Raw genomic sequence first — 72,089 nt, 5'->3', positions numbered from 1 at the left:
CGTTCATCTAGCACCAAGGGAACGGGTTGCAGGAGACACTTTTTCTCTGCTTTCTCAGTCTGTTTCCTAGTGCCGGTTTGAAGTTCCTGCAGTTTTCACTGTAAAACCGAGTTGGGGCTAGTACCTCCCCATATATATGTATGGAATGGAGCTTGCAACTGAAAAGAAACTTTGTGTTCCCAACAAGCTAGGTGAAGGACGGCTTTCACACACACTTATCTCTGAGAACTGAGCAAGTGGAGAGACGTTCGTTGATCTAGCACCAAGGGAACAGGTTGCAGGAGACACTTTTTCTCTGCTTTCTCAGTCTGTCTCCTAGTGCCGGTTTGAAGTTCCTGCAGTTTTCACTGTAAAACCGAGTTGGAGCTAGTACCTCCCCATATATATATATGGAATGGGGTTTGCAACTGAAAAGAAACTTTGTGTTCCCAACAAGCTAGGTGAAGGAAGGCTTTCACACACACTTATCTCTGAGAACTGAGCAAGTGGAGAGACGTTCATTCATCTAGTACCAAGGGAACGGGTTGCAGGAGACACATTTTCTCTGCTTTCTCAGTCTGTTTCCTAGTGCCGGTTTGAATTTCCTGCAGTTTTCACTGTAAAACCGTGTTGGGGCTAGTACCTCCCCATATATATGTATTGAATGGAGCTTGCAACTGAAAAGAAACTTTGTGTTCCCAACAAGCTAGGTGAAGGACGGCTTTCACACACACTTATCTCTCAGAACTGAGCAAGTGGAGAGACGTTCTTTCATCTAGCACCTAGGGAACGGGTTGCAGGAGACACTTTTTCTCTGCTTTCTCAGTCTGTTTCCTAGTGCCGGTTTGAAGTTCCTGCAGTTTTCACTGTAAAACCGTGTTGGAGCTAGTACCTCCCCATATATATGTATGGAATGGAGCTTGCAACTGAAAAGAAAATTTGTGTTCCCAACAAGCTAGGTGAAGGACGGCTTTCACACACACTTATCTCTGAGAACTGAGCAAGTGGAGAGACGTTCGTTCATCTAGCACCAAGGGAACGGGTTTCAGGAGACACTTTTTCTCTGTTTCTCAGTCTGTTTCCCAGTGCCGGTTTGAAGTTCCTGCAGTTTTCACTGTCAAACCGTGTTGGAGCTAGTACCTACCCATATATACGTATGGAATGGAGTTTGCAACTGAAAAGAAACTTTGTGTTCCCAACAAGCTAGGTGAAGGACGGCTTTCACACACATTTATCTCTCAGAACTCATCCAGTGGAGAGCCGTTCGTTCATCTAGCACCAAGGGAACGGGTTGCAGGAGACACATTTTCTCTGCTTTCTCAGTCTGTTTCCTAGTGCCTGTTTGAAGTTCCTGCCGTTTTCACTGTAAAACCGAGTTGGAGCTAGTACCTCCCCATATATATGTATGGAATGGAGTTTGCAACTGAAAAGGAACTTTGTGTTCCCAACAAGCTAGGTGAAGGACGGCTTTCACACACAATTATCTCTCAGAACTTAGCAGGTACAGAGCCGTTCGTTCATCTAGCACCAAGGGAACGGGTTGCAGGAGACACTTTTTCTCTGCTTTCTCAGTCTGTTTCCTAGTGCCGGTTTGAAGTTCCTGCAGTTTTCACTGTAAAACCGAGTTGGGGCTAGTACCTCCCCATATATATATATGGAATGGGGTTTGCAACTGAAAAGAAACTTTGTGTTCCCAACAAGCTAGGTGAAGGACGGCTTTCACACACACTTATCTCTGAGAACTGAGCAAGTGGAGAGACGTTCTTTCATCTAGCACCAAGGGAACGGGTTGCAGGAGACACTTTTTCTCTGCTTTCTCAGTCTGTTTCTTAGTGACGGTTTGAAGTTAATGCAGTTTTCACTGAAAAAACCGTGTTGGAGCTAGTACCTCCCCATATATATGTATGGAATGGAGTTTCCAACTGAAAAGAAACTTTGTGTTCCCAACAAGCTAGTTGAAGGACGGGTTTCACACACACTTATCTCTCAGAACTCAGCCAGTGGAAAGACGTTCGTTCATCTAGCACCAAGGGAACGGGTTGCAGGAGACACTTTTTCTCTGCTTTCTCAGTCTGTTTCCTAGTGCCGGTTTGAAGTTAATGCAGTTTTCACTGTAAAACCGTGTTGGAGCTAGTACCTCCCCATATATATGTATGGAATGGAGCTTGCTACTGAAAAGAAACTTTGTGTTCCCAACAAGCTAGGTGAAGGACGGCTTTCACACACATTTATCTCTCAGAACTGAGCAAGTGGAGAGACGTTCGTTCATCTAGCACCAAGGGAACGGGTTGCAGGAGACACTTTTTCTCTGTTTCTCAGTCTGTTTCCTAGTGCCGGTTTGAAGTTCCTGCAGTTTTCACTGTCAAACCGTGTTGGAGCTAGTACCTACCCATATATATGTATGGAATGGAGTTTGCAACTGAAAAGAAACTTTGTGTTCCCAACAAGCTAGGTGAAGGACGGCTTTCACACACATTTATCTCTCAGAACTCAGCCAGTGGAGAGCCGTTCGTTCATCTAGCACCAAGGGAACGGGTTGCAGGAGACACTTTTTCTCTGCTTTCTCAGTCTGTTTCCTAGTGCCTGTTTGAAGTTCCTGCCGTTTTCACTGTAAAACCGAGTTGGAGCTAGTACCTCCCCATATATATGTATGGAATGGAGTTTGCAACTGAAAAGAAACTTTGTGTTCCCAACAAGCTAGGTGAAGGACGGCTTTCACACACACTTATCTCTCAGAACTGAGCAAGTGGAGAGACGTTCGTTCATCTAGCACCAAGGGAACGGGTTGCAGGAGACACTTTTTCTCTGCTTTCTCAGTCTGTTTCCTAGTGCCGGTTTGAAGTTCCTGCAGTTTTCACTGTAAAACCGAGTTGGGGCTAGTACCTCCCCATATATATGTATGGAATGGAGCTTGCAACTGAAAAGAAACTTTGTGTTCCCAACAAGCTAGGTGAAGGACGGCTTTCACACACAATTATCTCTCAGAACTGAGCAAGTGGAGAGACGTTCGTTCATCTAGCACCAAGGGAACGGGTTGCAGGAGACACTTTTTCTCTGCTTTCTCAGTCTGTTTCCTAGTGCCGGTTTGAAGTTAATGCAGTTTTCACTGTAAAACCGTGTTGGAGCTAGTACCTCCCCATATATATGTATGGAATGGAGCTTACAACTGAAAAGAAACTTTGTGTTCCAAACAAGCTAGTTGAAGGACGGCTTTCACACACACTTATCTCTCAGAACTGAGCAAGTGGAGAGACGTTCGTTCATCTAGCACCAAGGAAACGGGTTGCAGGAGACACTTTTTCTCTGCTTTCTCAGTCTGTTTCCTAGTGCCGGTTTGAAGTTCCTGCAGTTTTCACTGTCAAACCGTGTTGGAGCTAGTACCTCCCCATATATATATATGGAATGGAGTTTGCAACTGAAAAGAAACTTTGTGTTCCCAACAAGCTAGGTGAAGGACGGCTTTCACACACATTTATCTCTGAGAACTGAGCAAGTGGAGAGACGTTCGTTCATCTAGCACCAAGGGAACGGGTTGCAGGAGACACTTTTTCTCTGCTTTCTCAGTCTGTTTCCTAGTGCCTGTTTGAAGTTCCTGCCGTTTTCACTGTAAAACCGAGTTGGAGCTAGTACCTCCCCATATATATGTATGGAATGGAGTTTGCAACTGAAAAGAAACTTTGTGTTCCCAACAAGCAAGTTGAAGTACGGCTTTCACACAGAATTATCTCTCAGAACTGAGCAAGTGGAGAGATGTTCGTTCATCTAGCACCAAGGGAACGGGTTGCAGGAGACTCTTATCCTCTGCATTCTCAGTCTGTTTCCTAGTGCCGGTTTGAAGTTCCTGCAGTTTTCACTGTAAAACCGAGTTGGAGCTAGTACCTCCCCATATATATGTATGGAGTGGAGCTTGCAACTGAAAAGAAACTTTGTGTTCCCAACAATCTAGGTGAAGGACGGCTTTCACACACACTTATCTCTCAGAACTGAGCAAGTGGAGAGACATTCTTTCATCTAGCACCAAGGGAACGGGTTGCAGGAGACACTTTTTCTCTGCTTTCTCAGTCTGTTTCCTAGTGCCGGTTTGAAGTTAATGCAGTTTTCACTGTAAAACCGAGTTGTAGCTAGTACCTCCCCATATATATGTATGGAATGGAGCTTGCAACTGAAAAGAAACTTTGTGTTCCCAACAAGCTAGGTGAAGGACGGCTTTCACACACATTTATCTCTGAGAACTCAGCCAGTGGAGAGACGTTCGTTCATCTAGCACCAAGGGAACGGGTTGCAGGAGACACTTTTTCTCTGCTTTCTCAGTCTGTTTCCTAGTGCCGGTTTGAAGTTCCTGCAGTTTTCACTGTAAAACCGAGTTGGAGCTAGTACCTCCCCATATATATGTATGGAATGGAGTTTCCAACTGAAAAGAAACTTTGTGTTCCCAACAAGCTAGTTGAAGGACGGCTTTCACACACACTTATCTCTCAGAACTGAGCAAGTGGAGAGACGTTCGTTCATCTAGCACCAAGGGAACGGTTTGCAGGAGACACTTTTTCTCTGCTTTCTCAGTCTGTTTCCTAGTGCCGGTTTGAAGTTCCTGCAGTTTTCACTGTCAAACCGTGTTGGAGCTAGTATCTACCCATATATATGTATGGAATGGAGTTTGCAACTGAAAAGAAACTTTGTGTTCCCAACAAGCTAGGTGAAGGACGGCTTTCACACACACTTATCTCTGAGAACTGAGCAAGTGGAGAGACGTTCGTTCATCTAGCACCAAGGGAACGGGTTGCAGGAGACACTTTTTCTCTGCTTTCTCAGTCTGTTTCCTAGTGCCTGTTTGAAGTTCCTGCCGTTTTCACTGTAAAACCGAGTTGGAGCTAGTACCTCCCCATATATATGTATGGATTGGGGTTTGCAACTGAAAAGAAACTTTGTGTTCCCAACAAGCAAGTTGAAGGACGGCTTTCACACAGAATTATCTCTCAGAACTGAGCAAGTCGAGAGACGTTCGTTCATCTAGCACCAAGGGAACGGGTTGCAGGAGGCACTTTTTCTCTGCTTTCTCAGACTGTTTCCTAGTGCCGGTTTGAAGTTCCTGCAGTTTTCACTGTAAAACCGTGTTGGAGCTAGTACCTCCCCATATATATATATGGAATGGGGTTTGCAACTGAAAAGAAACTTTGTGTTCCCAACAAGCTAGGTGAAGGACGGCTTTCACACACACTTATCTCTCAGAACTGAGCAAGTGGAGAGACGTTCTTTCATCTAGCACCTAGGGAACGGGTTGCAGGAGACACTTTTTCTCTGCTTTCTCAGTCTGTTTCCTAGTGCCGGTTTGAAGTTAATGCAGTTTTCACTGTAAAACCGTGTTGGAGCTAGTACCTCCCCATATATATGTATGGAATGGAGCTTGCTACTGAAAAGAAACTTTGTGTTCCCAACAAGCTAGGTGAAGGACGGCTTTCACACACATTTATCTCTCAGAACTGAGCAAGTGGAGAGACGTTCGTTCATCTAGCACCAAGGGAACGGGTTGCAGGAGACACTTTTTCTCTGTTTCTCAGTCTGTTTCCTAGTGCCGGTTTGAAGTTCCTGCAGTTTTCACTGTCAAACCGTGTTGGAGCTAGTACCTACCCATATATATGTATGGAATGGAGTTTGCAACTGAAAAGAAACTTTGCGTTCCCAACAAGCTAGGTGAAGGACGGCTTTCACAAACATTTATCTCTCAGAACTCAGCCAGTGGAGAGCCGTTCGTTCATCTAGCACCAAGGGAAAGGGTTGCAGGAGACACATTTTCTCTGCTTTCTCAGTCTGTTTCCTAGTGCCTGTTTGAAGTTCCTGCCGTTTTCACTGTAAAACCGAGTTGGAGCTAGTACCTCCCCATATATATGTATGGAATGGAGCTTGCAACTGAAAAGAAACTTTGTGTTCCCAACAAGCTAGGTGAAGGACGGCTTTCACACACACTTATCTCTCAGAACTGAGCAAGTGGAGAGACGTTCGTTCATCTAGCACCAAGGGAACGGGTTGCAGGAGACACTTTTTCTCTGCTTTCTCAGTCTGTTTCCTAGTGCCGGTTTGAAGTTAATGCAGTTTTCACTGTAAAACCGTGTTGGAGCTAGTACCTCCCCATATATATGTATGGAATGGAGCTTACAACTGAAAAGAAACTTTGTGTTCCCAACAAGCTAGTTGAAGGACGGCTTTCACACACACTTATCTCTCAGAACTGAGCAAGTGGAGAGACGTTCGTTCATCTAGCACCAAGGGAACGGGTTGCAGGAGACACTTTTTCTTTGCTTTCTCAGTCTGTTTCCTAGTGCCGGTTTGAAGTTCCTGCAGTTTTCACTGTCAAACCGTGTTGGAGCTAGTACCTCCCCATATATATGTATGGAATGGAGCTTACAACTGAAAAGAAACTTTGTGTTCCCAACAAGCTAGTTGAAGGACGGCTTTCACACACACTTATCTCTCAGAACTGAGCAAGTGGAGAGACGTTCGTTCATCTAGCACCAAGGGAACGGGTTGCAGGAGACACTTATTCTCTGTTTCTCAGTCTGTTTCCTAGTGCCGGTTTGAAGTTCCTGCAGTTTTCACTGTAAAACCGAGTTGGAGCTAGTACCTCCCCATATATATGTATGGAATGGAGCTTGCAACTGAAAAGAAACTTTGTGTTCCCAACAAGCTAGGTGAAGGACGGCTTTCACACACATTTATCTCTGAGAACTCAGCCAGTGGAGAGACTTTCGTTCATCTAGCACCAAGGGAACGGGTTGCAGGAGACACTTTTTCTCTGTTTTCTCAGTCTGTTTCCTAGTGCCGGTTTGAAGTTCCTGCAGTTTTCACTGTAAAACCGAGTTGGAGCTAGTACCTCCCCATATATATGTATGGAATGGAGTTTCCAACTGAAAAGAAACTTTGTGTTCCCAACAAGCTAGGTGAAGGACGGCTTTCACACACACTTATCTCTCAGAACTGAGCAAGTGGAGAGACGTTCGTTCATCTAGCACCAAGGGAACGGGTTGCAGGAGATATTTTTTCTCTGCTTTCTCAGTCTGTTTCCTAGTGCCTGTTTGAAGTTCCTGCCGTTTTCACTGTAAAACCGAGTTGGAGCTAGTACCTCCCCATATATATGTATGGAATGGAGTTTGCAACTGAAAAGAAACTTTGTGTTCCCTACAAGCTAGGTGAAGGACGGCTTTCACACACACTTATCTCTCAGAACTGAGCAAGTGGAGAGACGTTCGTTCATCTAGCACCAAGGGAACGGGTTGCAGGAGACACTTTTTCTCTGCTTTCTCAGGCTGTTTCTTAGTGCCGGTTTGAAGTTAATGCAGTTTTCACTGTAAAACCGTGTTGGAGCTAGTACCTCCCCATATATATGTATGGAATGGAGTTTCCAACTGAAAAGAAACTTTGTGTTCCCCACAAGCTAGTTGAAGGACGGCTTTCACACACACTTATCTCTCAGAACTGAGCAAGTGGAGAGACGTTCGTTCATCTAGCACCAAGGGAACGGGTTGCAGGAGACACTTTTTCTCTGTTTCTCAGTCTGTTTCCTAGTGCGGGTTTGAAGTTCCTGCAGTTTTCACTGTCAAACCGAGTTGGAGCTAGTACCTACCCATATATATGTATGGAATGGAGCTTGCAACTGAAAAGAAACTTTGTGTTCCCAACAAGCTAGGTGAAGGACGGCTTTCACACACATTTATCTCTCAGAACTGAGCAAGTGGAGAGACGTTCGTTCATCTAGCACCAAGGGAACGGGTTTCAGGAGACACTTTTTCTCTGCTTTCTCAGTCTGTTTCCTAGTGCCGGTTGGAAGTTCCTGCAGTTTTCACTGTAAAACCGAGTTGGAGCTAGTACCTCCCCATATATATGTATGGAATGGAGCTTGCAACTGAAAATAAACTTTGTGTTCCCAACAAGCTAGGTGAAGTACGGCTTTCACACACACTTATCTCTGAGAACTGAGCAAGTGGAGAGGCTTTCGTTCATCTAGCACCAAGGGAACGGGTTGCAGGAGACACTTTTTCTCTAATTTCTCAGTCTGTTTCCTAGTGCCGTTTTGAAGTTCCTGAAGTTTTCACTGTAAAACCGTGTTGGAGCTAGTACCTCCCCATATATATGTATGGAATGGAGCTTACAACTGAAAAGAAACTTTGTGTTCCCAACAAGCTATTTGAAGGACGGCTTTCACACACACTTATCTCTCAGAACTGAGCAAGTGGAGAGACGTTCGTTCATCTAGCACCAAGGGAACGGGTTGCAGGAGACACTTTTTCTCTGCTTTCTCAGTCTGTTTCCTAGTGCCGGTTTGAAGTTCCTGCAGTTTTCACTGTCAAACCGTGTTGGAGCTAGTACCTCCCCATATATATGTATGGAATGGAGTTTGCAACTGAAAAGAAACTTTGTGTTCCCAACAAGCTAGGTGAAGGACGGCTTCACACACACTTATCTCTGAGAACTGAGCAAGTGGAGAGACGTTCGTTCATCTAGCACCAAGGGAACGGGTTGCAGGAGACACTTTTTCTCTGCTTTCTCAGTCTGTTTCCTAGTGCCGGTTTGAAGTTAATGCAGTTTTCACTGTAAAACCGAGTTGGGGCTAGTACCTCCCCATATATATGTATGGAATGGAGCTTGCAACTGAAAAGAAACTTTGTGTTCCCAACAAGCAAGTTGAAGGACGGCTTTCACACACACTTATCTCTCAGAACTGAGCAAGTGGAGAGACGTTCGTTCATCTAGCACCAAGGGAACGGGTTGCAGGAGACACTTTTTCTCTGCTTTCTCAGTCTGTTTCCTAGTGCCGGTTTGAAGTTCCTGCAGTTTTCACTGTCAAACCGTGTTGGAGCTAGTACCTCCCCATATATATGTATGGAATGGAGTTTGCAACTGAAAAGAAACTTTGTGTTCCCAACAAGCAAGTTGAAGCACGGCTTTCACACAGAATTATCTCTCAGAACTGAGCAAGTGGAGAGACGTTCGTTCATCTAGCACCAAGGGAACTGGTTGCAGGAGACTCTTATCCTCTGCATTCTCAGTCTGTTTCCTAGTGCCGGTTTGAAGTTCCTGCAGTTTTCACTGTAAAACCGAGTTGGAGCTAGTACTTCCCCATATATATGTATGGAGTGGAGCTTGCAACTGAAAAGAAACTTTGTGTTCCCAACAAGCTAGGTGAAGGACGGCTTTCACACACACTTATCTCTCAGAACTGAGCAAGTGGAGAGACATTCTTTCATCTAGCACCAAGGGAACGGGTTGCAGGAGACACTTTTTCTCTGCTTTCTCAGTCTGTTTCCTAGTGCCGGTTTGAAGTTCCTGCAGTTTTCACTGTAAAACCGAGTTGGAGCTAGTACCTCCCCATATATATGTATGGAATGGAGCTTGCAACTGAAAAGAAACTTTGTGTTCCCAACAAGCTAGGTGAAGGACGGCTTTCACACACATTTATCTCTGAGAACTCAGCCAGTGGAGAGACGTTCGTTCATCTAGCACCAAGGGAACGGGTTGCAGGAGACACTTTTTCTCTGCTTTCTCAGTCTGTTTCCTAGTGCCGGTTTGAAGTTCCTGCAGTTTTCACTGTAAAACCGAGTTGGGGCTAGTACCTCCCCATATATATGTATGGAATGGAGTTTGCAACTGAAAAGAAACTTTGTGTTCCCAACAAGCTAGGTGAAGGACGGCTTTCACACACACTTATCTCTCAGAACTCAGCCAGTGAAGAGACGTTCGTTCATCTAGCACCAAGGGAACGGGTTGCAGGAGATATTTTTTCTCTGCTTTCTCAGTCTGTTTCCTAGTGCCTGTTTGAAGTTCCTGCAGTTTTCACTGTAAAACCGAGTTGGAGCTAGTACCTCCCCATATATATGTATGGAATGGAGTTTGCAACTGAAAAGAAACTTTGTGTTCCCAACAAGCTAGGTGAAGGACGGCTTTCACACACACTTATCTCTCAGAACTGAGCAAGTGGAGAGACGTTCGTTCATCTAGCACCAAGGGAACGGGTTGCAGGAGACACTTTTTCTCTGCTTTCTCAGGCTGTTTCTTAGTGCCGGTTTGAAGTTAATGCAGTTTTCACTGTAAAACCGTGTTGGAGCTAGTACCTCCCCATATATATGTATGGAATGGAGTTTCCAACTGAAAAGAAACTTTGTGTTCCCCACAAGCTAGTTGAAGGACGGCTTTCACACACACTTATCTCTCAGAACTGAGCAAGTGGAGAGACGTTCTTTCATCTAGCACCAAGGGAACGGGTTGCAGGAGACACTTTTTCTCTGTTTCTCAGTCTGTTTCCTAGTGCCGGTTTGAAGTTCCTGCAGTTTTCACTGTCAAACCGAGTTGGAGCTAGTACCTACCCATATATATGTATGGAATGGAGCTTGCAACTGAAAAGAAACTTTGTGTTCCCAACAAGCTAGGTGAAGGACGGCTTTCACACACATTTATCTCTCAGAACTGAGCAAGTGGAGAGACGTTCGTTCATCTAGCACCAAGGGAACGGGTTGCAGGAGACACTTTTTCTCTGCTTTCTCAGTCTGTTTCCTAGTGCCGGTTGGAAGTTCCTGCAGTTTTCACTGTAAAACCGAGTTGGAGCTAGTACCTCCCCATATATATGTATGGAATGGAGCTTGCAACTGAAAAGAAACTTTGTGTTCCCAACAAGATAGGTGAAGGACGGCTTTCACACACACTTATCTCTGAGAACTGAGCAAGTGGAGAGACGTTCGTTCATCTAGCACCAAGGGAACGGGTTGCAGGAGACACATTTCTCTGCTTTCTCAGTCTGTTTCCTAGTGCCTGTTTGAAGTTCCTGCCGTTTTCACTGTAAAACCGAGTTGGAGCTAGTACCTCCCCATATATATGTATGGAATGGAGCTTGCAACTGAAAAGAAACTTTGTGTTCCCAACAAGCAATTTGAAGGACGGCTTTCACACAGAATTATCTCTCAGAACTGAGCAAGTCGAGAGACGTTCGTTCATCTAGCACCAAGGGAACGGGTTGCAGGAGACTCTTATCCTCTGCTTTCTCAGTCTGTTTCCTAGTGCCGGTTTGAAGTTCCTGCAGTTTTCACTGTAAAACCGAGTTGGAGCTAGTACCTTCCCTTATTTATGTATGGAATGGAGTTTGCAACTGAAAAGAAACTTTGTGTTCCCAACAAGCTAGGTGAAGGACGGCTTTCACACACACTTATCTCTCAGAACCTAGCAAGTGGAGAGACGTTCGTTCATCTAGCACCAAGGGAACGGGTTGCAGGAGACACTTTTTCTCTGTTTCTCAGTCTGTTTCCCAGTGCCGGTTTTAAGTTCCTGCAGTTTTCACTGTCAAACCGAGTTGGAGCTAATACCTCCCCATATATATGTATGGAATGGGGTTTGCAACTGAAAAGAAACTTTGTGTTCCCAACAAGCTAGGTGAAGGACGGCTTTCACACACATTTATCTCTCAGAACTCAGCCAGTTTAGAGCCGTTCGTTCACCTAGCACCAAGGGAACGGGTTGCAGGAGACACTTTTTCTCTTCTTTCTCAGTCTGTTTCCTAGTGCCTGTTTGAAGTTCCTGCCGTTTCCACTGTAAAACCGAGTTGGGGCTAGTACCTCCCCATATATATGTATGGAATGGAGTTTGCAACTGAAAAGAAACTTTGTGTTCCCAACAAGCTAGGTGAAGGACGGCTTTCACACACACTTATCTCTGAGAACTGAGCAAGTGGAGAGACGTTCGTTCATCTAGCACCAAGGGAACGGGTTGCAGGAGACACTTTTTCTCTGCTTTCTCAGTCTGTTTCCTAGTGCCGGTTTGAAGTTCCTGCAGTTTCCACTGTAAAACCGAGTTGGGGCTAGTACCTCCCCATATATATGTATGGAGTGGAGCTTGCAACTGAAAAGAAACTTTGTGTTCCCAACAAGCTAGGTGAAGGACGGCTTTCACACACACTTATCTCTCAGAACTCAGCCAGTGAAGAGACGTTCTTTCATCTAGCACCAAGGGAACGGGTTGCAGGAGACACTTTTTCTCTGCTTTCTCAGTCTGTTTCTTAGTGACGGTTTGAAGTTAATGCAGTTTTCACTGTAAAACCGTGTTGGAGCAAGTACCTCCCCATATATATGTATGGAATGGAGTTTGCAACTGAAAAGAAACTTTGTGTTTTCAACAAGGTAGGTGAAGGACGGCTTTCACACACATTTATCTCTCAGATCTCAGCCAGTGGAGAGCCGTTCGTTCATCTAGCACCAAGGGAACGGGTTGCAGGAGACACTTTTTCTATGTTTCTCAGTCTGTTTCCCAGTGCCGGTTTGAAGTTCCTGCAGTTTTCACTGTAAAACCGAGTTGGGGCTAGTACCTCCCCATATATATGTATGGAATGGAGTTTGCAACTGAAAAGAAACTTTGTGTTTTCAACAAGCTAGGTGAAGGACGGCTTTCACACACATTTATCTCTCAGAACTCAGCCAGTGGAGAGACGTTCGTTCATCTAGCACCAAGGGAACGGGTTGCAGGAGACACATTTTCTCTGCTTTCTCAGTCTGTTTCCTAGTGCCGGTTTGAAGTTCCTGCAGTTTTCACTGTAAAACCGAGTTGGAGCTAGTACCTCCCCATATATATGTATGGAATGGAGCTTGCAACTGAAAAGAAACTTTGTGTTCCCAACAAGCTAGGTGAAGGACGGATTTCACACACACTTATCTCTCAGAACTCAGCCAGTGAAGAGACGTTCGTTCATCTAGCACCAAGGGAACGGGTTGCAGGAGACATTTTTCTCTGCTTTCTCAGTCTGTTTCCTAGTGCCGGTTGGAAGTTCCTGCAGTTTTCACTGTAAAAACGAGTTGGAGCTAGTACCTCCCCATATATATGTAGGGAATGGAGTTTGCAACTGAAAAGAAACTTTGTGTTCCCAACAAGCTAGGTGAAGGACGGCTTTCACACACACTTATCTCTCAGAACTCAGCCAGCGGAGAGACGTTCGTTCATCTAGCACCAATGGAACGGGTTGCAGGAGACACTTTTTCTCTGCTTTCTCAGTCTGTTTCCTAGTGCCGGTTTGAAGTTCCTGCAGTTTTCACTGTAAAACCGTGTTGGAGCTAGTACCTCCCCATATATATGTATGGAATGGAGTTTGCAACTGAAAAGAAACTTTGTGTTCCCAACAAGCTAGGTGAAGGACGGCTTTCACACACACTTATCTCTCAGAACCTAGCAAGTGGAGAGACGTTCGTTCATCTAGCACCAAGGGAACGGGTTGCAGGAGACACTTTTTCTCTTTTTCTCAGTCTGTTTCCTAGTGCCGGTTTGAAGTTCCTGCTGTTTTCATTGTAAAACCGAGTGGGAGCTAGTACCTCCCCATATATATGTATGGAATGGAGTTTGCAACTGAAAAGAATCTTTGTGTTCCCAACAAGCAAGTTGAAGGACGGCTTTCACACAGAATTATCTCTCAGAACTGAGCAAGTCGAGAGACGTTCGTTCATCTAGCACCAAGGGAACGGGTTGCAGGAGACTCTTATCCTCTGCTTTCTCAGTCTGTTTCCTAGTGCCGGTTTGAAGTTCCTGCAGTTTTCACTGTAAAACCGAGTTGGAGCTAGTACCTCCCCATATATATGTATGGAATGGAGCTTGCAACTGAAAAGAAACTTTGTGTTCCCAACAAGCTAGGTGAAGGACGGCTTTCACACACACTTATCTCTGAGAACTGAGCAAGTGGAGAGACGTTCGTTCATCTAGCACCAAGGGAACGGGTTGCAGGAGACACTTTTTCTCTGCTTTCTCAGTCTGTTTCCTAGTGCCGGTTTGAAGTTCCTGCAGTTTTCACTGTAAAACCGAGTTGGAGCTAGTACCTCCCCATATATATGTATGGAATGGAGTTTGCAACTGAAAAGAAACTTTGTGTTCCCAACAAGATAGGTGAAGGACGGCTTTCACACACACTTATCTCTGAGAACTGTGCAAGTGGAGAGACGTTCGTTCATCTAGCACCAAGGGAACGGGTTGCAGGAGACACTTTTTCTCTGCTTTCTCAGTCTGTTTCCTAGTGCCGGTTTGAAGTTCCTGCAGTTTTCACTGTAAAACCGAGTTGGAGCTAGTACCTCCCCATATATATGTATGGAATGGGGTTTGCAACTGAAAAGAAACTTTGTGTTCCCAACAAGCTAGGTGAAGGACGGCTTTCACACACACTTATCTCTCAGAACTGAGCAAGTGGAGAGACGTTCTTTAATCTAGCACCTAGGGAACGGGTTGAAGGAGACACTTTTTCTCTGTTTCTCAGTCTGTTTCCTAGTGACGGTTTGAAGTTAATGCATTTTTCACTGTCAAACCGTGTTGGAGCTAGTACCTCCCCATATATATGTATGGAATGGAGTTTCCAACTGAAAAGAAACTTTGTGTTCCCCACAAGCTAGTTGAAGGACGGCTTTCACACACACTTATCTCTCAGAACTGAGCAAGTGGAGAGACGTTCGTTCATCTAGCACCAAGGGAACGGGTTGCAGGAGACACTTTTTCTCTGTTTCTCAGTCTGTTTCCTAGTGCCGGTTTGAAGTTCCTGCAGTTTTCACTGTCAAACCGAGTTGGAGCTAGTACCTACCCATATATATGTATGGAATGGAGCTTGCAACTGAAAAGAAACTTTGTGTTCCCAACAAGCTAGGTGAAGGACGGCTTTCACACACATTTATCTCTCAGAACTGAGCAAGTGGAAAGACGTTCGTTCATCTAGCACCAAGGGAACGGGTTGCAGGAGACACTTTTTCTCTGCTTTCTCAGTCTGTTTCCTAGTGCCGGTTGGAAGTTCCTGCAGTTTTCACTGTAAAACCGAGTTGGAGCTAGTACCTCCCCATATATATGTATGGAATGGAGCTTGCAACTGAAAAGAAACTTTGTGTTCCCAACAAGCAATTTGAAGGACGGCTTTCACACAGAATTATCTCTCAGAACTGAGCAAGTCGAGAGACGTTCGTTCATCTAGCACCAAGGGAACGGGTTGCAGGAGACTCTTATCCTCTGCTTTCTCAGTCTGTTTCCTAGTGCCGGTTTGAAGTTCCTGCAGTTTTCACTGTAAAACCGAGTTGGAGCTAGTACCTTCCCTTATTTATGTATGGAATGGAGTTTGCAACTGAAAAGAAACTTTGTGTTCCCAACAAGCTAGGTGAAGGACGGCTTTCACACACACTTATCTCTCAGAACCTAGCAAGTGGAGAGACGTTCGTTCATCTAGCACCAAGGGAACGGGTTGCAGGAGACACTTTTTCTCTGTTTCTCAGTCTGTTTCCCAGTGCCGGTTTTAAGTTCCTGCAGTTTTCACTGTCAAACCGAGTTGGAGCTAATACCTCCCCATATATATGTATGGAATGGGGTTTGCAACTGAAAAGAAACTTTGTGTTCCCAACAAGCTAGGTGAAGGACGGCTTTCACACACATTTATCTCTCAGAACTCAGCCAGTGGAGAGCCGTTCGTTCACCTAGCACCAAGGGAACGGGTTGCAGGAGACTCTTTTTCTCTTCTTTCTCAGTCTGTTTCCTAGTGCCTGTTTGAAGTTCCTGCCGTTTCCACTGTAAAACCGAGTTGGGGCTAGTACCTCCCCATATATATGTATGGAATGGAGTTTGCAACTGAAAAGAAACTTTGTGTTCCCAACAAGCTAGGTGAAGGACGGCTTTCACACACACTTATCTCTGAGAACTGAGCAAGTGGAGAGACGTTCGTTCATCTAGCACCAAGGGAACGGGTTGCAGGAGACACTTTTTCTCTGCTTTCTCAGTCTGTTTCCTAGTGCCGGTTTGAAGTTCCTGCAGTTTTCACTGTAAAACCGAGTTGGGGCTAGTACCTCCCCATATATATGTATGGAGTGGAGCTTGCAACTGAAAAGAAACTTTGTGTTCCCAACAAGCTAGGTGAAGGACGGCTTTCACACACACTTATCTCTCAGAACTCAGCCAGTGAAGAGACGTTCGTTCATCTAGCACCAAGGGAACGGGTTGCAGGAGACATTTTTCTCTGCTTTCTCAGTCTGTTTCCTAGTGCCGGTTTGAAGTTCCTGCAGTTTTCACTGTAAAAACGAGTTGGAGCTAGTACCTCCCCATATATATGTAGGGAATGGAGTTTGCAACTGAAAAGAAACTTTGTGTTCCCAACAAGCTAGGTGAAGGACGGCTTTCACACACACTTATCTCTCAGAACTCAGCCAGTGGAGAGACGTTCGTTCATCTAGCACCAATGGAACGGGTTGCAGGAGACACTTTTTCTCTGCTTTCTCAGTCTGTTTCCTAGTGCCGGTTTGAAGTTCCTGCAGTTTTCACTGTAAAACCGTGTTGGAGCTAGTACCTCCCCATATATATGTATGGAATGGAGTTTGCAACTGAAAAGAAACTTTGTGTTCCCAACAAGCTAGGTGAAGGACGGCTTTCACACACACTTATCTCTCAGAACCTAGCAAGTGGAGAGACGTTCGTTCATCTAGCACCAAGGGAACGGGTTGCAGGAGACACTTTTTCTCTTTTTCTCAGTCTGTTTCCTAGTGCCGGTTTGAAGTTCCTGCTGTTTTCATTGTAAAACCGAGTGGGAGCTAGTACCTCCCCATATATATGTATGGAATGGAGTTTGCAACTGAAAAGAATCTTTGTGTTCCCAACAAGCAAGTTGAAGGACGGCTTTCACACAGAATTATCTCTCAGAACTGAGCAAGTCGAGAGACGTTCGTTCATCTAGCACCAAGGGAACGGGTTGCAGGAGACTCTTATCCTCTGCTTTCTCAGTCTGTTTCCTAGTGCCGGTTTGAAGTTCCTGCAGTTTTCACTGTAAAACCGAGTTGGAGCTAGTACCTCCCCATATATATGTATGGAATGGAGCTTGCAACTGAAAAGAAACTTTGTGTTCCCAACAAGCTAGGTGAAGGACGGCTTTCACACACACTTATCTCTCAGAACTGAGCAAGTGGAGAGACGTTCGTTCATCTAGCACCAAGGGAACGGGTTGCAGGAGACACTTTTTCTCTGCTTTCTCAGTCTGTTTCCTAGTGCCGGTTTGAAGTTCCTGCAGTTTTCACTGTAAAACCGAGTTGGAGCTAGTACCTCCCCATATATATGTATGGAATGGAGTTTGCAACTGAAAAGAAACTTTGTGTTCCCAACAAGCTAGGTGAAGGACGGCTTTCACACACACTTATCTCTGAGAACTGTGCAAGTGGAGAGACGTTCGTTCATCTAGCACCAAGGGAACGGGTTGCAGGAGACACTTTTTCTCTGCTTTCTCAGTCTGTTTCCTAGTGCCGGTTTGAAGTTCCTGCCGTTTTCACTGTAAAACCGAGTTGGAGCTAGTACCTCCCCATATATATGTATGGAATGGGGTTTGCAACTGAAAAGAAACTTTGTGTTCCCAACAAGCTAGGTGAAGGACGGCTTTCACACACACTTATCTCTCAGAACTCAGCCAGTGAAGAGACGTTCGTTCATCTAGCACCAAGGGAACGGGTTGCAGGAGATATTTTTTCTCTGCTTTCTCAGTCTGTTTCCTAGTGCCGGTTTGAAGTTCCTGCAGTTTTCACTGTAAAACCGAGTTGGAGCTAGTACCTCCCCATATTTATGTATGGAATGGAGTTTGCAACTGAAAAGAAACTTTGTGTTCCCAACAAGCTAGGTGAAGGACGGCTTTCATACACACTTATCTCTCAGAACTGAGCAAGTGGAGAGACGTTCTTTAATCTAGCACCTAGGGAACGGGTTGAAGGAGACACTTTTTCTCTGTTTCTCAGTCTGTTTCCTAGTGACGGTTTGAAGTTAATGCATTTTTCACTGTCAAACCGTGTTGGAGCTAGTACCTCCCCATATATATGTATGGAATGGAGTTTCCAACTGAAAAGAAACTTTGTGTTCCCAACAAGCTAGTTGAAGGACGGATTTAACACACTTATCTCTCAGAACTGAGCAAGTGGAGAGACGTTCGTTCATCTAGCACCAAGGGAACGGGTTGCAGGAGACACTTGTTCTCTGCTTTCTCAGTCTGTTTCCCAGTGCCGGTTTGAAGTTCCTGCAGTTTTCACTGTAAATCCGTGTTGGAGCTAGTACCTACCCATATATATGTATGGAATGGAGTTTGCAACTGAAAAGAAACTTTGTGTTCCCAACAAGCTAGGTGAAGGACGGCTTTCACACACATTTATCTCTCAGAACTGAGCAAGTGGAGAGACGTTCGTTCATCTAGCACCAAGGGAACGGGTTGCAGGAGACACTTTTTCTCTGCTTTCTCAGTCTGTTTCCTAGTGCCGGTTTGAAGTTCCTGCCGTTTTCACTGTAAAACCGAGTTGGAGCTAGTACCTCCCCATATATATGTATGGAATGGAGCTTGCAACTGAAAAGAAACTTTGTGTTCCCAACAAGCTAGGTGAAGGACGGCTTTCACACACACTTATCTCTCAGAACTGAGCAAGTGGAGAGACGTTCGTTCATCTAGCACCAAGGGAACGGGTTGCAGGAGACACTTTTTCTCTGCTTTCTCAGTCTGTTTCCTAGTGCCGGTTTGAAGTTCCTGCAGTTTTCACTGTAAAACCGAGTTGGAGCTAGTACCTCCCCATATATATGTATGGAATGGAGTTTGCAACTGAAAAGAAACTTTGTGTTCCCAACAAGCTAGGTGAAGGACGGCTTTCACACACACTTATCTCTCAGAACTCAGCCAGTGAAGAGACGTTCGTTCATTTAGCACCAATTGAACGGGTTGCAGGAGACACTTTTCTCTGCTTTCTCAGTCTGTTTCCTAGTGCCGGTTTGAAGTTCCTGCAGTTTTCACTGTAAAACCGAGTTGGGGCTAGTACCTCCCCATATATATGTATGGAATGGAGTTTGCAACTGAAAAGAAACTTTGTGTTCCCAACAAGCTAGGTGAAGGACGGCTTTCACACACACTTATCTCTCAGAACTGAGCAAGTGGAGAGACGTTCGTTCATCTAGCACCAAGGGAACGGGTTGCAGGAGACACTTTTTCTCTGCTTTCTCAGTCTGTTTCCTAGTGCCGGTTTGAAGTTCCTGCAGTTTTCACTGTCAAACTGTGTTGGAGCTTGTACCTCCCCATATATATGTATGGAATGGAGTTTGCAACTGAAAAGAAACTTTGTGTTCCCAACAAGCTAGGTGAAGGACGGCTTTCACACACACTTATCTCTGAGAACTGAGCAAGTGGAGAGACGTTCGTTCATCTAGCACCAAGGGAACGGGTTGCAGGAGACACTTTTTCTCTGCTTTCTCAGTCTGTTTCCTAGTGCCTGTTTGAAGTTCCTGCCGTTTTCACTGTAAAACCGAGTTGGAGTTAGTACCTCCCCATATATATGTATGGAATGGAGTTTGCAACTGAAAAGAAACTTTGTGTTCCCAACAAGCTAGGTGAAGGACGGCTTTCACACACACTTATCTCTCAGAACTGAGCAAGTGGATAGACGTTCGTTCATCTAGCACCTAGGGAACGGGTTGCAGGAGACACTTTTTCTCTGCTTTATCAGTCTGTTTCCTAGTGCCGGTTTGAAGTTCCTGCAGTTTTCACTGTAAAACCGAGTTGGAGCTAGTACCTCTCCATATATATGTATTGAATGGAGCTTGCAACTGAAAAGAAACTTTGTGTTCCCAACAAGCTAGGTGAATGACGGCTTTCAAACACACTTATCTCTCAGAACCTAGCAAGTGGAGAGACGTTCGTTCATTTAGCACCAATTGAACGGGTTGCAGGAGACACTTTTCTCTGCTTTCTCAGTCTGTTTCCTAGTGCCGGTTTGAAGTTCCTGCAGTTTTCACTGTAAAACCGAGTTGGGGCTAGTACCTCCCCATATATATGTATGGAATGGAGTTTGCAACTGAAAAGAAACTTTGTGTTCCCAACAAGCTAGGTGAAGGACGGCTTTCACACACACTTATCTCTCAGAACTGAGCAAGTGGAGAGACGTTCGTTCATCTAGCACCAAGGGAACGGGTTGCAGGAGACACTTTTTCTCTGCTTTCTCAGTCTGTTTCCTAGTGCCGGTTTGAAGTTCCTGCAGTTTTCACTGTAAAACCGAGTTGGAGCTAGTACCTCCCCATATATATGTATGGAATGGAGTTTGCAACTGAAAAGAAACTTTGTGTTCCCAACAAGCTAGATGAAGGACGGCTTTCACACACAATTATCTCTCAGAACTCAGCCAGTGAAGAGACGTTCGTTCATCTAGCACCAAGGGAACGGGTTGCAGGAGACACTTTTTCTCAGCTTTCTCAGTCTGTTTCCTAGTGCCGGTTTGAAGTTCCTGCAGTTTTCACTGTCAAACTGTGTTGGAGCTTGTACCTCCCCATATATATGTATGGAATGGAGTTTGCAACTGAAAAGAAACTTTGTGTTCCCAACAAGCTAGGTGAAGGACGGCTTTCACACACACTTATCTCTGAGAACTGAGCAAGTGGAGAGACGTTCGTTCATCTAGCACCAAGGGAACGGGTTGCAGGAGACACTTTTTCTCTGCTTTCTCAGTCTGTTTCCTAGTGCCTGTTTGAAGTTCCTGCCGTTTTCACTGTAAAACCGAGTTGGAGTTAGTACCTCCCCATATATATGTATGGAATGGAGTTTGCAACTGAAAAGAAACTTTGTGTTCCCAACAAGCTAGGTGAAGGACGGCTTTCACACACACTTATCTCTCAGAACTGAGCAAGTGGATAGACGTTCGTTCATCTAGCACCTAGGGAACGGGTTGCAGGAGACACTTTTTCTCTGCTTTATCAGTCTGTTTCCTAGTGCCGGTTTGAAGTTCCTGCAGTTTTCACTGTAAAACCGAGTTGGAGCTAGTACCTCTCCATATATATGTATTGAATGGAGCTTGCAACTGAAAAGAAACTTTGTGTTCCCAACAAGCTAGGTGAATGACGGCTTTCAAACACACTTATCTCTCAGAACCTAGCAAGTGGAGAGACGTTCGTTCATCTAGCACCAATGGAACGGGTTGCAGGATACACTTTTTCTCTGTTTCTCAGTCTGTTTCCTAGTGCCGGTTTGAAGTTCCTGCAGTTTTCACTGTAAAACCGAGTTGGAGCTAGTACCTCCCCATATATATGTATGGAATGGAGTTTGCAACTGAAAAGAAACTTTGTGTTCCCAACAAGCAAGTTGAAGGACGGCTTTCACACACACTTATCTCTCAGAACTGAGCATGTACAGAGACGTTCGTTCATCTAGCACCAAGGGAACGGGTTGCAGGAGACTCTTATCCTCTGCTTTCTTAGTCTGTTTCCTAGTGCCGGTTTGAAGTTCCTGCAGTTTTCACTGTAAAACCGAGTTGGAGCTAGTACCTCCCCATATATATATATGGAATGGGGTTTGCAACTGAAAAGAAACTTTGTGTTCCCAACAAGCTAGGTGAAGGACGGCTTTCACACACACTTATCCCTCAGAACTGAGCAAGTGGAGAGACGTTCGTTCATCTAGCACCAAGGGAACGGGTTGCAGGAGACACTTTTTCTCTGCTTTCTCAGTCTGTTTCCTAGTGCCGGTTTGAAGTTCCTGCAGTTTTCACTGTAAAACCGAGTTGGGGCTAGTACCTCCCCATATATATGTATGGAATGGAGTTTGCAACTGAAAAGAAACTTTGTGTTCCCAACAAGCTAGGTGAAGGACGGCTTTCACACACACTTATCTCTGAGAACTGAGCAAGTGGAGAGACGTTCGTTCATCTAGCACCAAGGGAACGGGTTGCAGGAGACACTTTTTCTCTGCTTTCTCAGTCTGTTTCCTAGTGCCGGTTTGAAGTTCCTGCAGTTTTCACTGTAAAACCGTGTTGGAGCTAGTACCTCCCCATATATATGTATGGAATGGAGTTTCCAACTGAAAAGAAACTTTGTGTTCCCAACAAGCTAGTTGAAGGACGGCTTTCACACACACTTATCTCTCAGAAATGAGCATGTACAGAGACGTTCGTTCATCTAGCACCAAGGGAACGGGTTGCAGGAGACACTATTTCTCTACTTTCTCAGTCTGTTTCCTAGTGCCGGTTTGAAGTTCCTGCAGTTTTCACTGTAAAACCGAGTTGGAGCTAGTACCTCCCTATATATATGTATGGAATGGAGTTTGCAACTGAAAAGAAACTTTGTGTTCCCAACAAGCTAGGTGAAGGACGGCTTTCACACACACTTATCCCTCAGAACTGAGCAAGTGGAGAGACGTTCGTTCATCTAGCACCAAGGGAACGGGTTGCAGGAGACACTTTTTCTCTACTTTCTCAGTCTGTTTCCTAGTGCCGTTTTGAAGTTCCTGAAGTTTTCACTGTAAAACGGTGTTGGAGCTAGTACCTCTCCATATATATGTATGGAATGGAGTTTGCAACAGAAAAGAAACTTTGTGTTCCCAACAAGCTAGGTGAAGGACGGCTTTCACACACACTTATCTCTCAGAACCTAGCAAGTGGAGAGACGTTCGTTCATCTAGCACCAAGGGAACGGTTTGCAGGATACACTTTTTCTCTGTTTCTCAGTCTGTTTCCTAGTGCCGGTTTGAAGTTCCTGCAGTTTTCACTGTAAAACCGTGTTGGAGCTAGTACCTCTCCATATATATGTATGGAATGGACTTTGCAACTGAAAAGAAACTTTGTGTTCCCAACAAGCAAGTTGAAGGACGGCTTTCACACACACTTATCTCTCAGAACTGAGCAAGTCGAGAGACATTCGTTCATCTAGCACCAAGGGAACGGGTTGCAGGAGACTCTTAATCTCTGCTTTCTCAGTCTGTTTCCTAGTGCCGTTTTGAAGTTCCTGAAGTTTTCACTGTAAAACCGAGTTGGAGCTAGTACCTCCCCATATATATATATGGAATGGAGTTTGCAACTGAAAAGAAACTTTGTGTTCCCAACAAGCTAGGTGAAGGACGGCTTTCACACACACTTATCTCTCAGAACTGAGCAAGTGGAGAGACGTTCGTTCATCTAGCACCAAGGGAACGGGTTGCAGGAGACATTTTTTCTCTGCTTTCTCAGTCTGTTTCCTAGTGCCGGTTTGAAGTTCCTGCAGTTTTCACTGTAAAACCGGGTTTGGGCTTGTACCTCCCCATATATATGTATGGAATGAAGTGTCCAACTGAAAAGAAACTTTGTGTTCCCAACAAGCTATGTGAAGTACGGCTTTCACACACACTTATCTCTGAGAACTGAGCAAGTGGAGAGACGTTCGTTCATCTAGCACCAAGGGAACGGGTTGCAGGAGACACTTTTTCTCTGCTTTCTCAGTCTGTTTCCTAGTGCCTGTTTGAAGTCCCTGCCGTTTTCACTGTAAAACCGAGTTGGAGCTAGTACCTACCCATATATATGTATGGAATGGAGTTTGCAACTGAAAAGAAACTTTGTGTTCCCAACAAGCTAGTTGAAAGACGGCTTTCACACACACTTATCTCTCAGAACTGAGCAAGTGGAGAGACGTTCGTTCATCTAGCACCAAGGGAACGGGTTGCAGGAGACACTTTTTCTCTGTTTTCTCAGTCTGTTTCCTAGTGACGGTTTGAAGTTCCTGCAGTTTTCACTGTAAAACCGAGTTGGGGCTAGTACCACCCCATATATATGTATGGAATGGAGCTTGCAACTGAAAAGAAACTTTGTGTTCCCAACAAGCTAGGTGAAGGACGGCTTTCACACACACGTATCTCTCAGAACTGAGCAAGTGGAGAGACGTTCCTTCATCTAGCACCAAGGGAACGGGTTGCAGTAGACACTTTTTCTCTGCTTTCTCAGTCTGTTTCCTAGTGCCGGTTTGAAGTTCCTGCAGTTTTCACTGTAAAACCGAGTTGGGGCTAGTACCTCCCCATATATATGTATGGAATGGAGTTTGCAACTGAAAAGAAACTTTGTGTTCCCAACAAGCTAGGTGAAGGACGGGTTTCACACACACTTATCTCTCAGAACTGAGCAAGTGGAGAGACGTTCGTTCATCTAGCACCAAGGGAACGGGTTGCAGGAGACACATTTTCTCTGCTTTCTCAGTCTGTTTCCTAGTGCCGGTTTGAAGTTCCTGCAGTTTTCACTGTCAAACAGTGTTGGGGCTAGTACCTACCCATATATATGTATGGAATGGAGTTTGCAACTGAAAAGAAACTTTGTGTTCCCAACAAGCTAGGTGAAGGACGGCTTTCACACACACTTATCTCTCAGAACTCAGCCAGAGGAGAGACGTTCGTTCATCTAGCACCAAGGGAACGGGTTGCAGGAGACACTTTTTCTCTGCTTTCTCAGTCTGTTTCCTAGTGCCTGTTAGAAGTTCCTGCCGTTTTCACTGTAAAACCGAGTTGGGGCTAGTACCACCCCATATATATGTATGGAATGGAGTTTGCAACTGAAAAGAAACTTTGTGTTCCCAACAAGATAGGTGAAGGATGGCTTTCACACACACTTATCTCTCAGAACTGAGCAAGTGGAGAGACGTTCGTTCATCTAGCACCAAGGGAACGGGTTGCAGGAGACACATTTTCTCTACTTTCTCAGTCAGTTTCCTAGTGCCGGTTTGAAGTTCCTGCAGTTTTCACTATAAAACGGTGTTGGAGCTAGTACCTCTCCATATATATGTATTGAATGGAGCTTGCAACTGAAAAGAAACTTTGTGTTCCCAACAAGCTACTTGAAGGACAGCTTTCACACACAATTATCTCTCAGAACTGAGCAAGTGGAGAGACGTTCGTTCATCTATCACCAAGGGAACGGGTTGCAGGAGACATTTTTTCTCTGCTTTCTCAGTCTGTTTCCTAGTGCCGGTTTGAAGTTCCTGCAGTTTTCACTGTAAAACTGGGTTTGGGCTTGTACCTCCCCATATATATGTATGGAATGGAGTGTCCAACTGAAAAGAAACTTTGTGTTCCCAACAAGCTAGGTGAAGGACGGCTTTCACACACACTTATCTCTGAGAACTGAGCAAGTGGAGAGACGTTCGTTCATCTAGCACCAAGGGAACGGGTTGCAGGAGACACTTTTTCTCTGCTTTCTCAGTCTGTTTCCTAGTGCCTGTTTGAAGTCCCTGCCGTTTTCCCTGTAAAACCGAGTTGGAGCTAGTACCTACCCATATATATGTATGGAATGGAGTTTGCAACTGAAAAGAAACTTTGTGTTCCCAACAAGCTAGTTGAAGGACGGCTTTCACACACACTTATCTCTCAGAACTGAGCAAGTGGAGAGACGTTCGTTCATCTAGCACCAAGGGAACGGGTTGCAGGAGACACTTTTTCTCTGCTTTCTCAGTCTGTTTCCTAGTGACGGTTTGAAGTTCCTGCAGTTTTCACTGTAAAACCGAGTTGGGGCTAGTACTTCCCCATATATATGTATGGAATGGAGCTTGCAACTGAAAAGAAACTTTGTGTTCCCAACAAGCTAGGTGAAGGACGGCTTTCACACACACGTATCTCTCAGAACTGAGCAAGTGGAGAGACGTTCGTTCATCTAGCACCAAGGGAACGGGTTGCAGTAGATACTTTTTCTGTGCTTTCTCAGTCTGTTTCCTATTGCCGGTTTGAAGTTCCTGCAGTTTTCACTGTAAAACCGAGTTGGGGCTAGTACCTCCCCATATATATGTATGGAATGGAGTTTGCAACTGAAAAGAAACTTTGTGTTCCCAACAAGCTAGGTGAAGGACGGCTTTCACACACAATTATCTCTCAGAACTGAGAAAGTCGAGAGTCGTTCGTTCATCTAGCACCAAGGGAACGGGTTGCAGGAGACATTTTTTCTCTGCTTTCTCAGTCTGTTTCCTAGTGCCGGTTTGAAGTTCCTGCAGTTTTCACTGTAAAACCGAGTTGGGGCTAGTACCTCCCCATATATATGTATGGAATGGAGTTTGCAACTGAAAAGAAACTTTGTGTTCCCAACAAGCTAGGTGAAGGACGGCTTTCACACACACTTATCTCTCAGAACTGAGCAAGTGGAGAGACGTTCGTTCATCTAGCACCAAGGGAACGGGTTGCAGGAGACACTTTTTCTCTGCTTTCTCAGTCTGTTTCTTAGTGCCGGTTTGAAGTTAATGCAGTTTTCACTGTCAAACCGTGTTGGAGCTAGTACCTACCCATATATATGTATGGATTGGGGTTTGCAACTGAAAACAAACTTTGTGTTCCCAACAAGCTAATTGAAGGACGGATTTCACACACACTTATCTCTCAGAACTGAGCAAGTGGAGAGACGTTCGTTCATCTAGCACCAAGGGAACGGGTTGCAGGAGACACTTTTTCTCTGCTTTCTCAGTCTGTTTCCTAGTGCCGGTTTGAAGTTCCTGCAGTTTTCACTGTCAAACCGTGTTGGGGCTAGTACCTACCCATATATATGTATGGAATGGAGTTGGCAACTGAAAAGAAACTTTGTGTTCCCAACAAGCTAGGTGAAGGACGGCTTTCACACACACTTATCTCTCAGAAATCAGCCAGTGGAGAGACGTTCGTTCATCTAGCACCAAGGGAACGGGTTGCAGGAGACACTTTTTCTCTGCTTTCTCAGTCTGTTTCCTAGTGCCTGTTAGAAGTTCCTGCCGTTTTCACTGTAAAACCGAGTTGGAGCTAGTACCTCCCCATATATATGTATGGAATGGAGTTTGCAACTGAAAAGAAACTTTGTGTTCCCAACAAGATAGGTGAAGGACGGCTTTCACACACACTTATCTCTCAGAACTGAGCAAGTGGAGAGACGTTCGTTCATCTAGCACCAAGGGAACGGGTTGCAGGAGACACTTTTTCTCTACTTTCTCAGTCAGTTTCCTAGTGCCGGTTTGAAGTTCCTGCAGTTTTCACTGTAAAACGGTGTTGGAGCTAGTACCTCTCCATATATATGTATTGAATGGAGCTTGCAACTGAAAAGAAACTTTGTGTTCCCAACAAGCTACTTGAAGGACGGCTTTCACACACAATTATCTCTCAGAACTGAGCAAGTGGAGAGACGTTCGTTCATCTAGCACCAAGGGAAGGGGTTGCAGGATACACTTTTTCTCTGTTTCTCAGTCTGTTTCCTAGTGCCGGTTTGAAGTTCCTGCAGTTTTCACTGTAAAACCGTGTTGGAGCTAGTACCTCCCCATATATATGTATGGAATGGAGTTTGCAACTGAAAAGAAACTTTGTGTTCCCAACAAGCAACTTGAAGGACGGCTTTCACACACAATTATCTCTCAGAACTGAGCAAGTCGAGAGACATTCGTTCATCTAGCACCAAGGGAACGGGTTGCAGGAGACTCTTAACCTCTGCTTTCTCAGTCTGTTTCCTAGTGCCGGTTTGAAGTTCCTGCAGTTTTCACTGTCAAACCGTGTTGGAGCTAGTACCTCTCCATATATATGTATGGAATGGAGTTTGCAACTGAAAAGAAACTTTGTGTTCCCAACAAGCTAGGTGAAGGACGGCTTTCACACACACTTATCTCTCAGAACTCAGCCAGTTGAGAGACGTTCGTTCTTCTAGCACCAAGGGAACGGGTTGCAGGAGACACTTTTTCTCTGCTTTCTCAGTCTGTTTCCTAGTGCCTGTTAGAAGTTCCTGCCGTTTTCACTGTAAAACAGAGTTGGAGCTAGTACCTCTCCATATATATGTATGGAATGGACTTTGCAACTGAAAAGAAACTTTGTGTTCCCAACAAGCTAGGTGAAGGACGGCTTTCACACACACTTATCTCTCAGAACTGAGCAAGTGGAGAGACGTTCGTTCATCTAGCACCAAGGGAACGGGTTGCAGGAGACACTTTTTCTCTGCTTTCTCAGTCTGTTTCCTAGTGCCGGTTTGAAGTTCCTGCAGTTTTCACTGTCAAACCGTGTTGGGGCTAGTACCTACCCATATATATGTATGGAATGGAGTTGGCAACTGAAAAGAAACTTTGTGTTCCCAACAAGCTAGGTGAAGGACGGCTTTCACACACACTTATCTCTCAGAACTCAGCCAGTGGAGAGACGTTCGTTCATCTAGCACCAAGGGAACGGGTTGCAGGAGACACTTTTTCTCTGCTTTCTCAGTCTGTTTCCTAGTGCCTGTTAGAAGTTCCTGCCGTTTTCACTGTAAAACCGAGTTGGGGCTAGTACCTCCCCATATATATGTATGGAATGGAGTTTGCAACTGAAAAGAAACTTTGTGTTCCCAACAAGATAGGTGAAGGACGGCTTTCACACACACTTATCTCTCAGAACTGAGCAAGTGGAGAGACGTTCGTTCATCTAGCACCAAGGGAACGGGTTGCAGGAGACACTTTTTCTCTACTTTCTCAGTCAGTTTCCTAGTGCCGGTTTGAAGTTCCTGCAGTTTTCACTGTAAAACGGTGTTGGAGCTAGTACCTCTCCATATATATGTATTGAATGGAGCTTGCAACTGAAAAGAAACTTTGTGTTCCCAACAAGGTACTTGAAGGACGGCTTTCACACACAATTATCTCTCAGAACTGAGCAAGTGGAGAGACGTTCGTTCATCTAGCACCAAGGGAAGGGGTTGCAGGATACACTTTTTCTCTGTTTCTCAGTCTGTTTCCTAGTGCCGGTTTGAAGTTCCTGCAGTTTTCACTGTAAAACCGTGTTGGAGCTAGTACCTCCCCATATATATGTATGGATTGGAGTTTGCAACTGAAAAGAAACTTTGTGTTCCCAACAAGCAAGTTGAAGGACGGCTTTCACACACAATTATCTCTCAGAACTGAGCAAGTCGAGAGACATTCGTTCATCTAGCACCAAGGGAACGGGTTGCAGGAGACTCTTAACCTCTGCTTTCTCAGTCTGTTTCCTAGTGCCGGTTTGAAGTTCCTGCAGTTTTCACTGTCAAACCGTGTTGGAGCTAGTACCTCTCCATATATATGTATGGAATGGAGTTTGCAACTGAAAAGAAACTTTGTGTTCCCAACAAGCTAGGTGAAGGACGGCTTTCACACACACTTATCTCTCAGAACTCAGCCAGTTGAGAGACGTTCGTTCTTCTAGCACCAAGGGAACGGGTTGCAGGAGACACTTTTTCTCTGCTTTCTCAGTCTGTTTCCTAGTGCCTGTTAGAAGTTCCTGCCGTTTTCACTGTAAAACAGAGTTGGAGCTAGTACCTCTCCATATATATGTATGGAATGGACTTTGCAACTGAAAAGAAACTTTGTGTTCCCAACAAGCTAGGTGAAGGACGGCTTTCACACACACTTATCTCTCAGAAATGAGCAAGTGGAGAGACGTTCGTTCATCTAGCACCAAGGGAACGGGTTGCAGGAGACACTTTTTCTCTACTTTCTCAGTCTGTTTCCTAGTGCCGTTTTGAAGTTCCTGAAGTTTTCACTGTAAAACGGTGTTGGAGCTAGTACCTCTCCATATATATGTATGGAATGGAGTTTGCAACTGAAAAGAAACTTTGTGTTCCCAACAAGCTAGGTGAAGGACGGCTTTCACACACACTTATCTCTCAGAACCTAGCAAGTGGAGAGACATTCGTTCATCTAGCACCAACGGAACGGGTTGCAGGATACACTTTTTCTCTGTTTCTCAGTCTGTTTCCTAGTGCCGGTTTGAAGTTCCTGCAGTTTTCACTGTAAAACCGTGTTGGAGCTTGTACCTCTCCATATATATGTATGGAATGGACTTTGCAACTGAAAAGAAACTTTGTGTTCACAACAAGCAAGTTGAAGGACGGCTTTCACACACACTTATCTCTCAGAACTGAGCAAGTCGAGAGACATTCGTTCATCTAGCACCAAGGGAACGGGTTGCAGGAGACTCTTAACCTCTGCTTTCTCAGTCTGTTTCCTAGTGCCGTTTTGAATTTCCTGAAGTTTTCACTGTAAAACCGAGTTGGAGCTAGTACCTCCCCATATATATATATGGAATGGAGTTTGCAACTGAAAAGAAACTTTGTGTTCCCAACAAGCTAGGTGAAGGACGGCTTTCACACACACTTATCTCTCAGAACTGAGCAAGTGGAGAGACGTTCGTTCATCTAGCACCAAGGGAACGGGTTGCAGGAGACATTTTTTCTCTGCTTTCTCAGTCTGTTTCCTAGTGCCGGTTTGAAGTTCCTGCAGTTTTCACTGTAAAACCGGGTTTGGGCTTGTACCTCCCCATATATATGTATGGAATGGAGTGTCCAACTGAAAAGAAACTTTGTGTTCCCAACAAGCTATGTGAAGTACGGCTTTCACACACACTTATCTCTGAGAACTGAGCAAGTGGAGAGACGTTCGTTCATCTAGCACCAAGGGAACGGGTTGCAGGAGACACTTTTTCTCTGCTTTCTCAGTCTGTTTCCTAGTGCCTGTTTGAAGTCCCTGCCGTTTTCACTGTAAAACCGAGTTGGAGCTAGTACCTACCCATATATACGTATGGAATGGAGTTTGCAACTGAAAAGAAACTTTGTGTTCCCAACAAGCTAGTTGAAGGAAGGCTTTCACACACACTTATCTCTCAGAACTGAGCAAGTGGAGAGACGTTCGTTCATCTAGCACCAAGGGAACGGGTTGCAGGAGACACTTTTTCTCTGCTTTCTCAGTCTGTTTCCTAGTGACGGTTTGAAGTTCCTGCAGTTTTCACTGTAAAACCGAGTTGGGGCTAGTACCTCCCCATATATATGTATGGAATGGAGCTTGCAACTGAAAAGAAACTTTGTGTTCCCAACAAGCTTGGTGAAGGGCGGCTTTCACACACACTTATCTCTCAGAACTGAGCAAGTGGAGAGACGTTCGTTCATCTAGCACCAAGGGAACGGGTTGCAGGAGACACTTTTTCTCTGTTTTCTCAGTCTGTTTCCTAGTGCCGGTTTGAAGTTCCTGCAGTTTTCACTGTAAAACCGGGTATGGGCTAGTACCTCCCCATATATATGTATGGAATGGAGTGTCCAACTGAAAAGAAACTTTGTGTTCCCAACAAGCTAGGTGAAGGACGGCTTTCACACACACTTATCTCTCAGAACTCAGCCAGTGGAAAGACGTTCGTTCATCTAGCACCAAGGGAACGGGTTGCAGGAGACACTTTTTCTCTGCTTTCTCAGTCTGTTTCCTAGTGCCTGTTAGAAGTTCCTGCCGTTTTCACTGTAAAACAGTGTTGGAGCTAGTACCTCCCCATATATATGTATGGAATGGAGTTTGCAACTGAAAAGAAACTTTGTGTTCCCAACAAGATAGGTGAAGGACGGCTTTCACACACACTTATCTCTCAGAACTGAGCAAGTGGAGAGACGTTCGTTCATCTAGCACCAAGGGAACGGGTTGCAGGAGACACTTTTTCTCTACTTTCTCAGTCAGTTTCCTAGTGCCTGTTTGAAGTTCCTGCAGTTTTCACTGTAAAACGGTGTTGGAGCTAGTACCTCTCCATATATATGTATTGAATGGAGCTTGCAACTGAAAAGAAACTTTGTGTTCCCAACAAGCTACTTGAAGGACGGCTTTCACACACAATTATCTCTCAGAACTGAGCAAGTGGAGAGACGTTCGTTCATCTAGCACCAAGGGAAGGGGTTGCAGGATACACTTTTTCTCTGTTTCTCAGTCTGTTTCCTAGTGCCGGTTTGAAGTTCCTGCAGTTTTCACTGTAAAACCGTGTTGGAGCTAGTACCTCCCCATATATATGTATGGAATGGAGTTTGCAACTGAAAAGAAACTTTGTGTTCCCAACAAGCAAGTTGAAGGACGGCTTTCACACACAATTATCTCTCAGAACTGAGCAAGTCGAGAGACATTCGTTCATCTAGCACCAAGGGAACGGGTTGCAGGAGACTCTTAACCTCTGCTTTCTCAGTCTGTTTCCTAGTGCTGGTTTGAAGTTCCTGCAGTTTTCACTGTCAAACCGTGTTGGAGCTAGTACCTCCCCATATATATATATGGAATGGAGTTGGCAACTGAAAAGAAACTTTGTGTTCCCAACAAGCTAGGTGAAGGACGGCTTTCACACACACTTATCTCTCAGAACTGAGCAAGTGGAGAGACGTTCGTTCATCTAGCACCAAGGGAACGGGTTGCAGGAGACACTTTTTCTCTGTTTTCTCAGTCTGTTTCCTAGTGCCGGTTTGAAGTTCCTGCAGTTTTCACTGTAAAACCGGGTTTGGGCTAGTACCTCCCCATATATATGTATGGAATGGAGTGTCCAACTGAAAAGAAACTTTGTGTTCCCAACAAGCTAGGTGAAGGACGGCTTTCACACACACTTATCTCTCAGAACTGAGCAAGTGGAGAGACGTTCGTTCATCTAGCACCAAGGGAACGGGTTGCAGGAGACACTTTTTCTCTGCTTTCTCAGTCTGTTTCCTAGTGCCGGTTTGAAGTTCCTGCAGTTTTCACTGTAAAACCGAGTTGGGGCTAGTACCTCCCCATATATATGTATGGAATGGAGTTTGCAACTGAAAAGAAACTTTGTGTTCCCAACAAGATAGGTGAAGGATGGCTTTCACACACACTTATCTCTCAGAACTGAGCAAGTGGAGAGACGTTCGTTCATCTAGCACCAAGGGAACGGGTTGCAGGAGACACTTTTTCTCTACTTTCTCAGTCAGTTTCCTAGTGCCGGTTTGAAGTTCCTGCAGTTTTCACTATAAAACGGTGTTGGAGCTAGTACCTCTCCATATATATGTATTGAATGGAGCTTGCAACTGAAAAGAAACTTTGTGTTCCCAACAAGCTACTTGAAGGACAGCTTTCACACACAATTATCTCTCAGAACTGAGCAAGTGGAGAGACGTTCGTTCATCTATCACCAAGGGAACGGGTTGCAGGAGACATTTTTTCTCTGCTTTCTCAGTCTGTTTCCTAGTGCCGGTTTGAAGTTCCTGCAGTTTTCACTGTAAAACTGGGTTTGGGCTTGTACCTCCCCATATATATGTATGGAATTGAGTGTCCAACTGAAAAGAAACTTTGTGTTCCCAACAAGCAATGTGAATTACGGCTTTCACACACACTTATCTCTGAGAACTGAGCAAGTGGAGAGACGTTCGTTCATCTAGCACCAAGGGAACGGGTTGCAGGAGACACTTTTTCTCTGCTTTCTCAGTCTGTTTCCTAGTGCCTGTTTGAAGTCCCTGCCGTTTTCACTGTAAAACCGAGTTGGAGCTAGTACCTACCCATATATATGTATGGAATGGAGTTTGCAACTGAAAAGAAACTTTGTGTTCCCAACAAGCTAGTTGAAGGACGGCTTTCACACACACTTATCTCTCAGAACTGAGCAAGTGGAGAGACGTTCGTTCATCTAGCACCAAGGGAACGGGTTGCAGGAGACACTTTTTCTCTGCTTTCTCAGTCTGTTTCCTAGTGACGGTTTGAAGTTCCTGCAGTTTTCACTGTAAAACCGAGTTGGGGCTAGTACTTCCCCATATATATGTATGGAATGGAGCTTGCAACTGAAAAGAAACTTTGTGTTCCCAACAAGCTAGGTGAAGGACGGCTTTCACACACACGTATCTCTCAGAACTGAGCAAGTGGAGAGACGTTCGTTCATCTAGCACCAAGGGAACGGGTTGCAGTAGACACTTTTTCTGTGCTTTCTCAGTCTGTTTCCTATTGCCGGTTTGAAGTTCCTGCAGTTTTCACTGTAAAACCGAGTTGGAGCTAGTACCTCCCCATATATATGTATGGAATGGAGTTTGCAACTGAAAAGAAACTTTGTGTTCCCAACAAGCTAGGTGAAGGACGGCTTTCACACACAATTATCTCTCAGAACTGAGAAAGTCGAGAGTCGTTCGTTCATCTAGCACCAAGGGAACGGGTTGCAGGAGACATTTTTTCTCTGCTTTCTCAGTCTGTTTCCTAGTGCCGGTTTGAAGTTCCTGCAGTTTTCACTGTAAAACCGAGTTGGGGCTAGTACCTCCCCATATATATGTATGGAATGGAGTTTGCAACTGAAAAGAAACTTTGTGTTCCCAACAAGCTAGGTGAAGGACGGCTTTCACACACACTTATCTCTCAGAACTGAGCAAGTGGAGAGACGTTCGTTCATCTAGCACCAAGGGAACGGGTTGCAGGAGACACTTTTTCTCTGCTTTCTCAGTCTGTTTCTTAGTGCCGGTTTGAAGTTAATGCAGTTTTCACTGTCAAACCGTGTTGGAGCTAGTACCTACCCATATATATGTATGGATTGGGGTTTGCAACTGAAAACAAACTTTGTGTTCCCAACAAGCTAATTGAAGGACGGATTTCACACACACTTATCTCTCAGAACTGAGCAAGTGGAGAGACGTTCGTTCATCTAGCACCAAGGGAACGGGTTGCAGGAGACATTTTTCTCTGCTTTCTCAGTCTGTTTCCTAGTGCCGGTTTGAAGTTCCTGCAGTTTTCACTGTCAAACCGTGTTGGGGCTAGTACCTACCCATATATATGTATGGAATGGAGTTGGCAACTGAAAAGAAACTTTGTGTTCCCAACAAGCTAGGTGAAGGACGGCTTTCACACACACTTATCTCTCAGAACTCAGCCAGTGGAGAGACGTTCGTTCATCTAGCACCAAGGGAACGGGTTGCAGGAGACACTTTTTCTCTGCTTTCTCAGTCTGTTTCCTAGTGCCTGTTAGAAGTTCCTGCCGTTTTCACTGTAAAACCGAGTTGGAGCTAGTACCTCCCCATATATATGTATGGAATGGAGTTTGCAACTGAAAAGAAACTTTGTGTTCCCAACAAGCTAGGTGAAGGACGGCTTTCACACACATTTATTTCTCAGAACTGAGCAAGTGGAGAGACGTTCGTTCATCTAGCACCAAGGGAACGGGTTGCAGGAGACACTTTTTCTCTACTTTCTCAGTCAGTTTCCTAGTGCCGGTTTGAAGTTCCTGCAGTTTTCACTGTAAAACGGTGTTGGAGCTAGTACCTCTCCATATATATGTATTGAATGGAGCTTGCAACTGAAAAGAAACTTTGTGTTCCCAACAAGCTACTTGAAGGACGGCTTTCACACACAATTATCTCTCAGAACTGAGCAAGTGGAGAGACGTTCGTTCATCTAGCACCAAGGGAAGGGGTTGCAGGATACATATTTCTCTGTTTCTCAGTCTGTTTCCTAGTGCCGGTTTGAAGTTCCTGCAGTTTTCACTGTAAAACCGTGTTGGAGCTAGTACCTCCCCATATATATGTATGGAATGGAGTTTGCAACTGAAAAGAAACTTTGTGTTCCCAACAAGCAAGTTGAAGGACGGCTTTCACACACAATTATCTCTCAGAACTGAGCAAGTCGAGAGACATTCGTTCATCTAGCACCAAGGGAACGGGTTGCAGGAGACTCTTAACCTCTGCTTTCTCAGTCTGTTTCCTAGTGCCGGTTTGAAGTTCCTGCAGTTTTCACTGTCAAACCGTGTTGGAGCTTGTACCTCTCCATATATATGTATGGAATGGAGTTTGCAACTGAAAAGAAACTTTGTGTTCCCAACAAGCTAGGTGAAGGACGGCTTTCACACACACTTATCTCTCAGAACTCAGCCAGTTGAGAGACGTTCGTTCTTCTAGCACCAAGGGAACGGGTTGCAGGAGACACTTTTTCTCTGCTTTCTCAGTCTGTTTCCTAGTGCCTGTTAGAAGTTCCTGCCGTTTTCACTGTAAAACAGAGTTGGAGCTAGTACCTCTCCATATATATGTATGGAATGGACTTTGCAACTGAAAAGAAACTTTGTGTTCCCAACAAGCTAGGTGAAGGACGGCTTTCACACACACTTATCTCTCAGAACTGAGCAAGTGGAGAGACGTTCGTTCATCTAGCACCAAGGGAACGGGTTGCAGGAGACACTTTTTCTCTGCTTTCTCAGTCTGTTTCCTAGTGCCGGTTTGAAGTTCCTGCAGTTTTCACTGTAAAACCGTGTTGGGGCTAGTACCTACCCATATATATGTATGGAATGGAGTTGGCAACTGAAAAGAAACTTTGTGTTCCCAACAAGCTAGGTGAAGGACGGCTTTCACACACACTTATCTCTCAGAACTCAGCCAGTGGAGAGACGTTCGTTCATCTAGCACCAAGGGAACGGGTTGCAGGAGACACTTTTTCTCTGCTTTCTCAGTCTGTTTCCTAGTGCCTGTTAGAAGTTCCTGCCGTTTTCACTGTAAAACCGAGTTGGAGCTAGTACCTCCCCATATATATGTATGGAATGGAGTTTGCAACTGAAAAGAAACTTTGTGTTCCCAACAAGATAGGTGAAGGACGGCTTTCACACACACTTATCTCTCAGAACTGAGCAAGTGGAGAGACGTTCGTTCATCTAGCACCAAGGGAACGGGTTGCAGGAGACACTTTTTCTCTGCTTTCTCAGTCTGTTTCCTAGTGCCGGTTTGAAGTTCCTGCAGTTTTCACTGTCAAACCGTGTTGGGGCTAGTACCTACCCATATATATGTATGGAATGGAGTTGGCAACTGAAAAGAAACTTTGTGTTCCCAACAAGCTAGGTGAAGGACGGCTTTCACACACACTTATCTCTCAGAACTCAGCCAGTGGAGAGACGTTCGTTCATCTAGCACCAAGGGAACGGGTTGCAGGAGACACTTTTTCTCTGCTTTCTCAGTCTGTTTCCTAGTGCCTGTTAGAAGTTCCTGCCGTTTTCACTGTAAAACCGAGTTGGAGCTAGTACCTCCCCATATATATGTATGGAATGGAGTTTGCAACTGAAAAGAAACTTTGTGTTCCCAACAAGATAGGTGAAGGACGGCTTTCACACACACTTATCTCTCAGAACTGAGCAAGTGGAGAGACGTTCGTTCATCTAGCACCAAGGGAACGGGTTGCAGGAGACACTTTTTCTCTACTTTCTCAGTCAGTTTCCTAGTGCCGGTTTGAAGTTCCTGCAGTTTTCACTGTAAAACGGTGTTGGAGCTAGTACCTCTCCATATATATGTATTGAATGGAGCTTGCAACTGAAAAGAAACTTTGTGTTCCCAACAAGCTACTTGAAGGACGGCTTTCACACACAATTATCTCTCAGAACTGAGCAAGTGGAGAGACGTTCGTTCATCTAGCACCAAGGGAAGGGGTTGCAGGATACACTTTTTCTCTGTTTCTCAGTCTGTTTCCTAGTGCCGTTTTGAAGTTCCTGCAGTTTTCACTGTAAAACCGTGTTGGAGCTAGTACCTCCCCATATATATATATGGAATGGAGTTTGCAACTGAAAAGAAACTTTGTGTTCCCAACAAGCAAGTTGAAGGACGGCTTTCACACACAATTATCTCTCAGAACTGAGCAAGTCGAGAGACATTCGTTCATCTAGCACCAAGGGAACGGGTTGCAGGAGACTCTTAACCTCTGCTTTCTCAGTCTGTTTCCTAGTGCCGGTTTGAAGTTCCTGCAGTTTTCACTGTCAAACCGTGTTGGAGCTAGTACCTCTCCATATATATGTATGGAATGGAGTTTGCAACTGAAAAGAAACTTTGTGTTCCCAACAAGCTAGGTGAAGGACGGCTTTCACACACACTTATCTCTCAGAACTCAGCCAGTTGAGAGACGTTCGTTCTTCTAGCACCAAGGGAACGGGTTGCAGGAGACACTTTTTCTCTGCTTTCTCAGTCTGTTTCCTAGTGCCTGTTAGAAGTTCCTGCCGTTTTCACTGTAAAACAGAGATGGAGCTAGTACCTCTCCATATATATGTATGGAATGGACTTTGCAACTGAAAAGAAACTTTGTGTTCCCAACAAGCTAGGTGAAGGACGGCTTTCACACACACTTATCTCTCAGAACTGAGCAAGTGGAGAGACGTTCGTTCATCTAGCACCAAGGGAACGGGTTGCAGGAGACACTTTTTCTCTACTTTCTCAGTCTGTTTCCTAGTGCCGTTTTGAAGTTCCTGAAGTTTTCACTGTAAAACGGTGTTGGAGCTAGTACCTCTCCATATATATGTATGGAATGGAGTTTGCAACTGAAAAGAAACTTTGTGTTCCCAACAAGCTAGGTGAAGGACGGCTTTCACACACACTTATCTCTCAGAACCTAGCAAGTGGAGAGACGTTCGTTCATCTAGCACCAAGGGAACGGGTTGCAGGATACACTTTTTCTCTGTTTCTCAGTCTGTTTCCTAGTGCCGGTTTGAAGTTCCTGCAGTTTTCACTGTAAAACCGTGTTGGAGCTAGTACCTCTCCATATATATGTATGGAATGGACTTTGCAACTGAAAAGAAACTTTGTGTTCACAACAAGCAAGTTGAAGGACGGCTTTCACACACACTTATCTCTCAGAACTGAGCAAGTCGAGAGACATTCGTTCATCTAGCACCAAGGGAACGGGTTGCAGGAGACTCTTAACCTCTGCTTTCTCAGTCTGTTTCCTAGTGCCGTTTTGAAGTTCCTGAAGTTTTCACTGTAAAACCGAGTTGGAGCTAGTACCTCCCCATATATATATATGGAATGGAGTTTGCAACTGAAAAGAAACTTTGTGTTCCCAACAAGCTAGGTGAAGGACGGCTTTCATACACACTTATCTCTCAGAACTGAGCAAGTGGAGAGACGTTCGTTCATCTAGCACCAAGGGAACGGGTTGCAGGAGACATTTTTTCTCTGCTTTCTCAGTCTGTTTCCTAGTGCCGGTTTGAAGTTCCTGCAGTTTTCACTGTAAAACCGGGTTTGGGCTTGTACCTCCCCATATATATGTATGGAATGGAGTGTCCAACTGAAAAGAAACTTTGTGTTCCCAACAAGCTATGTGAAGTACGGCTTTCACACACACTTATCTCTGAGAACTGAGCAAGTGGAGAGACGTTCGTTCATCTAGCACCAAGGGAACGGGTTGCAGGAGACACTTTTTCTCTGCTTTCTCAGTCTGTTTCCTAGTGCCTGTTTGAAGTCCCTGCCGTTTTCACTGTAAAACCGAGTTGGAGCTAGTACCTACCCATATATATGTATGGAATGGAGTTTGCAACTGAAAAGAAACTTTGTGTTCCCAACAAGCTAGTTGAAGGAAGGCTTTCACACACACTTATCTCTCAGAACTGAGCAAGTGGAGAGACGTTCGTTCATCTAGCACCAAGGGAACGGGTTGCAGGAGACACTTTTTCTCTGCTTTCTCAGTCTTTTTCCTAGTGCCGGTTTGAAGTTCCTGCAGTTTTCACTGTAAAACCGAGTTGGGGCTAGTACCTCCCCATATATATGTATGGAATGGAGCTTGCAACTGAAAAGAAACTTTGTGTTCCCAACAAGCTAGGTGAAGGACGGCTTTCACACACACTTATCTCTCAGAACTGAGCAAGTGGAGAGACGTTCGTTCATCTAGCACCAAGGGAACGGGTTGCAGGAGACACTTTTTCTCTGTTTTCTCAGTCTGTTTCCTAGTGCCGGTTTGAAGTTCCTGCAGTTTTCACTGTAAAACCGGGTATGGGCTAGTACCTCCCCATATATATGTATGGAATGGAGTGTCCAACTGAAAAGAAACTTTGTGTTCCCAACAAGCTAGGTGAAGGACGGCTTTCACACACACTTATCTCTCAGAACTCAGCCAGTGGAAAGACGTTCGTTCATCTAGCACCAACGGAACGGGTTGCAGGAGACACTTTTTCTCTGCTTTCTCAGTCTGTTTCCTAGTGCCTGTTAGAAGTTCCTGCCGTTTTCACTGTAAAACAGAGTTGGAGCTAGTACCTCCCCATATATATGTATGGAATGGAGTTTGCAACTGAAAAGAAACTTTGTGTTCCCAACAAGATAGGTGAAGGACGGCTTTCACACACACTTATCTCTCAGAACTGAGCAAGTGGAGAGACGTTCGTTCATCTAGCACCAAGGGAACGTGTTGCAGGAGACACTTTTTCTCTACTTTCTCAGTCAGTTTCCTAGTGCCGGTTTGAAGTTCCTGCAGTTTTCACTGTAAAACGGTGTTGGAGCTAGTACCTCTCCATATATATGTATTGAATGGAGCTTGCAACTGAAAAGAAACTTTGTGTTCCCAACAAGCTACTTGAAGGACGGCTTTCACACACAATTATCTCTCAGAACTGAGCAAGTGGAGAGACGTTCGTTCATCTAGCACCAAGGGAAGGGGTTGCAGGATACACTTTTTCTCTGTTTCTCAGTCTGTTTCCTAGTGCCGGTTTGAAGTTCCTGCAGTTTTCACTGTAAAACCGTGTTGGAGCTAGTACCTCCCCATATATATGTATGGAATGGAGTTTGCAACTGAAAAGAAACTTTGTGTTCCCAACAAGCAAGTTGAAGGACGGCTTTCACACACAATTATCTCTCAGAACTGAGCAAGTCGAGAGACATTCGTTCATCTAGCACCAAGGGAACGGGTTGCAGGGGACTCTTAACCTCTGCTTTCTCAGTCTGTTTCCTAGTGCTGGTTTGAAGTTCCTGCAGTTTTCACTGTCAAACCGTGTTGGAGCTAGTACCTCCCCATATATATATATGGAATGGAGTTTGCTACTGAAAAGAAACTTTGTGTTCCCAACAAGCTAGGTGAAGGACGGCTTTCACACACACTTATCTCTCAGAACTGAGCAAGTGGAGAGACGTTCGTTCATCTAGCACCAAGGGAACGGGTTGCAGGAGACACTTTTTCTCTGTTTTCTCAGTCTGTTTCCTAGTGCCGGTTTGAAGTTCCTGCAGTTTTCACTGTAAAACCGGGTTTGGGCTAGTACCTCCCCATATATATGTATGGAATGGAGTGTCCAACTGAAAAGAAACTTTGTGTTCCCAACAAGCTAGGTGAAGGACGGCTTTCACACACACTTATCTCTCAGAACTGAGCAAGTGGAGAGACGTTCGTTCATCTAGCACCAAGGGAACGGGTTGCAGGAGACACTTTTTCTCTGCTTTCTCAGTCTGTTTCCTAGTGCCGGTTTGAAGTTCCTGCAGTTTTCACTGTCAAACCGTGTTGGGGCTAGTACCTACCCATATATATGTATGGAATGGAGTTGGCAACTGAAAAGAAACTTTGTGTTCCCAACAAGCTAGGTGAAGGACGGCTTTCACACACACTTATCTCTCAGAACTCAGCCAGTGGAGAGACGTTCGTTCATCTAGCACCAAGGGAACGGGTTGCAGGAGACACTTTTTCTCTGCTTTCTCAGTCTGTTTCCTAGTGCCTGTTAGAAGTTCCTGCCGTTTTCACTGTAAAACCGAGTTGGAGCTAGTATCTCCCCATATATATGTATGGAATGGAGTTTGCAACTGAAAAGAAACTTTGTGTTCCCAACAAGATAGGTGAAGGACGGCTTTCACACACACTTATCTCTCAGAACTGAGCAAGTGGAGAGACATTCGTTCATCTAGCACCAAGGGAACGGGTTGCTGGAGACACTTTTTCTCTACTTTCTCAGTCAGTTTCCTAGTGCCGGTTTGAAGTTCCTGCAGTTTTCACTGTAAAACGGTGTTGGAGCTAGTACCTCTCCATATATATGTATTGAATGGAGCTTGCAACTGAAAAGAAACTTTGTGTTCCCAACAAGCTACTTGAAGGACGGCTTTCACACACAATTATCTCTCAGAACTGAGCAAGTGGAGAGACGTTCGTTCATCTAGCACCAAGGGAAGGGGTTGCAGGATACACTTTTTCTCTGTTTCTCAGTCTGTTTCCTAGTGCCGGTTTGAAGTTCCTGCAGTTTTCACTGTAAAACCGTGTTGGAGCTAGTACCTCCCCATATATATGTATGGAATGGAGTTTGCAACTGAAAAGAAACTTTGTGTTCCCAACAAGCAAGTTGAAGGACGGCTTTCACACACAATTATCTCTCAGAACTGAGCAAGTCGAGAGACATTCGTTCATCTAGCACCAAGGGAACGGGTTGCAGGAGACTCTTAACCTCTGCTTTCTCAGTCTGTTTCCTAGTGCCGGTTTGAAGTTCCTGCAGTTTTCACTGTCAAACCGTGTTGGAGTTAGTACCTCTCCATATATATGTATGGAATGGAGTTTGCAACTGAAAAGAAACTTTGTGTTCCCAACAAGCTAGGTGAAGGACGGCTTTCACACACACTTATCTCTCAGAACTCAGCCAGTTGAGAGACGTTCGTTCTTCTAGCACCAAGGGAACGGGTTGCAGGAGACACTTTTTCTCTGCTTTCTCAGTCTGTTTCCTAGTGCCTGTTAGAAGTTCCTGCCGTTTTCACTGTAAAACAGAGTTGGAGCTAGTACCTCTCCATATATATGTATGGAATGGACTTTGCAACTGAAAAGAAACTTTGTGTTCCCAACAAGCTAGGTGAAGGATGGCTTTCACACACACTTATCTCTCAGAACTGAGCAAGTGGAGAGACGTTCGTTCATCTAGCACCAAGGGAACGGGTTGCAGGAGACACTTTTTCTCTACTTTCTCAGTCTGTTTCCTAGTGCCGTTTTGAAGTTCCTGAAGTTTTAACTGTAAAACGGTGTTGGAGCTAGTACCTCTCCATATATATGTATGGAATGGAGTTTGCAACTGAAAAGAAACTTTGTGTTCCCAACAAGCTAGGTGAAGGACGGCTTTCACACACACTTATCTCTCAGAACCTAGCAAGTGGAGAGACGTTCGTTCATCTAGCACCAAGGGAACGGGTTGCAGGATACACTTTTTCTCTGTTTCTCAGTCTGTTTCCTAGTGCCGGTTTGAAGTTCCTGCAGTTTTCACTGTAAAACCGTGTTGGAGCTAGTACCTCTCCATATATATGTATGGAATGGACTTTGCAACTGAAAAGAAACTTTGTGTTCACAACAAGCAAGTTGAAGGACGGCTTTCACACACACTTATCTCTCAGAACTGAGCAAGTCGAGAGACATTCGTTCATCTAGCACCAAGGGAACGGGTTGCAGGAGACTCTTAACCTCTGCTTTCTCAGTCTGTTTCCTAGTGCCGTTTTGAAGTTCCTGAAGTTTTCACTGTAAAACCGAGTTGGAGCTAGTACCTCCCCATATATATATATGGAATGGAGTTTGCAACTGAAAAGAAACTTTGTGTTCCCAACAAGCTAGGTGAAGGACGGCTTTCACACACACTTATCTCTCAGAACTGAGCAAGTGGAGAGACGTTCGTTCATCTAGCACCAAGGGAACGGGTTGCAGGAGACATTTTTTCTCTGCTTTCTCAGTCTGTTTCCTAGTGCCGGTATGAAGTTCCTGCAGTTTTCACTGTAAAACCGGGTTTGGGCTTGTACCTCCCCATATATATGTATGGAATGGAGTGTCCAACTGAAAAGAAACTTTGTGTTCCCAACAAGCTATGTGAAGTACGGCTTTCACACACACTTATCTCTGAGAACTGAGCAAGTGGAGAGACGTTCGTTCATCTAGCACCAAGGGAACGGGTTGCAGGAGACACTTTTTCTCTGCTTTCTCAGTCTGTTTCCTAGTGCCTGTTTGAAGTCCCTGCCGTTTTCACTGTAAAACCGAGTTGGAGCTAGTACCTACCCATATATATGTATGGAATGGAGTTTGCAACTGAAAAGAAACTTTGTGTTCCCAACAAGCTAGTTGAAGGAAGGCTTTCACACACACTTATCTCTCAGAACTGAGCAAGTGGAGAGACGTTCGTTCATCTAGCACCAAGGGAACGGGTTGCAGGAGACACTTTTTCTCTGCTTTCTCAGTCTGTTTCCTAGTGACGGTTTGAAGTTCCTGCAGTTTTCACTGTAAAACCGAGTTGGGGCTAGTACCTCCCCATATATATGTATGGAATGGAGCTTGCAACTGAAAAGAAACTTTGTGTTCCCAACAAGCTAGGTGAAGGACGGCTTTCACACACACTTATCTCTCAGAACTGAGCAAGTGGAGAGACGTTCGTTCATCTAGCACCAAGGGAACGGGTTGCAGGAGACACTTTTTCTCTGTTTTCTCAGTCTGTTTCCTAGTGCCGGTTTGAAGTTCCTGCAGTTTTCACTGTAAAACCGGGTATGGGCTAGTACCTCCCCATATATATGTATGGAATGGAGTGTCCAACTGAAAATAAACTTTGTGTTCCCAACAAGCTAGGTGAAGGACGGCTTTCACACACACTTATCTCTCAGAACTCAGCCAGTGGAAAGACTTTCGTTCATCTAGCACCAAGGGAACGGGTTGCAGGAGACACTTTTTCTCTGCTTTCTCAGTCTGTTTCCTAGTGCCTGTTAGAAGTTCCTGCCGTTTTCACTGTAAAACAGAGTTGGAGCTAGTACCTCCCCATATATATGTATGGAATGGAGTTTGCAACTGAAAAGAAACTTTGTGTTCCCAACAAGATAGGTGAAGGACGGCTTTCACACACACTTATCTCTCAGAACTGAGCAAGTGGAGAGACGTTCGTTCATCTAGCACCAAGGGAACGTGTTGCAGGAGACACTTTTTCTCTACTTTCTCAGTCAGTTTCCTAGTGCCGGTTTGAAGTTCCTGCAGTTTTCACTGTAAAACGGTGTTGGAGCTAGTACCTCTCCATATATATGTATTGAATGGAGCTTGCAACTGAAAAGAAACTTTGTGTTCCCAACAAGCTACTTGAAGGACGGCTTTCACACACAATTATCTCTCAGAACTGAGCAAGTGGAGAGACGTTCGTTCATCTAGCACCAAGGGAAGGGGTTGCAGGATACACTTTTTCTCTGTTTCTCAGTCTGTTTCCTAGTGCCGGTTTGAAGTTCCTGCAGTTTTCACTGTAAAACCGTGTTGGAGCTAGTACCTCCCCATATATATGTATGGAATGGAGTTTGCAACTGAAAAGAAACTTTGTGTTCCCAACAAGCAAGTTGAAGGACGGCTTTCACACACAATTATCTCTCAGAACTGAGCAAGTCGAGAGACATTCGTTCATCTAGCACCAAGGGAACGGGTTGCAGGGGACTCTTAACCTCTGCTTTCTCAGTCTGTTTCCTAGTGCTGGTTTGAAGTTCCTGCAGTTTTCACTGTCAAACCGTGTTGGAGCTAGTACCTCCCCATATATATATATGGAATGGAGTTTGCAACTGAAAAGAAACTTTGTGTTCCCAACAAGCTAGGTGAAGGACGGCTTTCACACACACTTATCTCTCAGAACTGAGCAAGTGGAGAGACGTTCGTTCATCTAGCACCAAGGGAACGGGTTGCAGGAGACAATTTTTCTCTGTTTTCTCAGTCTGTTTCCTAGTGCCGGTTTGAAGTTCCTGCAGTTTTCACTGTAAAACCGGGTTTGGGCTAGTACCTCCCCATATATATGTATGGAATGGAGTGTCCAACTGAAAAGAAACTTTGTGTTCCCAACAAGCTAGGTGAAGGACGGCTTTCACACACACTTATCTCTCAGAACTGAGCAAGTGGAGAGACGTTCGTTCATCTAGCACCAAGGGAACGGGTTGCAGGAGACACTTTTTCTCTGCTTTCTCAGTCTGTTTCCTAGTGCCGGTTTGAAGTTCCTGCAGTTTTCATTGTAAAACCGAGTTGGAGCTAGTACCTCCCCATATATATGTATGGAATGAAGTTTGCAACTGAAAAGAAACTTTGTGTTCCCAACAAGCTAGGTGAAGGAAGGCTTTCACACACACTTATCTCTCAGAACTGAGCAAGTCGAGAGACGTTCGTTCATCTAGCACCAAGGGAACGGGTTGCAGGAGACTTTTTTTCTCTGCTTTCTCAGTCTGTATCCTAGTGCCGGTTTGAAGTTCCTGCAGTTTTCACTGTAAAACCGAGTTGGAGCTAGTACCTCCCCATATATATGTATGGAATGGAGTTTGCAACTGAAAAGAAACTTTGTGTTCCCAACAAGCTAGGTGAAGGACGGCTTTCACACACAATTATCTCTCAGAACTGAGAAAGTCGAGAGTCGTTCGTTCATCTAGCACCAAGGGAACGGGTTGCAGGAGACATTTTTTCTCTGCTTTCTCAGTCTGTTTCCTAGTGCCGGTTTTAAGTTCCTGCAGTTTTCACTGTAAAACCGAGTTGGGGCTAGTACCTCCCCATATATATGTATGGAATGGAGTTTGCAACTGAAAAGAAACTTTGTGTTCCCAACAAGCTAGGTGAAGGACGGCTTTCACACACATTTATCTCTCAGAACTGAGCAAGTGGAGAGACGTTCGTTCATCTAGCAACAAGGGAACGGGTTGCAGGAGACACTTTTTCTCTGCTTTCTCAGTCTGTTTCTTAGTGCCGGTTTGAAGTTAATGCAGTTTTCACTGTCAAACCGTGTTGGAGCTAGTACCTACCCTTATATATGTATGGAATGGGGTTTGCAACTGAAAACAAACTTTGTGTTCCCAACAAGCTAATTGAAGGACGGATTTCACACACACTTATCTCTGAGAACTGAGCAAGTGGAGAGACGTTCGTTCATCTAGCACCAAGGGAACGGGTTGCAGGAGACACTTTTTCTCTGCTTTCTCAGTCTGTTTCCTAGTGCCTGTTTGAAGTCCCTGCCGTTTTCACTGTAAAACCGAGTTGGAGCTAGTACCTACCCATATATATGTATGGAATGGAGTTTGCAACTGAAAAGAAACTTTGTGTTCCCAACAAGCTAGTTGAAGGAAGGCTTTCACACACACTTATCTCTCAGAACTGAGCAAGTGGAGAGACGTTCGTTCATCTAGCACCAAGGGAACGGGTTGCAGGAGACACTTTTTCTCTGCTTTCTCAGTCTTTTTCCTAGTGCCGGTTTGAAGTTCCTGCAGTTTTCACTGTAAAACCGAGTTGGGGCTAGTACCTCCCCATATATATGTATGGAATGGAGCTTGCAACTGAAAAGAAACTTTGTGTTCCCAACAAGCTAGGTGAAGGACGGCTTTCACACACACTTATCTCTCAGAACTGAGCAAGTGGAGAGACGTTCGTTCATCTAGCACCAAGGGAACGGGTTGCAGGAGACACTTTTTCTCTGTTTTCTCAGTCTGTTTCCTAGTGCCGGTTTGAAGTTCCTGCAGTTTTCACTGTAAAACCGGGTATGGGCTAGTACCTCCCCATATATATGTATGGAATGGAGTGTCCAACTGAAAAGAAACTTTGTGTTCCCAACAAGCTAGGTGAAGGACGGCTTTCACACACACTTATCTCTCAGAACTCAGCCAGTGGAAAGACGTTCGTTCATCTAGCACCAACGGAACGGGTTGCAGGAGACACTTTTTCTCTGCTTTCTCAGTCTGTTTCCTAGTGCCTGTTAGAAGTTCCTGCCGTTTTCACTGTAAAACAGAGTTGGAGCTAGTACCTCCCCATATATATGTATGGAATGGAGTTTGCAACTGAAAAGAAACTTTGTGTTCCCAACAAGATAGGTGAAGGACGGCTTTCACACACACTTATCTCTCAGAACTGAGCAAGTGGAGAGACGTTCGTTCATCTAGCACCAAGGGAACGTGTTGCAGGAGACACTTTTTCTCTACTTTCTCAGTCAGTTTCCTAGTGCCGGTTTGAAGTTCCTGCAGTTTTCACTGTAAAACGGTGTTGGAGCTAGTACCTCTCCATATATATGTATTGAATGGAGCTTGCAACTGAAAAGAAACTTTGTGTTCCCAACAAGCTACTTGAAGGACGGCTTTCACACACAATTATCTCTCAGAACTGAGCAAGTGGAGAGACGTTCGTTCATCTAGCACCAAGGGAAGGGGTTGCAGGATACACTTTTTCTCTGTTTCTCAGTCTGTTTCCTAGTGCCGGTTTGAAGTTCCTGCAGTTTTCACTGTAAAACCGTGTTGGAGCTAGTACCTCCCCATATATATGTATGGAATGGAGTTTGCAACTGAAAAGAAACTTTGTGTTCCCAACAAGCAAGTTGAAGGACGGCTTTCACACACAATTATCTCTCAGAACTGAGCAAGTCGAGAGACATTCGTTCATCTAGCACCAAGGGAACGGGTTGCAGGGGACTCTTAACCTCTGCTTTCTCAGTCTGTTTCCTAGTGCTGGTTTGAAGTTCCTGCAGTTTTCACTGTCAAACCGTGTTGGAGCTAGTACCTCCCCATATATATATATGGAATGGAGTTTGCTACTGAAAAGAAACTTTGTGTTCCCAACAAGCTAGGTGAAGGACGGCTTTCACACACACTTATCTCTCAGAACTGAGCAAGTGGAGAGACGTTCGTTCATCTAGCACCAAGGGAACGGGTTGCAGGAGACACTTTTTCTCTGTTTTCTCAGTCTGTTTCCTAGTGCCGGTTTGAAGTTCCTGCAGTTTTCACTGTAAAACCGGGTTTGGGCTAGTACCTCCCCATATATATGTATGGAATGGAGTGTCCAACTGAAAAGAAACTTTGTGTTCCCAACAAGCTAGGTGAAGGACGGCTTTCACACACACTTATCTCTCAGAACTGAGCAAGTGGAGAGACGTTCGTTCATCTAGCACCAAGGGAACGGGTTGCAGGAGACACTTTTTCTCTGCTTTCTCAGTCTGTTTCCTAGTGCCGGTTTGAAGTTCCTGCAGTTTTCACTGTCAAACCGTGTTGGGGCTAGTACCTACCCATATATATGTATGGAATGGAGTTGGCAACTGAAAAGAAACTTTGTGTTCCCAACAAGCTAGGTGAAGGACGGCTTTCACACACACTTATCTCTCAGAACTCAGCCAGTGGAGAGACGTTCGTTCATCTAGCACCAAGGGAACGGGTTGCAGGAGACACTTTTTCTCTGCTTTCTCAGTCTGTTTCCTAGTGCCTGTTAGAAGTTCCTGCCGTTTTCACTGTAAAACCGAGTTGGAGCTAGTATCTCCCCATATATATGTATGGAATGGAGTTTGCAACTGAAAAGAAACTTTGTGTTCCCAACAAGATAGGTGAAGGACGGCTTTCACACACACTTATCTCTCAGAACTGAGCAAGTGGAGAGACATTCGTTCATCTAGCACCAAGGGAACGGGTTGCTGGAGACACTTTTTCTCTACTTTCTCAGTCAGTTTCCTAGTGCCGGTTTGAAGTTCCTGCAGTTTTCACTGTAAAACGGTGTTGGAGCTAGTACCTCTCCATATATATGTATTGAATGGAGCTTGCAACTGAAAAGAAACTTTGTGTTCCCAACAAGCTACTTGAAGGACGGCTTTCACACACAATTATCTCTCAGAACTGAGCAAGTGGAGAGACGTTCGTTCATCTAGCACCAAGGGAAGGGGTTGCAGGATACACTTTTTCTCTGTTTCTCAGTCTGTTTCCTAGTGCCGGTTTGAAGTTCCTGCAGTTTTCACTGTAAAACCGTGTTGGAGCTAGTACCTCCCCATATATATGTATGGAATGGAGTTTGCAACTGAAAAGAAACTTTGTGTTCCCAACAAGCAAGTTGAAGGACGGCTTTCACACACAATTATCTCTCAGAACTGAGCAAGTCGAGAGACATTCGTTCATCTAGCACCAAGGGAACGGGTTGCAGGAGACCCTTAACCTCTGCTTTCTCAGTCTGTTTCCTAGTGCCGGTTTGAAGTTCCTGCAGTTTTCACTGTCAAACCGTGTTGGAGTTAGTACCTCTCCATATATATGTATGGAATGGAGTTTGCAACTGAAAAGAAACTTTGTGTTCCCAACAAGCTAGGTGAAGGACGGCTTTCACACACACTTATCTCTCAGAACTCAGCCAGTTGAGAGACGTTCGTTCTTCTAGCACCAAGGGAACGGGTTGCAGGAGACACTTTTTCTCTGCTTTCTCAGTCTGTTTCCTAGTGCCTGTTAGAATTTCCTGCCGTTTTCACTGTAAAACAGAGTTGGAGCTAGTACCTCTCCATATATATGTATGGAATGGACTTTGCAACTGAAAAGAAACTTTGTGTTCCCAACAAGCTAGGTGAAGGATGGCTTTCACACACACTTATCTCTCAGAACTGAGCAAGTGGAGAGACGTTCGTTCATCTAGCACCAAGGGAACGGGTTGCAGGAGACACTTTTTCTCTACTTTCTCAGTCTGTTTCCTAGTGCCGTTTTGAAGTTCCTGAAGTTTTAACTGTAAAACGGTGTTGGAGCTAGTACCTCTCCATATATATGTATGGAATGGAGTTTGCAACTGAAAAGAAACTTTGTGTTCCCAACAAGCTAGGTGAAGGACGGCTTTCACACACACTTATCTCTCAGAACCTAGCAAGTGGAGAGACGTTCGTTCATCTAGCACCAAGGGAACGGGTTGCAGGATACACTTTTTCTCTGTTTCTCAGTCTGTTTCCTAGTGCCGGTTTGAAGTTCCTGCAGTTTTCACTGTAAAACCGTGTTGGAGCTAGTACCTCTCCATATATATGTATGGAATGGACTTTGCAACTGAAAAGAAACTTTGTGTTCACAACAAGCAAGTTGAAGGACGGCTTTCACACACACTTATCTCTCAGAACTGAGCAAGTGGAGAGACGTTCGTTCATCTAGCACCAAGGGAACGGGTTGCAGGAGACATTTTTTCTCTGCTTTCTCAGTCTGTTTCCTAGTGCCGGTATGAAGTTCCTGCAGTTTTCACTGTAAAACCGGGTTTGGGCTTGTACCTCCCCATATATATGTATGGAATGGAGTGTCCAACTGAAAAGAAACTTTGTGTTCCCAACAAGCTATGTGAAGTACGGCTTTCACACACACTTATCTCTGAGAACTGAGCAAGTGGAGAGACGTTCGTTCATCTAGCACCAAGGGAACGGGTTGCAGGAGACACTTTTTCTCTGCTTTCTCAGTCTGTTTCCTAGTGCCTGTTTGAAGTCCCTGCCGTTTTCACTGTAAAACCGAGTTGGAGCTAGTACCTACCCATATATATGTATGGAATGGAGTTTGCAACTGAAAAGAAACTTTGTGTTCCCAACAAGCTAGTTGAAGGAAGGCTTTCACACACACTTATCTCTCAGAACTGAGCAAGTGGAGAGACGTTCGTTCATCTAGCACCAAGGGAACGGGTTGCAGGAGACACTTTTTCTCTGCTTTCTCAGTCTGTTTCCTAGTGACGGTTTGAAGTTCCTGCAGTTTTCACTGTAAAACCGAGTTGGGGCTAGTACCTCCCCATATATATGTATGGAATGGAGCTTGCAACTGAAAAGAAACTTTGTGTTCCCAACAAGCTAGGTGAAGGAAGGCTTTCACACACACTTATCTCTCAGAACTGAGCAAGTGGAGAGACGTTCGTTCATCTAGCACCAAGGGAACGGGTTGCAGGAGACACTTTTTCTCTGTTTTCTCAGTCTGTTTCCTAGTGCCGGTTTGAAGTTCCTGCAGTTTTCACTGTAAAACCGGGTATGGGCTAGTACCTCCCCATATATATGTATGGAATGGAGTGTCCAACTGAAAAGAAACTTTGTGTTCCCAACAAGCTAGGTGAAGGACGGCTTTCACACACACTTATCTCTCAGAACTCAGCCAGTGGAAAGACTTTCGTTCATCTAGCACCAAGGGAACGGGTTGCAGGAGACACTTTTTCTCTGCTTTCTCAGTCTGTTTCCTAGTGCCTGTTAGAAGTTCCTGCCGTTTTCACTGTAAAACAGAGTTGGAGCTAGTACCTCCCCATATATATGTATGGAATGGAGTTTGCAACTGAAAAGAAACTTTGTGTTCCCAACAAGATAGGTGAAGGACGGCTTTCACACACACTTATCTCTCAGAACTGAGCAAGTGGAGAGACGTTCGTTCATCTAGCACCAAGGGAACGTGTTGCAGGAGACACTTTTTCTCTACTTTCTCAGTCAGTTTCCTAGTGCCGGTTTGAAGTTCCTGCAGTTTTCACTGTAAAACGGTGTTGGAGCTAGTACCTCTCCATATATATGTATTGAATGGAGCTTGCAACTGAAAAGAAACTTTGTGTTCCCAACAAGCTACTTGAAGGACGGCTTTCACACACAATTATCTCTCAGAACTGAGCAAGTGGAGAGACGTTCGTTCATCTAGCACCAAGGGAAGGGGTTGCAGGATACACTTTTTCTCTGTTTCTCAGTCTGTTTCCTAGTGCCGGTTTGAAGTTCCTGCAGTTTTCACTGTAAAACCGTGTTGGAGCTAGTACCTCCCCATATATATGTATGGAATGGAGTTTGCAACTGAAAAGAAACTTTGTGTTCCCAACAAGCAAGTTGAAGGACGGCTTTCACACACAATTATCTCTCAGAACTGAGCAAGTCGAGAGACATTCGTTCATCTAGCACCAAGGGAACGGGTTGCAGGGGACTCTTAACCTCTGCTTTCTCAGTCTGTTTCCTAGTGCTGGTTTGAAGTTCCTGCAGTTTTCACTGTCAAACCGTGTTGGAGCTAGTACCTCCCCATATATATATATGGAATGGAGTTTGCAACTGAAAAGAAACTTTGTGTTCCCAACAAGCTAGGTGAAGGACGGCTTTCACACACACTTATCTCTCAGAACTGAGCAAGTGGAGAGACGTTCGTTCATCTAGCACCAAGGGAACGGGTTGCAGGAGACAATTTTTCTCTGTTTTCTCAGTCTGTTTCCTAGTGCCGGTTTGAAGTTCCTGCAGTTTTCACTGTAAAACCGGGTTTGGGCTAGTACCTCCCCATATATATGTATGGAATGGAGTGACCAACTGAAAAGAAACTTTGTGTTCCCAACAAGCTAGGTGAAGGACGGCTTTCACACACACTTATCTCTCAGAACTGAGCAAGTGGAGAGACGTTCGTTCATCTAGCACCAAGGGAACGGGTTGCAGGAGACACTTTTTCTCTGCTTTCTCAGTCTGTTTCCTAGTGCCGGTTTGAAGTTCCTGCAGTTTTCATTGTAAAACCGAGTTGGAGCTAGTACCTCCCCATATATATGTATGGAATGAAGTTTGCAACTGAAAAGAAACTTTGTGTTCCCAACAAGCTAGGTGAAGGAAGGCTTTCACACACACTTATCTCTCAGAACTGAGCAAGTCGAGAGACGTTCGTTCATCTAGCACCAAGGGAACGGGTTGCAGGAGACTTTTTTTCTCTGCTTTCTCAGTCTGTATCCTAGTGCCGGTTTGAAGTTCCTGCAGTTTTCACTGTAAAACCGAGTTGGAGCTAGTACCTCCCCATATATATGTATGGAATGGAGTTTGCAACTGAAAAGAAACTTTGTGTTCCCAACAAGCTAGGTGAAGGACGGCTTTCACACACAATTATCTCTCAGAACTGAGAAAGTCGAGAGTCGTTCGTTCATCTAGCACCAAGGGAACGGGTTGCAGGAGACATTTTTTCTCTGCTTTCTCAGTCTGTTTCCTAGTGCCGGTTTTAAGTTCCTGCAGTTTTCACTGTAAAACCGAGTTGGGGCTAGTACCTCCCCATATATATGTATGGAATGGAGTTTGCAACTGAAAAGAAACTTTGTGTTCCCAACAAGCTAGGTGAAGGACGGCTTTCACACACATTTATCTCTCAGAACTGAGCAAGTGGAGAGACGTTCGTTCATCTAGCAACAAGGGAACGGGTTGCAGGAGACACTTTTTCTCTGCTTTCTCAGTCTGTTTCTTAGTGCCGGTTTGAAGTTAATGCAGTTTTCACTGTCAAACCGTGTTGGAGCTAGTACCTACCCTTATATATGTATGGAATGGGGTTTGCAACTGAAAACAAACTTTGTGTTCCCAACAAGCTAATTGAAGGACGGATTTCACACACACTTATCTCTCAGAACTGAGCAAGTGGAGAGACGTTCGTTCATCTAGCACCAAGGGAACGGGTTGCAGGAGACACTTTTTCTCTGCATTCTCATTCTGTTTCCTAGTGCCGGTTTGAAGTTCCTGCAGTTTTCACTGTAAAACCGAGTTGGAGCTAGTACCTCCCCATATATATGTATGGAATGGAGTTTGCAACTGAAAAGAATATTTGTGTTCCCAACAAGCTAGGTGAAGGATGGCTTTCACACACACTTATCTCTCAGAAATGAGCATGTACAGAGACGTTCGTTCATCTAGCACCAAGGGAACGGGTTGCAGGAGACACTTTTTCTCTGCTTTCTCAGTCTGTTTCCTAGTGCCGGTTTGAAGTTCCTGCAGTTTTCACTGTAAAACCGTGTTGGAGCTTGAACCTCCCCATATATATATATGGAATGGGTTTGTAACTGAAAAGAAACTTTGTGTTACCAACAAGCTAGTTGAAGGACGGCTTTCACACACACTTATCTCTCAGAACTGAGCAATTGGAGAGACGTTCGTTCATCTAGCACCAAGGGAACGGGTTGCAGGAGACACTATTTCTCTGCTTTCTCAGTCTGTTTCCTAGTGACGGTTTGAAGTTCCTGCAGTTTTCACTGTAAAACCGAGTTGGGGCTAGTACCTCCCCATATATATGTATGGAATGGAGCTTGCAACTGAAAAGAATCTTTGTGTTCCCAACAAGCTAGGTGAAGGACGGCTTTCACACACACGTATCTCTCAGAACTGAGCAAGTGGAGAGACGTTCGTTCATCTAGCACCAAGGGAACGGGTTGCAGTAGACACTTTTTCTCTGCTTTCTCAGTCTGTTTCCTAGTGCCGGTTTGAAGTTCCTGCAGTTTTCACTGTAAAACCGAGTTGGAGCTAGTACCTCCCCATATATATGTATGGAATGGAGTTTGCAACTGAAAAGAAACTTTGTGTTCCCAACAAGCTAGGTGAAGGACGGCTTTCACACACAATTATCTCTCAGAACTGAGAAAGTCGAGAGTCGTTCGTTCATCTAGCACCAAGGGAACGGGTTGCAGGAGACATTTTTTCTCTGCTTTCTCAGTCTGTTTCCTAGTGCCGGTTTGAAGTTCCTGCAGTTTTCACTGTAAAACCGAGTTGGGGCTAGTACCTCCCCATATATATGTATGGAATGGAGTTTGCAACTGAAAAGAAACTTTGTGTTCCCAACAAGCTAGGTGAAGGACGGCTTTCACACACACTTATCTCTCAGAACTGAGCAAGTGGAGAGACGTTCGTTCATCTAGCACCAAGGGAACGGGTTGCAGGAGACACTTTTTCTCTGCTTTCTCAGTCTGTTTCTTAGTGCCGGTTTGAAGTTAATGCAGTTTTCACTGTCAAACCGTGTTGGAGCTAGTACCTACCCATATATATGTATGGATTGGGGTTTGCAACTGAAAACAAACTTTGTGTTCCCAACAAGCTAATTGAAGGACGGATTTCACACACACTTATCTCTCAGAACTGAGCAAGTGGAGAGACGTTCGTTCATCTAGCACCAAGGGAACGGGTTGCAGGAGACACTTTTTCTCTGCTTTCTCAGTCTGTTTCCTAGTGCCGGTTTGAAGTTCCTGCAGTTTTCACTGTCAAACCGTGTTGGGGCTAGTACCTCCCCATATATATGTATGGAATGGAGTTTGCAACTGAAAAGAAACTTTGTGTTCCCAACAAGCTAGGTGAAGGACGGCTTTCACACACACTTATCTCTCAGAACTGAGCAAGTGGAAAGACGTTCGTTCATCTAGCACCAAGGGAACGGGTTGCAGGAGACACTTTTTCTCTGCTTTCTCAGTCTGTTTCCTAGTGCCGGTTTGAAGTTCCTGCAGTTTTCACTGTAAAACCGAGTTGGAGCTAGTACCTCCCCATATATATGTATGGAATGAAGTTTGCAACTGAAAAGAAACTTTGTGTTCCCAACAAGCTAGGTGAAGGATGGCTTTCACACACACTTATCTCTCAGAACTGAGCAAGTCGAGAGACGTTCGTTCATCTAGCACCAAGGAACGGGTTGCAGGAGACTTTTTTTCTCTGTTTTCTCAGTCTGTATCCTAGTGCCGGTTTGAAGTTCCTGCAGTTTTCACTGTAAAACCGAGTTGGAGCTAGTACCTCCCCATATATATGTATGGAATGGAGTTTGCAACTGAAAAGAAACTTTGTGTTCCCAACAAGCTAGGTGAAGGACGGCTTTCACACACAATTATCTCTCAGAACTGAGAAAGTCGAGAGTCGTTCGTTCATCTAGCACCAAGGGAACGGGTTGCAGGAGACATTTTTTCTCTGCTTTCTCAGTCTGTTTCCTAGTGCCGGTTTTAAGTTCCTGCAGTTTTCACTGTAAAACAGGGTTGGGGCTAGTACCTCCCCATATATATGTATGGAATGGAGTTTGCAACTGAAAAGAAACTTTGTGTTCCCAACAAGCTAGGTGAAGGACGGCTTTCACACACACTTATCTCTCAGAACTGAGCAACTGGAGAGACGTTCGTTCATCTAGCACCAAGGGAACGGGTTGCAGGAGACACTTTTTCTCTGCTTTCTCAGTCTGTTTCTTAGTGCCGGTTTGAAGTTAATGCAGTTTTCACTGTCAAACCGTGTTGGAGCTAGTACCTACCAATATATATGTATGGAATGGGGTTTGCAACTGAAAACAAACTTTGTGTTCCCAAAAAGCTAATTGAAGGACGGATTTCACACACACTTATCTCTCAGAACTGAGCAAGTGGAGAGACGTTCGTTCATCTAGCACCAAGGGAACGGGTTGCAGGAGACACTTTTTCTCTGCTTTCTCAGTCTGTTTCCTAGTGCCGGTTTGAAATTCCTGCTGTTTTCACTGTAAAACCGAGTTGGGGCTAGTACCTCCCAATATATATGTATGGAATGGAGTTTGCAACTGAAAAGAAACTTTGTGTTCCCAACAAGCTAGGTGAAGGACGGCTTTCACACACACTTATCTCTCAGAACTGAGCAAGTGGAGAGACGTTCGTTCATCTAGCACCAAGGGAACGGGTTGCAGGAGACACTTTTTCTCTGCTTTCTCATTCTGTTTCCTAGTGCCGGATTGAAGTTCCTGCAGTTTTCACTGTAAAACCGTGTTGGGGCTAGTACCTCCCCATATATATGTATGGAATGGAGTTTGCAACTGAAAAGAATATTTGTGTTCCCAACAAGCTGGGTGAAGGACGGCTTTCACACACACTTATGTCTCAGAAATGAGCATGTACAGAGACGTTCGTTCATCTAGCACCAAGGGAACGGGTTGCAGGAGACACTTTTTCTCTGCTTTCTCAGTCTGTTTCCTAGTGCCGGTTTGAAGTTCCTGCAGTTTTCACTGTAAAACCGTGTTGGGGCTAGTACCTCCCCATATATATGTATGGAATGGAGTTTGCAACTGAAAAGAATATTTGTGTTCCCAACAAGCTAGGTGAAGGACGGCTTTCACACACACTTATCTCTCAGAACTGAGCAAGTGGAGAGACGTTCGTTCATCTAGCACCAAGGGAACGGGTTGCAGGAGACACATTTTCTCTGCTTTCTCAGTCTGTTTCCTAGTGCCGGTTTGAAGTTCCTGCAGTTTTCAGTGTAAAACCGAGTTTGAGCTAGTACCTACCCATATATATGTATGGAATGGAGTTTGCAACTGAAAAGAAACTTTGTGTTCCCAACAAGCTAGGTGAAGTACGGCTTTCACACACACTTATCTCTCAGAACTCAGCAAGTGGAGAGACGTTCGTTCATCTAGCACCAAGGGAACGGGTTGCAGGAGACACTTTTTCTCTGCTTTCTCAGTCTGTTTCCTAGTGCCGGTTTGAAGTTCCTGCAGTTTTCACTGTAAAACCGAGTTGGGGCTAGTACCTCCCCATATATATGTATGGAATGGAGCTTGCAACTGAAAAGAAATTTTGTGTTCCCAACAAGCAAGTTGAAGGACAGCTTTCACACACAGTTATCTCTCAGAACTGAGCAAGTGGAGAGACGTTCATTCATCTAGCACCAAGGGAACGGGTTGCAGGAGACACTTTTTCTCTGCTTTCTCAGTCTGTTTCCTAGTGCCGGTTTGAAGTTCCTGCAGTTTTCACTGTAAAACCGAGTTGGGGCTAGTACCTCCCAATATATATGTATGGAATGGAGTTTGCAACTGAAAAGAAACTTTGTGTTCCCAACAAGCTAGGTGAAGGACGGCTTTCACACACACTTATCTCTCAGAACTGAGCAAGTGGAGAGACGTTCGTTCATCTAGCACCAAGGGAACGGGTTGCAGGAGACACTATTTCTCTGCTTTCTCAGTCTATTTCCTAGTGCCGGTTTGAAGTTCCTGCAGTTTTCACTGTAAAACCGAGTTGGGGCTAGTACCTCCCAATATATATGTATGGAATGGAGTTTGCAACTAAAAAGAAACTTTGTGTTCCCAACAAGCTAGGTGAAGGACGGCTTTCACACACACTTATCTCTCAGAACTGAGCAAGTGGAGAGACGTTCGTTCATCTAGCACCAAGGGAACGGGTTGCAGGAGACACTTTTTCTCTGCTTTCTCATTCTGTTTCCTAGTGCCGGTTTGAAGTTCCTGCAGTTTTCACTGTAAAACCGAGTTGGAGCTAGTACCTCCCCATATATATGTATGGAATGGAGTTTGCAATTGAAAAGAATATTTGTGTTCCCAACAAGCTAGGTGAAGGACGGCTTTCACACACACTTATCTCTCAGAAATGAGCATGTACAGAGACGTTCGTTCATCTAGCACCAAGGGAACGGGTTGCAGGAGACACTTTTTCTCTGCTTTCTCAGTCTGTTTCCTAGTGCCGGTTTGAAGTTCCTGCAGTTTTCACTGTCAAAACTTGTTGGAGCTTGAACCTCCCCATATATATATATGGAATGGGATTGTAACTGAAAAGAAACTTTGTGTTCCCAACAAGCTAGGTGAAGGACGGCTTTCACACACACTTATCTCTGAGAACTGAGCAAGTGGAGAGACGTTCGTTCATCTAGCACCAAGGGAACGGTTTGCAGGAGACACTTTTTCTCTGCTTTCTCAATCTGTTTCCTAGTGCCGGTTTGAAGTTCCTGCAGTTTTCACTGTAAAACCGAGTTGGAGCTAGTACCTCCCCATATATATGTATGGAATGGAGTTTGCAACTGAAAAGATACTTTGTGTTCCCAACAAGCTAGGTGAAGGACGGCTTTCACACACACTTATCTCTCAGAACTGAGCAAGTGGAGAGACGTTCGTTCATCTAGCACCAAGGGAACGGGTTGCAGGAGACACATTTTCTCTGCTTTCTCAGTCTGTTTCCTAGTGCCGGTTTGAAGTTCCTGCAGTTTTCACTGTAAAACCGAGTTGGAGCTAGTACCTACCCATATATATGTATGGAATGGAGTTTGCAATTGAAAAGAAACTTTGTGTTCCCAACAAGCTAGGTGAAGGTCGGCTTTCACACACACTTATCTCTCAGAACTCAGCAAGTGGAGAGACGTTCGTTCATATAGCACCAAGGGAACGGGTTGCAGGAGAAACTTTTTCTCTGCTTTCTCAGTCTGTTTCCTAGTGCCGGTTTGAAGTTCCTGCAGTTTTCACTTTAAAACCGAGTTGGGGCTATTACCTCCCCATATATATGTATGGAATGGAGTTTGCAACTGAAAAGAATATTTGTGTTCCCAACAAGCTAGGTGAAGGACGGATTTCACACACACTTATCTCTCAGAAATGAGCATGTACAGAGACGTTCGTTCATCTAGCACCAAGGGAACGGGTTGCAGGAGACACATTTTCTCTGCTTTCTCAGTCTGTTTCCTAGTGCCGGTTTGAAGTTCCTGCAGTTTTCACTGTCAAACCGTGTTGGAGCTTGAACCTCCCCATATATATATATGGAATGGGTTTGTAACTGAAAAGAAACTTTGTGTTCCCAACAAGCTAGGTGAAGGACGGCTTTCACACACACTTTTCTCTCAGAACTCAGCAAGTGGAGAGACGTTCGTTCATCTAGCACCAAGGGAACGGGTTGCAGGAGACACTTTTTCTCTGCTTTCTCAGTCTGTTTCCTAGTGCCGGTTTGAAGTTCCTGCAGTTTTCACTGTAAAACCGAGTTGGAGCTAGTACCTCCCCATATATATGTATGGAATGGAGTTTGCAACTGAAAAGATACTTTGTGTTCCCAACAAGCTAGGTGAAGGACGGCTTTCACACACACTTATCTCTCAGAACTGAGCAAGTGGAGAGACGTTCGTTCATCTAGCACCAAGGGAACGGGTTGCAGGAGACACATTTTCTCTGCTTTCTCAGTCTGTTTCCTAGTGCCGGTTTGAAGTTCCTGCAGTTTTCACTGTAAAACAGAGTTGGAGCTAGTACCTACCCATATATATGTATGGAATGGAGTTTGCAACTGAAAAGAAACTTTGTGTTCCCAACAAGCTAGGTGAAGGACGGCTTTCACACACACTTATCTCTCAGAACTCAGCAAGTGGAGAGACGTTCGTTCATCTAGCACCAAGGGAACGGGTTGCAGGAGACACTTTTTCTCTGCTTTCTCAGTCTGTTTCCTAGTGCCGGTTTGAAGTTCCTGCAGTTTTCACTGTAAAACCGAGTTGGGGCTAGTACCTCCCCATATATATGTATGGAATGGAGCTTGCAACTGAAAAGAAACTTTGTGTTCCCAACAAGCTAGTTGAAGGATGGCTTTCACACTCACTTATCTCTCAGAACTGAGCAAGTGGAGAGACGTTCGTTCATCTAGCACCAAGGGAACGGGTTGCAGGAGACACTTTTTCTCTGTTTCTCAGTCTGTTTCCTAGTGCCGGTTTGAAGTTCCTGCAGTTTTCACTGTAAAACCGAGTTGGGGCTAGTACCTACCCATATATATGTATGGAATGGGGTTGGCAACTGAAAAGAAACTTTGTGTTCCCAACAAGCAAGTTGAAGGACAGCTTTCACACACAGTTATCTCTCAGAACTGAGCAAGTGGAGAGACGTTCGTTCATCTAGCACCAAGGGAACGGGTTGCAGGAGACATTTTTTCTCTGCTTTCTCAGTCTGTTTCCTAGTGCCGGTTTGAAGTTAATGCAGTTTTCACTGTAAAACCAAGTTGGAGCTAGTACCTCCCCATATATATGTATGGAATGGAGTTTGCAACTGAAAAGAAACTTTGTGTTCCCAACAAGCTAGTTGAAGGAAGGCTTTCACACACACTTATCTCTCAGAAATTAGCAAGTGGAGAGACGTTCGTTCATCTAGCACCAAGGGAACGGGTTGCAGGAGACACTTTTTCTCTGCTTTCTCAGTCTGTTTCCTAGTGCCGGTTTGAAGTTCCTGCAGTTTTCACTGTAAAACCGAGTTGGGGCTAGTACCTCCCCATATATATGTATGGAATGGAGTTTGCAACTGAAAAGAAACTTTGTGTTCCCAACAAGCTAGTTGAAGGACGGATTTCACACACACTTATCTCTCAGAACTCAGCAAGTGGAGAGACGTTCGTTCATCTAGCACCAAGGGAACGGGTTGCAGGAGACACTTTTTCTCTGCTTTCTCAGTCTGTTTCCTAGTGCCGGTTTGAAGTTCCTGCAGTTTTCACTGTAAAACCGAGTTGGGGCTAGTTCCTCCCCATATATATGTATGGAATGGAGTTTGCAACTGAAAAGAATATTTGTGTTCCCAACAAGCTAGGTGAAGGACGGCTTTCACACACACTTATCTCTCAGAAATGAGCATGTACAGAGACGTTCGTTCATCTAGCACCAAGGGAACGGGTTGCAGGAGACACTTTTTCTCTGCTTTCTCAGTCTGTTTCCTAGTGCCGGTTTGAAGTTCCTGCAGTTTTCACTGTCAAACCGTGTTGGAGCTTGAACCTCCCCATATATATATATGGAATGGGTTTGTAACTGAAAAGAAACTTTGTGTTCCCAACAAGCTAGGTGAAGGACGGCTTTCACACACACTTATCTCTGAGAACTGAGCAAGTGGAAAGACGTTCGTTCATCTAGCACCAAGGGAACGGTTTGCAGGAGACACTTTTTCTCTGCTTTCTCAGTCTGTTTCCTAGTGCCGGTTTGAAGTTCCTGCAGTTTTCACTGTAAAACCGAGTTGGAGCTAGTACCTCCCCATATATATGTATGGAATGGAGTTTGCAACTGAAAAGATACTTTGTGTTCTCAACAAGCTAGGTGAAGGACGGCTTTCACACACACTTATCTCTCAGAACTGAGCAAGTGGAGAGACGTTCGTTCATCTAGCACCAAGGGAACGGGTTGCAGGCGACACATTTTCTCTGCTTTCTCAGTCTGTTTCCTAGTGCCGGTTTGAAGTTCCTGCAGTTTTCACTGTAAAACCGAGTTGGAGCTAGTACCTACCCATATATATGTATGGAATGGAGTTTGCAACTGAAAAGAAACTTTGTGTTCCCAACAAGCTAGGTGAAGGACGGCTTTCACACACACTTATCTCTCAGAACTCAGCAAGTGGAGAGACGTTCGTTCATCTAGCACCAAGGGAACGGGTTGCAGGAGACACTTTTTCTCTGCTTTCTCAGTCTGTTTCCTAGTGCCGGTTTGAAGTTCCTGCAGTTTTCACTGTAAAACCGAGTTGGGGCTAGTACCTCCTCATATATATGTATGGAATGGAGCTTGCAACTGAAAAGAAACTTTGTGTTCCCAACAAGCTAGGTGAAGGATGGCTTTCACACACACTTATCTCTCAGAACTGAGCAAGTGGAGAGACGTTCGTTCATCTAGCACCAAGGGAACGGGTTGCAGGGGACACTTTTTCTCTGTTTCTCAGTCTGTTTCCTAGTGCCGGTTTGAAGTTCCTGCAGTTTTCACTGTCAAACCGAGTTGGAGCTAGTACCTACCCATATATATGTATCGAATGGGGTTTGCAACTGGAAAGAAACTTTGTGTTCCCAACAAGCAAGTTGAAGGACAGCTTTCACACACAGTTATTTCTCAGAACTGAGCAAGTGGAGAGACGTTCGTTCATCTAGCACCAAGGGAACGGGTTGCAGGAGACATTTTTTCTCTGCTTTCTCAGTCTGTTTCCTAGTGCCGGTTTGAAGTTCCTGCAGTTTTCACTGTAAAACCAAGTTGGAGCTAGTACCTCCCCATATATATGTATGGAATGGAGTTTGCAACTGAAAAGAAACTTTGTGTTCCCAACAAGCTAGGTGAAGGACGGTTTCACACACACTTATCTCTCAGAAATGAGCAAGTGGAGAGATGTTCGTTCGTCTAGCACCAAGGGAACGGGTTGCAGGAGACACTTTTTCTCTGCTTTCTCAGTCTGTTTCCTAGTGCCGGTTTGAAGTTCCTGCAGTTTTCACTGTAAAACCGAGTTGGGGCTAGTACCTCCCCATATATATGTATGGAATGGAGTTTGCAACTGAAAAGAAACTTTGTGTTCCCAACAAGCTAGTTGAAGGACGGATTTCACACACACATATCTCTCAGAACTCAGCAAGTGGAGAGACGTTCGTTCATCTAGCACCAAGGGAACGGGTTGCAGGAGACACTTTTTCTCTGCTTTCTGAGTCTGTTTTCTAGTGCCGGTTTGAAGTTCCTGCAGTTTTCACTGTAAAACCGAGTTGGAGCTAGTACCTCCCCATATATATGTATAGAATGGCGTTTGCAACTGAAAAGAAACTTTGTGTTCCCAACAAGCTAGGTGAAGGACGGCTTTCACACACACTTTTCTCTCAGAAATGAGCAAGTGGACAGACGTTCGTTCATCTAGCACCAAGGGAACGGGTTGCAGGGGACACTTTTTCTCTGCTTTCTCAGTCTGTTTCCTAGTGCCGGTATGAAGTTCCTGCAGTTTTCACTGTAAATCCGAGTTCGAGCTACTAAATCCCCATATATATGTATGGAATGGAGTTTGAAACTGAAAAGAAACTTTGTGTTCCCAAAAAGCTAGGTGAAGGACGGCTTTCACACATACTTATCTCTCAGAACTGAGAAAGTCGAGAGTCGTTCGTTCATCTAGCACCAAGGGAACGGGTTGCAGGAGACACTTTTTCTCTGCTTTCTCAGTCTGTTTCCTAGTGCCGGTTTGAAGTTCCTGCAGTTTTTACTGTAAAACCGAGTTGGGGCTAGTACCTCCCCATATATATGTATGGAATGGAGTTTGCAACTGAAAAGAAACTTTGTGTTCCCAACAAGCTAGGTGAAGGACGGCTTTCACACACACTTATCTCTCAGAACTGAGCAAGTGGAGAGACGTTCGTTCATCTAGCACCAAGGGAACGGGTTGCAGGAGACACATTTTCTCTGCTTTCTCAGTCTGTTTCTTAGTGCCTGTTTGAAGTTAATGCAGTTTTCACTGTCAAACCGTGTTGGAGCTAGTACGTCCCCATATGTATGTATGGAATGGAGTTTGCAACTGAAAAGAAACTTTGTGTTCCCAACAAGCTAGGTGAAGGACGGCTTTCACACACACTTATCTCTCAGAACTCAGCAAGTGGAGAGACGTTCGTTCATCTAGCACCAAGGGAACGGTTTGCAGGAGACACTTTTTCTCTGCTTTCTCAGTCTGTTTCCTAGTGCCGGTTTGAAGTTCCTGCAGTTTTCACTGTAAAACCGAGTTGGAGCTAGTATCTCCCCATATATATGTATGGAATGGAGTTTGCAACTGAAAAGAAACTTTGTGTTCCCAACAAGCTAGGTGAAGGACGGCTTTCACACACACTTATCTCTCAGAACTGAGCAAGTGGAGAGACGTTCGTTCATCTAGCACCAAGGGAACGGGTTGCAGGAGACACTTTTTCTCTGCTTTCTCAGTCTGTTTCCTAGTGCCGGTTTGAAGTTCCTGCAGTTTTCACTGTAAAACCGAGTTGGAGCTAGTACCTCCCCATATATATGTATGGAATGGAGCCTGCAACTGAAAAGAAACTTTGTGTTCCCAAAAAGCTAGGTGAAGGACGGCTTTCACACACACTTATCTCTCAGAACTGAGCAAGTGGAGAGACGTTCGTTCATCTAGCACCAAGGGAACGGGTTGCAGGAGACACTTTTTCTCTGCTTTCTCAGTCTGTTTCCTAGTGCCGGTTTGAAGTTCCTGCAGTTTTCACTGTAAAACCGAGTTGGGGCTAGTACCTCCCCATATATATGTATGGAATGGAGTTTGCAACTGAAAAGAAACTTTGTGTTCCCAACAAGCTAGGTGAAGGACGGCTTTCACACACACATATCTCTCAGAACTGAGCAAGTGAAGAGACGTTCGTTCATTTGGCACCAAGGGAACGGGTTGCAGGAGACACTTTTTCTCTGCTTTCTCAGTCTGTTTCCTAGTGCCGGTTGGAAGTTCCTGCAGTTTTCACTGTAAAACCGAGTTGGAGCTAGTATCTCCCCATATATATGTATGGAATGGAGTTTGCAACTGAAAAGAAACTTTGTGTTCCCAACAAGCTAGGTGAAGGACGGCTTTCACACACACTTATCTCTCAGAACTGAGCAAGTGGAAAGACGTTCGTTCATCTAGCACCAAGGGAACGGGTTGCAGGAGACACTTTTTCTCTGCTTTCTCAGTCTGTTTCCTAGTGCCTGTTTGAAGTTCCTGCCGTTTTCACTGTAAAACCGAGTTGGAGCTAGTACCTCCCCATATATATGTATGGAATGGAGCCTGCAACTGAAAAGAAACTTTGTGTTCCCAACAAGCTAGGTGAAGGACGGCTTTCACACACACTTATCTCTCAGAACTCAGCAAGTGGAGAGACGTTCGTTCATCTAGCACCAAGGGAACGGGTTGCAGGTGACACTTTTTCTCTGCTTTCTCAGTCTGTTTCCTAGTGCCGGTTTGAAGTTCCTGCAGTTTTCACTGTAAAACCGAGTTGGGGCTAGTACCTCCCCTTATATATGTATGGAATGGAGTTTGCAACTGAAAAGTAACTTTGTGTTCCCAACAAGCTAGGTGAAGGACGGCTTTCACACACACTTATCTCTCAGAACTGAGCAAGTGAAGAGACGTTCGTTCATCTAGCACCAAGGGAACGGGTTGCAGGAGACACTTTTTCTCTGCTTTCTCAGTCTGTTTCCTAGTGCCGGGTTGAAGTTCCTGCAGTTTTCACTGTAAAACCGAGTTGGGGCTAGTACCTCCCCATATATATGTATGGAATGGAGCTTGCAACTGAAAAGAAACTTTGTGTTCCCAACAAGCTTGGTGAAGGACGGCTTTCACACACACTTATCTCTCAGAACTGAGCAAGTGGAGAGACATTCGTTCATCTAGCACCAAGGGAACGGGTTGCAGGAGACACTTTTTCTCTGCTTTCTCAGTCTGTTTCCTAGTGCCGGTTTGAAGTTCCTGCAGTTTTCACTGTAAAACCGAGTTGGGGCTAGTACCTCCCCATATATATGTATGGAATGGACTTTGCAACTGAAAAGAAACTTTGTGTTCCCAACAAGCTAGGTGAAGGACAGCTTTCACACACACTTATCTCTCAGAACTGAGCAAGTGGAGAGACGTTCGTTCATCTAGCACCAAGGGAACGGGTTGCAGGAGACACTTTTTCTCTGATTTCTCAGTATGTTTCCTAGTGCCGGTTTGAAGTTCCTGCAGTTTTCACTGTAAAACCGAGTTGGGGCTAGTACCTCCCCATATATATGTATGGAATGGTGTTTGCAACTGAAAAGAATCTTTGTGTTCCCAACAAGCTAGGTGAAGGACGGCTTTCACACACACTTATCTCTGAGAACTGAGAAAGTCGAGGGTCGTTCGTTCACCTAGCACCAAGGGAACGGGTTGCAGGAGACATTTTTTCTCTGCTTTCTCAGTCTGTTTCCTAGTGCCGGTTTGAAGTTCCTGCAGTTTTCACTGTAAAACCGAGTTGGAGCTAGTACTTCCCCATATATATGTATGGAATGGAGTTTGCAACTGAAAAGAAACTTTATGTTCCCAACAAGCTAGGTGAAGGACGGCTTTCACACACACTTATCTCTCAGAACTGAGCAAGTCGAGAGACGTTCGTTCATCTAGCACCAAGGGAACGGGTTGCAGGAGACATTTTTTCTCTACTTTCTCAGTCTGTTTCCTAGTGCCGGTTTGAAGTTCCTGCAGTTTTCACTGTAAAACCGAGTTGGGGCTAGTACCTCCCCATATATATGTGTGGAATGGAGTTTGCAACTGAAAATAAACTTTGTGTTTCCAACAAGCTAGGTGAAGGACGTCTTTCACACACACTTATCTCTCAGAACTGAGCAAGTGAAGAGACGTTCGTTCATCTAGCACCAAGGGAACGGGTTGCAGGAGACACTTTTTCTCTGCTTTCTCAGTCTGTTTCCTAGTGCCGGGTTGAAGTTCCTGCAGTTTTCATTGTAAAACCGAGTTGGGGCTAGTACCTCCCCATATATATGTATGGAATGGAGTTTGCAACTGAAAAGAAACTTTGTGTTCCCAACAAGCTTGGTGAAGGACGGCTTTCACACACACTTATCTCTCAGAACTGAGCAAGTGGAGAGACATTCGTTCATCTAGCACCAAGGGAACGGGTTGCAGGAGACATTTTTCTCTGCTTTCTCAGTCTATTTCCTAGTGCCGGTTTGAAGTTCCTGCAGTTTTCACTGTAAAACCGAGTTGGGGCTAGTACCTCCCCATATATTTCTATGGAATGGAGTTTGCAACTGAAAAGAAACTTTGTGTTCCCAACAAGCTAGATGAAGGACAGCTTTCACACACACTTATCTCTCAGAACTGAGCAAGTGGAGAGACGTTCGTTCATCTAGCACCAAGGGAACGGGTTGCAGGAGACACTTTTTCTCTGCTTTCTCAGTATGTTTCCTAGTGCCGGTTTGAAGTTCCTGCAGTTTTCACTGTAAAACCGAGTTGGAGCTAGTACCTCCCCATATATATGTATGGAATGGTGTTTGCAACTGAAAAGAATCTTTGTGTTCCCAACAAGCTAGGTGAATGACGGCTTTCACACACACTTATCTCTGAGAACTGAGAAAGTCGAGAGTCGTTCGTTCACCTAGCACCAAGGGAACGGGTTGCAGGAGACATTTTTTCTCTGCTTTCTCAGTCTGTTTCCTAGTGCCGGTTTGAAGTTCCTGCAGTTTTCACTGTAAAACCGAGTTGGAGCTAGTACTTCCCCATATATATGTATGGAATGGAGTTTGCAAGTGAAAAGAAACTTTGTGTTCCCAACAAGCTAGGTGAAGGACGGTTTTCACACACACTTATCTCTCAGAACTGAGCAAGTCGAGAGACGTTCGTTCATCTAGCACCAAGGTAACGGGTTGCAGGAGACATTTTTTCTCTACTTTCTCAGTCTGTTTCCTAGTGCCGGTTTGAAGTTCCTGCAGTTTTCACTGTAAAACCGAGTTGGGGCTAGTACCTCCCCATATATATGTGTGGAATGGAGTTTGCAACTGAAAAGAAACTTTGTGTTTCCAACAAGCTAGGTGAAGGACGGCTGTCACACACACTTATCTCTCAGAAGTGAGCAAGTGAAGAGACGTTCGTTCATCTAGCACCAAGGGAACGGGTTGCAGGGGACACTTTTTCTCTGCTTTCTCAGTCTGTTTCCTAGTGCCGGTTTGAAGTTCCTGCAGTTTTCACTGTAAAACCGAGTTGGAGCTAGTACCTCCCCATATATATGTATGGAATGGAGTTTGCAACTGAAAAGAAACTTTGTGTTCCCAACAAGCTAGGTGAAGGACGGCTTTCACACACACTTACCTCTCAGAACTGAGCAAGTGGAGAGACGTTCGTTCATCTAGCACCAAGGGAACGGGTTGCAGGAGACACTTTTTCTCTGCTTTCTCAGTCTGTTTCCTAGTGCCAGTTTGAAGTTCCTGCAGTTTTCACTGTAAAACCGAGTTGGAGCTAGTACCTCCCCATATATATGTATGGAATGGAGTTTGCAACTGAAAAGAAACTTTGTGTTCCCAACAAGCTAGGTGAAGGACGGCTTTCACACACACTTATCTCTCAGAACTGAGCAAGTGGAGAGACGTTCGTTCAACTAGCACCAAGGGAACGGGTTGCAGGAGACACTGTTTCTCTGCTTTCTCAGTCTGTTTCCTAGTGCCGGTTTGAAGTTCCTGCAGTTTTCACTGTAAAACCGTGTTGGAGCTAGTAACTCCTCATATATATGTATGGAATGGAGTTTGCAACTGAAAAGAAACTTTGTGTTCCCAACAAGCTAGGTGAAGGACGGCTTTCACACACACTTATCTCTCAGAACTCAGCAAGTGGAGAGACGTTCGTTCATCTAGCACCAAGGGAACGGGTTGCAGGAGAAACTTTTTCTCTGCTTTCTCAGTCTGTTTCCTAGTGCCGGTTTGAATTTCCTGCAGTTTTCACTGTAAAACCGATTTGGAGCTAGTATCTCCCCATATATATGTATGGAATGGAGTTTGCAACTGAAAAGAAACTTTGTGTTCCCAACAAGCTAGGTGAAGGACGGCTTTCACACACACTTATCTCTCAGAACTGAGCAAGTGGAGAGACGTTCGTTCATCTAGCACCAAGGGAACGGGTTGCAGGAGACACTTTTTCTCTGCATTCTCAGTCTGTTTCCTAGTGCCTGTTTGAAGTTCCTGCCGTTTTCACTGTAAAACCGAGTTGGAGCTAGTACCTCCCCATATATATGTATGGAATGGAGCCTGCAACTGAAAAGAAACTTTGTGTTCCCAACAAGCTAGGTGAAGGACGGCTTTCACACACACTTATCTCTCAGAACTGAGCAAGTGGAGAGACGTTCGTTCATCTAGCACCAAGGGAACGGGTTGCAGGAGACACTTTTTCTCTGCTTTCTCAGTCTGTTTCCTAGTGCCGGTTTGAAGTTCCTGCAGTTTTCACTGTAAAACCGAGTAGGGGCTAGTACTTCCCCATATATATGTATGGACTGGAGTTTGCAACTGAAAAGAAACTTTGTGTTCCCAACAAGCTAGGTGAAGGACGGCTTTCACACACACTTATCTCTCAGAACTGAGCAAGTCGAGAGACGTTCGTTCATCTAGCACCAAGGGAACGGGTTGCAGGAGACATTTTTTCTCTACTTTCTCAGTCTGTTTCCTAGTGCCGGTTTGAAGTTCCTGCAGTTTTCACTGTAAAACCGAGTTGGGGCTAGTACCTCCCCATATATATGTGTGGAATGTAGTTTGCAACTGAAAAGAAACTTTGTTTTTCCAACAAGCTAGGTGAATGACGGCTCTCAAACACACTTATCTCTCAGAACTGAGCAAGTGGAGAGACGTTCGTTCATCTAGCACCAAGGGAACGGGTTGCAGGGGACACTTTTTCTCTGCTTTCTCAGACTGTTTCCTAGTGCCGGTTTGAAGTTCCTGCAGTTTTCACTGTAAAACCGATTTGGAGCTAGTACCTCCCCATATATATGTATGGAATGGAGTTTGCAACTGAAAAGAAACTTTGTGTTCGCAACAAGCTAGGTGAAGGACGGCTTTCACCCACACTTACCTCTCAGAACTGAGCAAGTGGAGAGACGTTCGTTCATCTAGCACCAAGGGAACGGGTTGCAGGAGACACTTTTTCTCTGCTTTCTCAGTCTGTTTCCTAGTGCCGGTTTGAAGTTCCTGCAGTTTTCACTGTAAAACCGAGTTGGAGCTAGTACCTCCCCATATATATGTATGGAATGGAGTTTGCAACTGAAAAGAAACTTTGTGTTCCCAACAAGCTAGGTGAAGGACGGCTTTCACACACACTTATCTCTCAGAACTGAGCAAGTGAAGAGACGTTCGTTCATCTAGCACCAAGGGAACGGGTTGCAGGAGACACTTTTTCTCTGCTTTCTCAGTCTGTTTCCTAGTGCCGGTTTGAAGTTCCTGCAGTTTTCACTGTAAAACCGAGTTGGGGCTAGTACCTCCCCATATATATGTATGGAATGGAGTTTGCAACTGAAAAGAAACTTTGTGTTCCCAAGAAGCTAGGTGAAGGACAGCTTTCACACACACTTATCTCTCAGAACTGAGCAAGTGGAGAGATGTTCGTTCATCTAGCACCAAGGGAACGGGTTGCAGGAGACACTTTTTCTCTGCTTTCTCAGTATGTTTCCTAGTGCCGGTTTGAAGTTCCTGCAGTTTTCACTGTAAAACCGAGTTGGAGCTAGTACCTCCCCATATATATGTATGGAATGGTGTTTGCAACTGAAAAGAATCTTTGTGTTCCCAACAAGCTAGGTGAAGGACGGCTTTCACACACACTTATCTCTGAGAACTGAGAAAGTCGAGAGTCGTTCGTTCACCTAGCACCAAGGGAACGGGTTGCAGGAGACATTTTTTCTCTGCTTTCTCAGTCTGTTTCCTAGTGCCGGTTTGAAGTTCCTACAGTTTTCACTGTAAAACCGAGTTGGAGCTAGTACTTCCCCATATATATGTATGGAATGGAGTTTGCAACTGAAAAGAAACTTTGTGTTCCCAACAAGCTAGGTGAAGGACGGCTTTCACACACACTTATCTCTCAGAACTGAGCAAGTGGAGAGACGTTCGTTCATCTAGCACCAAGGGAACGGGTTGCAGGAGACATTTTTTCTCTACTTTCTCAGTCTGTTTCCTAGTGCCGGTTTGAAGTTCCTGCAGTTTTCACTGTAAAACCGAGTTGGGGCTAGTACCTCCCCATATATATGTGTGGAATGGAGTTTGCAACTGAAAAGAAACTTTGTGTTTCCAACAAGCAAGGTGAATGACGGCTCTCACACACACTTATCTCTCAGAACTGAGCAAGTGGAGAGACGTTCGTTCATCTAGCACCAAGGGAACGGGTTGCAGGGGACACTTTTTCTCTGCTTTCTCAGTCTGTTTCCTAGTGCCGGTTTGAAGTTCCTGCAGTTTTCACTGTAAAACCGAGTTGGAGCTAGTACCTCCCCATATATATGTATGGAATGGAGTTTGCAACTGAAAAGAAACTTTGTGTTCCCAACAAGCTAGGTGAAGGACGGCTTTCACACACACTTACCTCCCAGAACTGAGCAAGTGGAGAGACGTTCGTTCATCTAGCACCAAGGGAACGGGTTGCAGGAGACACTTTTTCTCTGCTTTCTCAGTCTGTTTCCTAGTGCCGGTTTGAAGTTCCTGCAGTTTTCACTGTAAAACCGAGTTGGAGCTATTACCTCCCCATATATATGTATGGAATGGAGTTTGCAACTGAAAAGAAACTTTGTGTTCCCAACAAGCTAGTTGAAGGACGGCTTTCACACACACTTATCTCTCAGAACTGAGCAAGTGGAGAGACGTTCGTTCATCTAGCACCAAGGGAACGTGTTGCAGGAGCCACTTTTTCTCTGCTTTCTCAGTCTGTTTCCTAGTGCCGGTTTGAAGTTCCTGCAGTTTTCACTGTAAAACTGAGTTGGAGCGCGTAACTCCCCATATATATGTATGGAATGGAGTTTGCAACTGAAAAGAAACTTTGTGTTCCCAACAAGCTAGGTGAAGGACGGCTTTCACACACACTTATCTCTCAGAACTGAGAAAGTCGAGAGTCGTTCGTTCATCTAGCACCAAGGGAACGGGTTGCAGGAGACATTTTTTTTCTGCTTTCTCAGTCTGTTTCCTAGTGCCGGTTTGAAGTTCCTGCAGTTTTCACTGTAAAACCGAGTTGGGGCTAGTACCTCCCCATATATATGTATGGAATGGAGTTTGCAACTGAAAAGAAACTTTGTGTTCCCAACAAGCTTGGTGAAGGACGGCTTTCACACACACTTATCTCTCAGAACTGAGCAAGTGGAGAGACATTCGTTCATCTAGCACCAAGGGAACGGGTTGCAGGAGACACTTTTTCTCTGCTTTCTCAGTCTGTTCCTAGTGCCGGTTTGAAGTTCCTGCAGTTTTCACTGTAAAACCGAGTTGGGGCTAGTACCTCCCCATATATATGTATGGAATGGAGTTTGCAACTGAAAAGAAACTTTGTGTT

This window comes from Camelus bactrianus, chromosome 2 (genome assembly GCF_048773025.1).
Source record: "Camelus bactrianus isolate YW-2024 breed Bactrian camel chromosome 2, ASM4877302v1, whole genome shotgun sequence".
NCBI classification, from domain to species: Eukaryota; Metazoa; Chordata; class Mammalia; order Artiodactyla; family Camelidae; genus Camelus; species Camelus bactrianus.
The sequence above is the reverse complement of the archived record's forward strand: the minus strand, read 5'-3'. Positions refer to the sequence as shown.